At 37.6% G+C, this 72,089-nt stretch overlaps 1 protein-coding gene across 1 annotated transcript; it reads right to left on the minus strand.

Annotated features, from left to right (window-relative positions):
- Positions 1-21,049: 21,049 nt before the first annotated feature.
- Positions 21,050-24,066, minus strand: LOC105947407 (general transcription factor II-I repeat domain-containing protein 2A-like). Its single transcript, XM_012963567.3, has 2 exons — positions 22,359-24,066; positions 21,050-21,555 (listed from the first exon to the last, which is right to left on the minus strand). Exons 1-2 carry the CDS (start codon positions 23,817-23,819, stop codon positions 21,202-21,204), a joined length of 1,815 nt encoding a protein of 604 aa, XP_012819021.1. The 5' UTR covers positions 23,820-24,066; the 3' UTR covers positions 21,050-21,201.
- Between the last annotated feature and the right edge of the window lie 48,023 nt (positions 24,067-72,089).

A 72,089-nucleotide genomic window follows, 5' to 3' on the forward strand; every position in this document is an offset into this window, starting at 1 on the left:
GCAGGGTTTTACACAAGATTTGTTTTATGTGATATATATGTGATACATTGGATTGGGATGTTGCAGAGAGCTATACATTTTTTTCTATAGGTGTCTAGTCATTCTGAAGCTTGATTTAAGGTGGTAAAATATATTTGAGTGTACTGCTGTCTTAAGTGATTTTATGAGGAAGAGGCTTGGGGGGGGACCCCTATAGCTAAAGATGATTCTGCTATATATATATATATATATACATTCCAATTGACAATGCGCACTCCTCATTCTTTATAGTTCATTTATTGTTGCATTAAAAACATCAACGTTTCGGTCCAGGTCTAGGACCTTTATCAAGATGTTAAACCATGAAAAAACATACACATAATGAAGCTTTATACAATACCAAAGTAACCCCTCCCCCCATAGCATAGCCACAACCCTACTCTTTAACCCCTACCCTGGATCATGCAGGGTAGGGGTTATGAGCCGCATTAGTTATGGACAATGTTGTGTTGTAGCTAAGAATAACCCAGAATATTAGAACATATCAATTTGAAGACATATTATCTGTCTATAATTGTTAAAATTAGTATTAACTGGCAACTCACCACATAAATGTATATATAAATATGTCCATAAGTTTGCTCATGTGTTTTAGTAATTTGCCAGGAAATTGTAACCCCTTTCAAAATGTTCATTGCACACATATAGCTATTTAAATTACACCAGTTTATGGACTGTATAGATAGAATTTTTTAAAATGTACAAGCTGCTCACCACAGGAAAAATACATTTAGTGACTTTGCTCCATTGTCATTTTCAAAGATTATTAATAGATAAGAAATATGTTAAAGTTATGATTATTTCTCTAAATTTAATATTTTATGCTCTGTTTTCTCTGCAATATCAAGGGCATTCGTCATCCTGAAATATAACAAATGCCATTACATTGACAGTAAGCTTAATTGCACATTTTGAGTTCTGTTCTGCAACTAGGACAAAGTAGTCATTTTTTACAAAGCTTTTCTATTAAAGATGGTCGGCTAAAATATTACCAGTTGATTGATGATTGAATTTGTTAAATGCATATAACATAATGCCTAAACTAGGCAGACAATATTGATGCAGGCTCTTTTTATTAATTTTGAGGTAGAGTAAAACTTAGAAACTAAGTTTTTAAGTCCTTACTTTTCCTCGGGTAAAAATGATTAGAAGAAGGTACAATTTATATTATGCTACTGAGAAAGCTAAACCAGTACAGTAAGGGGCAATATTTATCTTTTTTTATTCTACAAAGGCATGGTTTGCAAGATGAAAATGTTACAGTTCTTTATTAATTTGTATGGGATGTAGGGGCATATTTATCAATCTCACGGGCTGTGAGAGCAGTAAAAAGTCCAGACTGCAGTCAGCCTTATCTCTCTCTTTGATAAATTTGCCCCTAAATGTAAATTTTGTATTTTTCATTTCAGTTGGACCAAAACGCAAATATATATATAAAATAAGTTGTTAGACTTCCCTATCTAAATACAATTTGTTGTAAATACAATAAGTTGGTGAACCAAATTAGAGATACATAAAATGATCTAAGACAAGTCATTACTGTGCAGATTTTGTTTGCTGATACTTTCACCAAAATATGAAAGGTTTGTTTTTTCCAGGACTGGTCACAAAAGGAAAGAAAAAAAGCTTAATGTACACAAAGAAATAGTGATTCATTTATCAGAAAGGTCTATGTAAATACAGCCATAAGCACTCACAGAAAAGATGTCCTCTATCAAAAGAAACACATGATTTATTGTTTCTTTTTTGAAAACATGTTCTTTGGGTATCTGACTTCCTTCATTCCCTGGGCCAGAGTCTGCCCAGCTCTCTCCTCTCTCCCCTCCCCTGTTCCCCCCTCCCATAAGAATTCATAAAACTCACTCTCCCACACCCTTAGGAATGTGTGATCTGAGCTATAACGGCTAGAGCTGCAAAGAGGAAGCTATGAGCACCAAGCTAGAATTGCAGCTGCAATCAGAGAAAGCTCCTAGGGCTTTTTACTCAGGTATGATAAAGTTTTCTGCAGAATAAATATTGCATTCTAGGTGGCACTAAGGTGGCTAATCTATTGGCAGTAAAATGCCAAAATAACTTTTCTTCTCCTTTAATCTCTTCAGCAATGAAAATGTGAAGCCCAGAAGACAGTCTAGTGGAAACAGAGCAATTAAGATTCTCACTGTAGCATCCTCAGCTGGGCCTGGAGGACCCGGAAAATGTTATATCAGTGCTGCCTTAAGAATTCGTCTCTAAAGGTGCTTCCAGAATGTGTTTATTGAGAATGTCTAATGTTTCACCCATTATACAAACAGAATATTCTACTAAAGCTACCAAACTAAAACAATTGTGCGCACAATTCATGCAACGAAAAATAAAAATCACTCCTTGAATACAATCATTTCTTTTTAATTGATAATTTTAAGCATCAGATGCATGGATGCAAATCAAGACTAAGAAAAATAAACAGCTTAATACATATGCCGTACACTTTGCAACACTCTTTTGGTGTATAAGATTAGCAGCACTCATGAAGCTTGAATAAAGCATAACTTTATGCATACTCTATGCATACTGACAGGCAATCCTTTCTGGAATTTCTGGGTTGCCAAAATAAATGTTGCACTAGACAGGTCTACTATTACTACTAGTCAATTTGGAGTGAAGGCAATACAGTATTTCATGCATAATTTAGTATGGAGTATGAACAGGGTCAGAGAAAAAGACGACATTTATCTGAACATACAAAGAAACAGCATTCTCACAGCCTAAAAAAAAGTTTTAATACATGCTCATTAGTAATGTCTGCACTCACAAACAAATGGATCATGTTCAAACCGCACCACAGTTATTAAAAGCTAATGCATCATTCTTACTGGAACAGCTGTCCTTCACATAAGCTATGAGAATTGTGATATCATACAGCTCTCTATTAAAGCAAAGCATCCACAATCTGATATGTAGTTCAGTTTGTATCAAATGTATATAAATTGTGTTTTGTTGCCAATCATTAAAATAATTCTTATTCAGGTATGGGACCTGTTATCCAGAATGCTGGATAACCTGGCTTTTCCAGATAAGGGGTCTTTCTGTAATTTGGATCACAATAGCTTGTCTATTAAAAAATCAAACCCAATATGGATTTATTACATCTTAGTTGACATCAAGAACCAGTAGCCAGCACAAAACAGCATGCACTCATCGGACTCCAGGACAGCGGATAAAATTTCAAAAAAGCTTTATTAAAGATAAAAACCTAACATGTTTTGTGTGACTGCACAATTATTCATCAAGATACTGTTTCATTTTTACAGAGGAAAAGGGAAATAGTTTTTTAAAATTTGAATTATTTGATTATAATGGAGTATATGGGAGATGGCCTTTCTGCAATGCAGAGCTTTCTGAATAATGAGTTTCTCCAGACCATTGCCAAGCTTGTGTTTATGAAGTAAGTTCTTCCTGGAGTGCTACACAGCAAAAGCATTCAAGATCCCCCCTAATGTATAGAATGAGACAGGGATCCTCAACCTTTTTTTACTCATGAGCCACATTCAAATGTAAAGGACAACACAGGCATAAAACATGTTCCTGGGGGTGCCTGTTTGGCAGCACCTGCTTTAAGGCCACTGGGAGCAACATCAAGGGGTTGGAGAGCCACTGGTTGGGGACCACTGGAATAAGACATTTTGTATATATTTAATATGAATCTGCCCCCCTTCCTATCCAGTAGTTGCAGGGTCTTTTTCATCTATAGTTAAGTAAAGCCCCTGGAACTTGCTGTGTTTAAGTCACACAACATACTTTCACCTATTAAACAAGTTGATGGGTCTGTTAGGTTTGACTAGAAGAAACCCTAAGTAATAACTAGGTTACTCCACTGCCACCAGAGCAATATCTTGACAACTTCAGGTCCTCTTCTTGGCAGCCACCAACACAGTGTATGTGCAGTCATGGGAGGGAGGGATCCAGAGCAGTGCTCACTTAATACTAAGGGTTTCAATAAACATTTAATGTAGTGCACAAAGATATACCCAGAGACAATAGCACAATAAAATATCCAAGAACAAGCTAGTATACCACCAAAAAGTATTCTGACCTGGGGGACAGAACAAGTTTACAAAATTTATTTCTGATGGTCAGATAAATATAGTGTTTTAGAGTAGTATTATGAAAATTACTAACGAAGAACCCCTTTGCCATTTGAATGAGCATATGTAAAAAATAAAGTGTTGTCCAGTTTAAGTCACAAAGTTTAAAACGTCGGCTTCAAGGCTTAGTTTGCTCCCTCTGTTTAACCATCTTTTTTTATTTTTATTGTTGGATGTTGTCAGATGGACAAAACACATGTAGTTGCATGGATCAAACTATTATGGGACTGAAAAATCTAATGTGTAAAGTACACAAAAGGATTGCCATCCAACACAACGCATCTGTAGTAAGGGGAACGCTGCATGCTGTGTCTTCATCCGACAAGATAAAGTCCGATGGTGCCTGATAAAGTTTTTTTTCTCATTGAAATATATTGACAGTTGGATGCAGGAACAAAACTTACCATCTGACTTCTATCTGATCTGACTTTACATTACAGCTGTGTATATCAGATTTTGTAGGATCCTACAAAATCTCCAGGTGTTGCGTAGTGTAGCATGGTGTTACATGACAAGATCAGATAATATCTGACCCACAATATTTTATCAAAATGTTTAGCCCATACAGAAAGAAGAACAATTTAAAAATGACCCTGGGGCATTATTTTTTTTTTCATTTGTAATGAAATAAAATGTCCTTGTGTTCTGCTAAGGAAACATTGTTAGGAAATTTATAAAATTTATTTGGAGAATAGAGTCCCATTATCTTTTGACTAGAGTACATTTAGATAAAAAAACAGATAATTTGACTTAAAACTGAAATCATTTTGGCTAACTACAGCACTGCTGACATAATTGTATACATTTCTGCTACTGACAATGTTAACCACTTTAACTATGTGGATAATAACTAAATAACATTTTTAAATTGTTCTCTTATTTAAAATGTACAAAGCATTAATGATTTGCAATGGTTTAATATTAAATTTTCATTTGCCAAGAATATATTTGAATATTTTTTTCACAAACCAACCTCAAAATATTTAGCTAAAATTGTATTACATGTGGGAAAACACTTTTAGCTGGTGCTGTAGTATCTCAACCACCATATTATTAGCATAATAAAGCTAATTATGATTTAATTACTGCCAGACTCCAAGGTTTACAGAAATTCCTGTCTAATTTGGATAAACTAATGGAAATTTACTGCTGCATAATGCCAGTTAACAGGGAGTAGTTGTTAGATAAAATATAAATCAACAGGATATAAAAAAATTAGAAATGATATTAAATAGGAGAGTTCTTGTTCATATTGATCCTAAAAGCAAAAAGAAAAGAGGCACTAGAATTCTATTTGCCCTGTTGTCTTTTGGAATTTTTGATTTTGAAAATGGTTTCCTTTTTCTCTGTAATAATAAAACACTACCTTGTACTTGATCGCAACTAAAATATAATTAATCCTTTTTAGTGGCAAAACAATCCTATTGGGTTTATTTAATGTGTCAATTATCCTTTATTAGAGATCCAAATTACATCTCCATTAGATATGAAGATCCAAATTACACAAAGATCCAATATCCAGAAAACCTCAGGTCCCAAGCATTCTGGATAACAGGTCCCATACCTAATCAACAAGAGGGCTTGGCAAATTTCATGACTGTTGGTTCTTGGCATTTTGTTCATGAAACTTTTGTCATAAATGTTACATTCAACTTGATTTTATCCTGAATATGTAGGGAGGCAAGACCAAGGAATAATTGCTTTATAGCTTTATCTCATATTACTTATTTCATCCATTTCCTATTCAAACAAAAGTAAAATGATTACTTATTTGCCAATTGAAGGGTAAAAATTGCTTTTTCTGTGTGTGACATGCCTACAAAGGCACTTCATAAGTACAAATGCAATTTCTTCAACTTCTCATCTTCAAAGAGCTGAACAGTTATGACAACCAGTGGGAAAGTGCAAGAGCACTAAAGGGCACAAGAGCATGGCTCTGAATGATGCATAAGTTAAGGGGCTGGAGGGGGAACACCTATGTGCCTCTACCCTTCATGGATACAGTGCTGCAGAATGCAGGCAGGGTTGTATTCAAGGGAGGTAGCTGCAGCTCTCTGTGTCCTGAAACAGAGCACACACACCTGCAGCAATTCAAAATTCAAGGAAGGCAGTGCACAAAATGCATGAAAGGGAGTTTTGCACATTGCACACTGGCTTTCTTATAGTAAATTACACCTTTGCTCTGTGTGTAGTGTTAATCTGTCCACAAGGACAGATAAACACTACAGGACATCAAACTGCAAACCAAAGTTCCCTGTTCATGCTATAAGACTAGATTGGGACAAAATGTTCATCTGCTCACCAACTTAATATTCAACTGAATACTCTTTCTTAAAATATTGTTTGTGTCTCCAGGGTACACAATATAGAAAATCTGAATGTAACCTATTTTGAGCCAGAAATATTATGAGTGTAACTGAATAACAATGAATATAAAAGGAATATTTTTGTACAGGACTCAAGTTGATGAGAACCCCCCCCCCCTCCCAAACCACATTATAATCTTAGGGGAAATCTGAAAGTAAAGTATACATCTCATATCTACCTCTAGATCTAGAATAAATATCTGATATAATAGAATTTGGTCCAATATCCCTCTTTGAGGCTGACTGAATTGATTCTTTGTATTCTCATACAAAGGACTGATGTATCTTTAGATAGATCTATCTATCTGTCTGTCTGGCTATCACCAAGATCTGTCTTATTATTATAGTCTAGTAAAAAATGTTCAAAGTAACTGACTTACCTAAAAGAAGATCTGCGCACAAAAACTTAATATAAAAACTCGCAGTGATTTAAATATAGTGAGATCCTCCTGGGTCATTTTGGGCAGTTTTTTTTTACCTTAGGACATTAAGGCTTATATTCAAGTTTCTCTTCTACTGAACCATATCATGCATTTTAAAGAAGTTTCATCTAAATGTAGATTTTTGCCCTCTGTGTTTATCATTCAGTGGGTTTTTCATAAAAATACCAGCAGGGGAGCATTCCTTTTACATATTAAAAAAAAAAAATTTCTCCAAGATCCTTTCTTTTATTTGTTTTAGCAAGTCGAGCAATAAGCAAGAAAATTAGAGTTTAAGACCTGATGGAAATGCCATTTATGATTTTTATCAGTACAGTTTCCCTTTTCCCCTGCTTAGGCAATTTACAGACTCCTAAAAGCAATCCAGTCTGCAATGTTCCGCTGGAAAATGAAATAAGTTTATCTCTGTCATTTAAAGCAGAGAATAAACTATTACAAAATTGCATCTTCCCTCAGAAAGCCCTGTTAAATACAGGAAGCACCTCAGTGAAGCATTTGTAGAATACAATGCATTAATTGCTGCCTGACAATATTATGTACTATTATAAATGTCACTGTGCATAAAATAACATTGCTTCCTGAAAAACAAAATATATTTAGGTTCCCTTAAAAAATAGAAGCAGATATTAATATATTTTAACAAATTATGAACCAAGATAATCGTACAAGCTTGCTCAGCTCAGAAACAACATAATTTGGCATTCATAAGTGTTTAAATTTAAATGCCTATTTCCATAGTTCCTAAGAATCTCTGTTGGAAAACTGGTTAAACCTTAATTTTTGTATGTGGGATGAAGCTTCTGCCTTCTTCATAGCCACTCAATTTATATACATAATGTTTTACTCACCTCAGACATAATTCTAAGATGTCAATTGTGTACATTTCTACAACTGAAGTGAAATAGACTTGGAGCTGTTTGTTCTGTTAACTACACATGACTCCAAAAAAACGAGGGTTAACACACTCACTCTGGATTTTTATTAAGTAGATATGACATGCTGTAACTTTCTTGCTTTGTATTGTATTCTTGGCTGGGTATAGAGGATAAATGGGTAACTATATTTAACTAATTTAAACTGACAAAATAAGCATATAGAACAAAGGAAAAGAAATAGGAAAGAGTTTTAATTTGAGTTTGGTTTAAGAGTTGTGATTTATATGAGCTGTTAACCAGTCTGAACACCTGCAGCATTGTGTTAATGTGACTAAGCATCCTTATACCATTCTAGTTACATAAGCTAAAATCACATGGGCTGATAAAAGCTGCCGACTTGGTCACTTCAGACCGAGTCACCTCCCACTGACAGGCCTGCCACATCAATATCTGGCCAAATTGGCCAAAGGTGGATGATATTGGGGTAATTGAATCATTTGACCCTAGAATTAAGACGGCAAGCATAGGGGCAGTTGGACTAAGGGCCACAATGTGTTGAGCAGTCCCCAATCTGATGGGGAAAATCAAACCTGCCCGATTGAGATCTACTCAATTTTAGGTCAGGTATCGATTGGGTACGCCCGTCGAGGGTGCCCATAAATGGCCAAATAAGCTGCCAAATTAGTATGGATGACCCAAATCGGTGGCTGAAATCTGCCTGTGGATGGCCACCTTAAGAGCAATGCCTCAGGGTGCTCCTTCACAGATATTAAGTGCATCATTAGTAGCTCAAAAACATTATGTGAAACTGTGAGAAGCAGCTTCTTATGGAATTAAATATAAAGTGTCTGACAAGCTTACAAGTCACCAGTTCTCAGGCAATAGCAGAATGAAAAACTCAGCACTAAACCTGTTTGAAAAAGGCTTGGCACGAGCTAGTCCTGCAATTTACATTCAAGTCTATAGGGGGCTGGATTGGGTACCAAGTGCACAGAGTAGCTACATATGCCCTCACCTTAAGTCATAAGAAAACTCTTTTATAAACTAGTGCCCACTACCTCCACCTCTCCTACACTTTGTCTAAAACCCTTTTAAATAGAAATTGCTTACAAAAATATTTTTGTGGCTATGCCTAAAAATATACACTATGGATTGTAATGTCAGTTTTAAATATTAAGCGTATAATGATAATATGCCTGCTGATGTTTACGATATATGTTTAATACAGGCATACAATTCCATGAAAACGTATTTAAAGTCGGTACGTTTGATGCCATACATGTATTAAGAAAACTTGCTGACTATACAACATTTACAATTAAAATGTTTCCATCTGGTAAGAATATCATTAGCTAGGCTAGCTACAATACTAGTTTCTGCCAGTTTCTCTTGTCTGGAGGCTATGAATCATAAAAAAGCCAATATCTCAATAGGAAGTAAGGGGGCACAACAGTTTGGCTCACTTTAGTACTGCACCTGTTCCTAATTTAAATACATTAAAATGAGAAGATGTACAAACCACAAATAGTAATAATCAATGCAGTAGTGCGATAAATCCATCTACTGATCTGGAACATTTTTTACACCCATCACAATGCAAGGGGAAAAAGTCAATTCAGTGGAAAAGGTTCTTTTATATTTCAGTGGATGTCAGGTTTTCTTTTCTGTATCTGTTTATGACATGGCAATCCATTAGCATCAATAAAATGGTTTTAATGCCTTAGAGCAGGAAGGACAGGGGGCCAATGCAGGATTTGCTTCCTGCTACTCTGTGCCTTGCCAATCAGAATGACACACAAGATACAAGATATTTTTGTTATTTATTTTTATTGATTTCAGTGGTAGATGCTTCCTGCTTTATTGATTTCTTTATTTCACTATACCCAACGTAAGTAGGCGATATACATATAGAGTGAATCTTTAACTGATTTGGCCAGATTTGACCAGGGCCAAATCAAGCCGATTTGATTATTTGGCTCCCAGGCCGATGATTGGTTAAAACAAAGGCATATGCAGTTCTACTGGCAGAGGACTGCTTCAATGTGCCGACATGGTTCTCATTTAAAAGGATTTTCAAACCTGCCCAATAGTATTTGGTCAATTCTCTGCCAGATATTTGTAGAGGAAGCTGATGGGAAGGGTCCAAGCAGGGACAGAGAAAGCTGGATAGCCTTTTGCTTTCCTGATGGACAAAATTATTATCAAATAATTCATTCTACCAATTAAAATGTTATTCTTGAACCAATAAATGTATTTTTTAGCTGTAATATTCCTATATAGGCAGCCATCTCAGGTCATTGTGCCTCACCATGTACTTTCAGAAAGAATCAGCACTTTACAATGCAACTGCTTTCAGATAAGCTATTGTTTCTCCTACTCAATGTAACTGAAGGAGTCATGACTTGGGTGAGCCAGATTTTAGATATTTACTATTGTATTTGTCCTTGTATATACCATTAGGTAGGGTATGGGAGCATTTTTATCAATGCAGGTGTCAGGAAACTGTTATCTTGTCACCTTATCATTGTTCTGTTGATAGGCTACTGGGGGCAAATGGAAGTGAGAGCAGCAGTAAAGAGTGACTAAAGTTTATCAGACCACAAGTTAAGGTCCCCATACACTATAAGATCCGCTCGCTTGGCGATGTCGCCAAGCGAGCGGATCTTTACCCGATATCCCCACCTACGGGTGGGCGATATCGGGTAGCAAGTTGCTTTAAAAAAAAAATAATCCGATCGTTTGGACCTGGGTCCAAACGATCGGATTACATTTGCGGCCATGGGCAGTCGGTTCGGGGACCGCATCAACGAGCCGATGCGGTCCCCGATCCGACTGGATTTTCTAACCTGGCCGATCGATATCTGGCCAATTTCAGGCCAGATATCGATTGGCCAGGCCGCTCGTTCCTGCTGAGGACACCTGGGAAACTAAGAATGTGTCTAGTCCCTCATCAAATGTCAAATTAAATATAAATAAAATGGTATACTGAAAAATGGATTTCATTGCAGGATTGTGTTGCAGGAGCCGTATTAACTGATTCATTTTGTAAAAAAAAACAAAAACATGTTTTTCAGTGACAGAATCCTCTTTTTACCTTTTGTTTTTAATTGCATTGTATTGATCTCATGTAAAGCAGGGTGCATGCATGGCAGCAATGGTAATATAGCAAAAATTAACATTGAATTGTATTTAAAACTGATATCTCAAGTTTCTATTTTAGAACTAATTAAAATTTAAAAAATTTTCTTTTCTGCTAATGTAGGAATAGTGCCATAATTGTTAATGGTTAAGAAAAGTGAAAGTTCTTTGATGGATTCATGACTGGTAATTTGTTATGTGTATATTGGCAAAGAGGGAAAATGTTAACCTAAATTCTATTAGCCATTCATGCCATCAATCAAAGAGAAGGCCCACAGTTTCCTTTTGTGTAATAGGGTGTAAGAAATTGAACTAGAACCATTACTTCATTATAGATCTGTACATACTGATACACGCAGCAATAACATTGTATTTTTGAATGATTTTACAAAAATTACACCTGGCAAATTTCTGTGCTGCAATGCATGGAACAGAAAAGCTGGCACAAAAAAATCATATGTAGGCCCACTTTGACCACCTGCAGTTGAGGTTTATTATTAATAATGATTATTATTTCTTGTTGGAACTGCCATGTGATAAGGGTATGGCATAATATAGCTTCTGCACGTGTTATGCGAAGGCAAGGAACACTTTTGAGGTGCTAGGTTTGTTTCCATTAATGCCAAATGGTATTTTGCTTTCATTAAGACAACATCTATATGGGCATGCAGGCACAAAACGCTTAGGGTTTATGGAGATATCTTATTTCATTTTTTCATGGAAATGCCTATGCCTATGATTGATGTTTGGGTCCTTGAAGAGTGGGCCCAATTGTCTTGGACGTTTCATGCCTGGTCATTTTGGACTGGGCACCTGGTTTGCACATCTCCCACTTTGATGGACTGTCAACTGATTGGGGACCTGGGGGACAAGGTACCAATCAGAGACCAGCTAAATATAAATACGTAGTGTCTGGCCATATGTAATGATCTACTCCTGTTCTTTGTACTGTTTGTATGTACTGTTGCACGGTAAGTGCTCATTTTTTCATTATATTTTAACTTTTATAAAAGAACATAAAGGCCAGAGCCATTTTCTTATTAATTTTAATTGTTGTGAACTGCTATATAATATTTTATATGTCTATGCAATAGTAACTGTGTCCCTCCCTATATTACATCACCTTTTTGGGTTCTTTTCTTGCAGTCCCACCTCCTTTCTGCCATAGTACAGGTGTCAAGGGCAAGGCTCCTTTGCACCCTACAATCGTTGCTGATTCCTAACATGAACAGTTTTATTACATGCAATTTATGGGGGTAAGAGGGGTGAAGCCTAGTGCTGAACACTAACCACCCCTTATAAATACAGCACTGCTGGACACAGGCAGCACTGTATTTATATGGAAACCACAGTAATTTTGTAAGTTCCTCTACTTTACAGAGATTTGAAACCAACAAATTTCCTGTTCAGTGACAAGTCAAGATTGCAGACTTTGGTTTGGCTGCCAAGAATGTGTTTAGCAATAAAAGCAATAAAGGATCTATAGGGATAATGCACTATATGGTTCCAGAGGTGAGATACTCAGTACAATTATATGTAAGACATTAGGCTTTATATCTGCCCTTCAAAAAGAAAGCATCTGATGATCATAGAAAAATTCAACATTTTCCTACACTTCAGCAAGACAAAAGAAATAATTTTCGAAATGGAAATTCTATATGTTTGGTGAGTGATTTGCTCTTTCTATTCAGCAGTTGACTGACGGGCATTATTATGTACATGTATGTTATTATGTACAGATTATTCTGTGCAAAATGGCCACTGGAAGATCACCTTTTTATGAAGGCCATGAAGCTCAGGAGTCCTACCATTTAATCCTCAATTGCCAGGCCAGCTATGCAGAATTGGTCAGCACAGAAGTTAAAGATCTTCTGGAAAATGTGGGTAACAGTGCATTTGATTAGCACATAACTGGCTTTACCATAATGTATCTGTTTATTAAATCATCTTCCTCGAAGCCCTGATCTGCAGATTCTGTTCTTGAAGTGGTAGTAGAAAATCTGACTTTCAGGGGTCCCAAAATTTGTGATTTACAGATTTCAGATGTGAATATATAACTGACAGCTGCTTTGGTTTGCACTTTGCAGTTTATTGTCATGCTTTTTTATTTTTATTTACATGCATCTTGGGTTCAAAGGAAAAACAAAAAAATTGGGTCAAGCTAGAAAAACTGAAGATGAGACCCCCCTTTCCAACCAGAGGCTGTAAGTACATGACTAATGATGAGTGAAATTTTTCACCACACATGGATTTGCCAAAGATGTTGTGGGTCAAAATGTGCATCAAAAAAATTGGGGGGGGGGGGGGGCAGCCCTTGCAAAGTCTTGAATGCGAGTGTGTAAGGAGGGAATGAGGAGCAGGTCAGTAGAGGAGCGTAACAAGCGGGTTGGATGGTATCTAGAGATGAGTTCAGAGATGTAGGGTGGGGCAGAGTTATGAACTGCTTTGAATGTGAGAGTCATTAGTTTGAATTTTATCCTGGATGGTAGGGGAAGCCAGTGCAGGGATTGGCAGAGTGGCATGGCAGAGGAGGAGCGGTTGGAGAGGTGTATGAGCCTGGCAGCAGTATTCATTATGGATTGGAGAGGGGACAGTCTTTGGAGAGGAAGGCCAATTAATAAGTCATGTCATTTGACTGAAGGAAGTGTTAACTTGTATAAAGTAAGTCATATTTTCACGTTTTTTCTCAAAAAACAAATTATGAAAAAAAAAGCCTCGCAGGTCCTGAAGAGTAACACCACTTAAAACAATGAAAAACAAATTTAAGACTTTTCATGTGTGAGCCCCAGCTGGCAGGCATAAGTTTCATCAATACACCTGGGGCTGGGAATATCTGCTGCAAGCAACTAGCTCCTCAAATGGCTTTACCAAACACCTCCTTTGCTTGAATAAAACTCAACAGTCAACTCCAACATGCCATAATGCCTGGATTTCACCCCTACCATCAAATCCATCTAAAGGTCTGCCATCACATCCTTCATTGTAACTACCATTACCTGACCTTTTCACTGACTTCCTCTGCCATGGGCCTACTATTAGCCTCATCCGATCATAACACTTCCATCTGGGTGTACCGTCAGTGGTGATGAGGAATCTGTCCCATTTCGCTTTGCTGAAAAATTTACAAAACTGCTGACAAAATTGCAAAACGATTAAAAATTATCAAAACACAGCTTCCCACATTACTTTTTTGATGCGACTGTGACTTTTCTTTTTGATGCAACTTTTTCCTCACGCGGCAGTTTCATAAAAAAAATGTGCAAAATGGAATTTCGCAGAGACTTCATGCCTGGCAAAAAAATTCACTCATCACTAACCATCAGTTTTATCTCTTCATGGATATGCTGTCAGCTGCAGCTGTAGTCTCTTCTAAGCACTGATGTGGCAAGATGAAGTATTAGGTAAACATAAGAACTATTATAATCTAATTACAAAAGCTGGGCTCATTAATTGTATCAGTTTGACTAAATGATATGACTAAAGGGATTTTATAAAACTCAGAGTATAGAATAAAATTATAAACAGACCAGTAACAGACATGTAGGTAGAGATAGGGTAAGAAGATAAAACAGGATGATATATAAATATATAGGATTATATAAAAATAAAATCCATATAAAATTAGCTAATAAGGAGATTGAATGTTTAATGACAAAAACAGTCAGGCAGTATGAAATGATAATGGTAATAGATATTTTATATACAGTGGCTTGCAAAAGTATTCGGCCCCCTTTTCCACATTTTGTCACATTACAGCCACAAACATGAATCAATTTTATTGGAATTCCACGTGAAAGACCAATACAAAGTGGTGTACACGTGAGAAGTGGAACAAAAATCACACATGATTCCAAACATTTTTTACAAATAAATAACTGCAAAGTGGGGTGTGCGTAATTATTCAGCCCCCTGAGTCAATACTTTGTAGAAGCACCTTTTGCTGCAATTACAGCTGCCAGTCTTTTAGGGTATGTCTCTACCAGCTTTGCACATCTAGGGACTGAAATCCTTGCCCATTCTTCTTTGCAAAACAGCTCCAGCTCAGTCAGATTAGATGGACAGCGTTTGTGAACAGCAGTTTTCAGATCTTGCCACAGATTCTCAATTGGATTTAGATCTGGACTTTGACTGGGCCATTCTAACACATGGATATGTTTTGTTTTAAACCATTCCATTGTTGCCCTGGCTTTATGTTTAGGGTCGTTGTCCTGCTGGAAGGTGAACCTCCGCCCCAGTCTCAAGTCTTTTGCAGACTCCAAGAGGTTTTCTTCCAAGATTGCCCTGTATTTGGCTCCATCCATCTTCCCATCAACTCTGACCAGCTTCCCTGTCCCTGCTGAAGAGAAGCACCCCCAGAGCATGATGCTGCCACCACCATATTTGACAGTGGGGATGGTGTGTTCAGAGTGAGGTGCAGTGTTAGTTTTCCGCCACACATAGCGTTTTGCATTTTGGCCAAAAAGTTCCATTTTGGTCTCATCTGACCAGAGCACCTTCTCCCACATGTTTGCTGTGTCCCCTACATGGCTTGTGGCAAACTACAAACGGGACTTGTTATGGTTTTCTGTTAACAATGGCTTTCTTCTTGCCACTCTTCCATAAAGGCCAACTTTGTGCAGTGCACAACTAATAGTTGTCCTATGGACAGATTCCCCCACCTGAGCTGTAGATCTCTGCAGCTCGTCCAGAGTAACCATGGTCCTCTTGGCTGCATTTCTGATCAGCGCTCTCCTTGTTCGGCCTGTGAGTTTAGGGGGACGGCCTTGTCTTGGTAGGGTTACAGTTGTGCCATACTCCTTCCATTTCTGAATGATCGCTTGAACAGTGCTCCGTGGGATGTTCAAGGCGTTGTATATCTTTTTGTAGCCTAAGCCTGCTTTATATTTCTCAATAACTTTATCCCTGACCTGTCTGGTGTGTTCTTTGGACTTCATGTTGTTGTTGCTCCCAATATTCTCTTAGACAACCTCTGAGGCCGTCACAGAGCAGCTGTATTTGTACTGACATTAGATTACACACAGGTGCACTCTATTTAGTCATTAGCACTCATCAGGCAATGTCTATGGGCAACTGACTGCACTCAGACCAAAGGGGGCTGAATTATTACGCACACCCCACTTTGCAGTTATTTATTTGTAAAAAATCATGTATGATTTTCGTTCCACTTCTCACGTGTACACCACTTTGTATTGGTCTTTCACATGGAATTCCAATAAAATTGATTCATGTTTGTGGCTGTAATGTGACAAAATGTGGAAAAGTTCAAGGGGGCCGAATACTTTTGCAAGCCACTGTATATATAAGCAGTTCCAGTATGGATAGCACACCACAGAAAGAGGGGTTGAAACCTGCTGCAGCAGAAAAATACAAATGTACATGCAATGAGAGCCAGCACTCACAGGGCTTATTATGATAAAAAAAAAAAAGAAATGGTTGACAATAAATATCCTCACATGATGGTTTATTAATCCAACGTTTCAGTTCCTCACAGGAACTTTCATCAGGGAGATAGGCACAGTATGTGTACAAACACTTTTAAAGGTACAGAGTGGCGCCAAAAAATGTTGCTAGGCAACCACACCCTCATACAATCTACAGTAACTCAAATGGAGAACGAAAAGAAAAAGGAAACAAAAAATGAACAATGGGAAAAGAACATAAAATAATATAGCACAGACCACTGTATGAAGTACACTATAAAGACCCACAGTCCCCATTGTGCCCAACCTGCATAAGGCGCACTCATGTGAATCGCCGAGAGTGGGGGAGAGTATGCGGCAGAGAACCTCCTTGCCCTGGTACCTCATATTCCCCTGTGCCGTACCTGTACCCCTTCGTGGTCGTAGTCCCGGCATGTAATACGAACGCGCCTTGCCTGGCGCGTTGCCATGGCAACTGAGGACGCACCAGCAATAGGTGCGTCCTAGCATGTGCCACGTTAGGAGAAGTGGAGAGGCATTACCCGGTTCACATCCACATGGGGGGTGCTGTGGACCAACTCAAAATTAGTCCACAGTTCCCCAGGATGCAGTTTCGGGTGGTATTAGGCTCGTGCCAGCAATGGGACAGACCGTTCCTCGGGTTTTGGTATAAGCCACACACTTGGGGACCAACCCACTCGGGTTGGATGGTACCTTGTGCTGGGCATATAGCGGAATAACAGCTGCCATAAATCAATCAGTAGCTCAGGGTACGCCTGCTACCCTATTGCCACACCACTCAGTGTATAGCACCTATGGCTGGACATGGGGCTGGTATTCGGGATACTAAGTGCAGTGATCCCAGTGCGGGTTAGTGTTTGCGCACATATAGCTACCGTACGAGTAGCTGGAAGGATATAGCAAAAGTACACAAGAATAAAGAGGTAAAGGTACAAAGACATAACATCAGTATAAAAATAAAGAGCAAAAACAATGAATAAAGTGAAAAGGACACACAAGTGTTGCAAATCATGACAAGTAACAGAAAGGTTTTCACTGGTTGCTGGAAGGGAAATTACAGAGACTGATAGTGTTACGTGAAGCAGCCCAATGGTAATATTTCATTAAGGCCCCGAGGGGCCAATGTATGGATCCATCTGGATTCTCTGCACAACAGGGCTAAGTCTCTATTACCCCCCCTCATTAGGGATGGTTGCTGGTTGATTGCCATGCACTTGAAAGTGGGAAGTGGGTGTCGTTGCTGGGCAAAATGCCTAGGAACGGGTTGAATGGATGTTCCTTCTTTAAGGGCTTTGCTTATTGCCGAGCGATGGTTACCAATCCCTTCCTTTAACATATTCACCATTTTGCCCACATAGTACAGTCCGCAAGGGCACGGGATTTTATATACCACATAGTTGGAAGTGCAGGTTAAGCAATGCCTAATTTTAATTCTTTTTCCCATATGGGGATGAGGGAAATCTGCATGTTACACAATCTGGGCATTTGTAACATCCCAGCTTCTTTTGTCCTGAGAGCCAGTCAGAAGAATTCGGATTATGGTTCCTAAAATCTGTTTTGACCAGAAGATCTCCCAGTTTACCCTGGTCTTTAAATAATTCAGGGTTACTTTGATTGGACTATCCAGATCATTCAGATACTGATGAAAAGAAACTAGAGTGTCAGTCCCTTTTGTCCAGATCATGAACAGATCATCTATGTAGCGAAAATATACAAGGATAGAGATACCAAGTAGGGGGACAATATGTTCCGTTTCGAACTGTAACATGAACAAATTGGCATATGAAGGGGCGAGGGCACTACCCATAGCCGTACCTGATATCTGTAGATAAAAGGAGTTCTCAAACCGGAAGAAATTCCGCGTGAGCGTGAGCTCCAATAACTGTGTCAAAAATTCAATTGGGACCCGTAGTGAGGTGTCGGTGAGAAGTGCCTGTCTGGATGCCCTAATACCCATGTCATGTGGTATGATATATACTGTATATATACTGTAAACTTTTGACGTCCATTGTCACCAAAATACAATCAGACAGAATTTCCCCTAGTTCTCTGAGTTTAAGAATCACATGTGTTGAGTCCTGTGTGTACGATGGCATGGACTTGACTAGTGGTTGTAGGTAATAGTCGATAAAGGTAGACACTAGTTGGTACAGAGAGCCCACAGCGGAAATAATGGGTCTTCCGGGAGGGGCTGATAAAGACTTATGTATTTTAGGTAATGTGTAAATGATTGGTGTACAGGCATAATCGTTGTACATGTATTGAATTGTGTCCTTATCTATCCATCCTGCGTTCCCTTTTAAATTTGTTAGTATGGTCACCGGGCAAAGGTCTGTATGTATGAATGTCAGCCAGCTGTTCCAAAATCTCCTGTCTATAGTAGGAGTAGTCAAGTAATACAATGGTGCCCCCTTTGTCAGCTGGTCGAATCACCAAGTTCACATCATCTTTGAGTGTTTTGATAGCCTGTCTTTCTGCTGAAGACAGGTTGGGGAATGAGTTAACCATACCTGTGGTGGTTTTAGTTTTGAGGCTGAGGACTTTACCAAAGGTTCTAATAGCAGCTGGTGTATTATGGGGCTCAAATGTACTACGTGCTTTGAACTGGGGTTGGGGGCCCTGCGGTGAGTTCCTAAAATGTTCTTTAAGTATAAGTTTCCTTTGGAATCTGTGTATATCCACCAACGTATCAAAAGTATTGGGCTCATTGTTGGAACAAAGGAAAAACACTTGGACAATAGGGATAGTTCCCCTGGTGTTAAAGTATATTGGTTAAAGGTTAAAGACTATGCTCTCCTGCCCTTTGGAGGTTTCCCCTTTAGGTTTGTACCCCTTCCCTTGTACCCTCTTGTCCTTGTAATCGTCAGTCACCTTACGTAGTTTGGTCTGTTTGAAGCTGGTCAGGTGCTGTTTGTATTTGTCAATATTAATCTGTAGTTTATTAATCCAGTCTGTACTATCGTCAGATCTTAGAGAGTCTAGGTATTGTACTTCTAGGCATCTAATGTCATTCTTTACTACAGCTAATTCTTTGCCCACTTGTTCAGTCACCAGTAGTAGAAGGTCAAAGGAACAATGATTAAGTATGCCGCACCATTTACTGCAAAAGTCCGGATTGTTGCGACCAATTGTGGGGATATTGTTAATGCGGAATCCTCTAGGAATAAGTCTCTGTCGGTGATAATTGGAGAGGAAAACCCTGTGTAACTGCAAATCCGTTTCCCTTTTCTTCAAATGGAGTATATGGATAAATGTCAGTTTTAGATTTACTCACTGCAAGGTCCAATGGGGTTTCCATGAAGAGGATCCTATCCGCATCTTCTATGGAGAAAGTGAAGTCTTTGTTCATGTCCACATCAAAAGTGAGTTGTGAGTTGCCAGCTGCCCGCTTCCAATCCCTCCAGCTGTCAGTAGATAGGAACTCTTCTGTCCTGATGCACACGTATGCGAGGTAGTCGGCACAGGGGAATAGGTTCGGCATAGGGGAATATGAGGTACCAGGGCGAGGAGGTTCTCTGCCGCTTTCTCTCCCCCACTCTCAGCGATTCACATCGCAGGTTGGGCACAATGGGGACTGCGGGTCTACTGAGTCTTTATAGTGTACTTCATACAGTGGTCTGTGCTATATTATTTTATGTTCTTTTCCCGTTGTTCCTTTTCTGTTTGCTTTTTGTCCTTTTTTTTTTCCTTTCTCCATTTGAGTTACTGTAGATTGTATGGGGGTGTGGTTGCCTAGCAACGCATTTTGGCACCACTATGTACCTTTTAAAGTGTTAGGCACAGTATGGGGCTGATTTACTTACCCACGAACGGGTCGAATGGAGTCCGATTGCGTTTTTTTCGTAATGATCGGTACTTTGCGATTTTTTCGTATGTTTTGCGATTTTTTCGGATTCTTTACGAATTTTTCGGATCCAATACGATTTTTGCGTAAAAACGCGAGTTTTCCTATCCATTACGAAAGTTGCGTAAAAAGTTGCGCATTTTGCGTAGCGTTAAAACTTACGCGAAAAATGCGCAACTTTTCGTGTAAGTTTTAACGCTACGAAAAATGCGCAACTTTTTACGCAACTTTCGTAAAGGATACGAAAAACTCGTGTTTTTACGCAAAAATCGTATTGGTAACGAAAAATTCGTACAGAATCCGAAAAAATCTCAAAACATACGAAAAAGTCGCAAAATGTTCGTTTTCAAGTCGGAACTTTTCCAATTCGGGTCGGATTCGTGGGTTAGTAAATCAGCCCCTATGTGTACAATCTCCCTGATGAAAATTCTTGTGAGGAACTGAAACGTTGGATTAATAAACCACCATGTAAGGATATTTATTGTCAACCATTTCTTTCTTTCTCATTGCATGTGTATATATATATATATATATATATAGTCTTGTAAAGAATCGGCACTCACCAGTATCGGGGCAACGGCTGGGTGCTGACAAAAACAATGCATCAAACTCAACAGTAGAAAGCACTCACAGCTATAGCATCAATCAAGTCAGTGATTTATTTCAGCATACCATCTACGCGTTTCGATCACCACAGGATCGCCCTGATGACGATTGTATATATCAGGGGTGTCGAACTCAATCAGAGAAGGGGCCAAAATCTAAAATCCAGCCTAAATCGCGGGCCGAATGGTTTACTGAACAGTCATAAACTGACAACGTTAACCAGAAATGTGAATTTAAAATGAGTGGAACAATCTTTTCCTTAACAGTGCTGTTAACCAACTCACATGCTATCAAGTAAAACAGTAATATTGGAATGTACCTAAAATGCTCATTGTTTTGTTTTCTGGCTAGATGTCTGACACCGTTTTCCCCGGATCAATGAGTCAATGTTCGGTTTTATTTCTTGGGCTGTAGCAACCCGCAAAACAGCATGGAGGTTGTCATCGGTAATGCGTGATCTGTGCTTGTTTTTGTTCAGATTCATTATTGAAAACATCTGTTCACAAAGATAGGTGCTCCCGAACATGGATAGAATACGGGCAGCATGAAGTCGGAGCTCTGGCATTGAGTCAGGGGGCAGTAGAGGGTAGAAGTCCTCAATTTCAACATCCTGAAACCTTGATTTCAGGCCACTGTCAGACTGAAGCTCGATTATCTCCATCTGAATAGGGATGTAGCGAACCTCAAAAAAAAAGTTCGCGAACCTGTTCGCGAACTTCCGCCGAAAATTGCGAATATTCGCGAACTTTGCGAACCCCATAGACTTCAATGGGAAGGCGAACTTTAAAAAATAGAAAAGCCATTTCTGGCCAGAAAACTGATTTTAAAGTTGTTTAAAGGGTGCCACGACCTGGACAGTGACATGCAGGAGGGGGATCAAGGGCAAAAACCTCTGAAAAATTGACACACACGCCGTTTTTCGAAATGATCGGTAATTTTGCGACTTTTTCGTATTTTCCGGCGCTTTCGTACCGTTATCGTAAGTTTTGCGACTTTTTCGGAGCTTTCGTACCGTTATCGTAAGTTTTGCGACTTTTTCGGAGCTTTCGTAACGTTATCGTAAGTTTTGCGACTTTTTCGGATCATTCGTACCGTTATCGTAAGTTTTGCGACTTTTTCGGAGCTTTCGTAACGTTATCGTAAGTTTTGCGACTTTTTCGGATCATTCGTACCGTTATCGTAAGTTTTGCGACTTTTTCGGAGCATTCGTACCGTTATCGTAAGTTTTGCGATTTTTTCGTACCGTTATCGTAAGTTTTGCGATTTTTTCGTACCACTATCGTAAGTTTTGCGATTTTTTCGGAGCATTCGTACCGTTATCGTAAGTTTTGCGATTTTTTCGGTGCCGGCGAACCCAACTTGCGAACATCACGAAAAGTTCGCGAATTTGCGGACTTGCGAACACCCGATGTTCGCGCGAATTAGTTCGCCGGCGAACAGTTCGCTACATCTCTACATCTGAAGGTGATGGGGCACATTGTTGACATCAACTGTAAAAGGATTGGCAAAGATGTCAAAGCCTGAGTGCTGTGTTCTAAAGTCAGAGAAGCGCCGCTCAAATTCACTTAGTAAACGGCTAACTTTGGTAGCCAGCCGACTGCAAGGAAAAGTACCAGAAATAGTGGTTGAGATACTCAAACAAACGGGAAAGTGGGCAAGATTGTCCTGTTCCAGTTGGGACTTCCATAGTTGAAGTTTACGCTGGAATGCTGTGATCATGTCAGACAACTTCGTGATGACTTGTTTGCGTCCCTGCAGCTTCAGATTTAGTTGGGCGAGATGCTCGCATATGTCACACATCATAGCAAAATCACATAGCCAGGCGGGATCCGACAGTTCAGGCAAGGGCGTTCCTTTACTTTCCATGAAAAGAGCAATTTCTTCTCTGAGCTCAAAAAATCTTTTGAGGACTGCGCTCTTGCTCAGCCATCTTACTTCTGTGTGGTATGGCACGTCTCCATGCTCTGCACCCACCTCCTGTAAAAACTGCTGGAACTGGCGATGATTCAGGCCACGTGCCCTTATAAAGTTAATAGTTTTAATGACTGTGGTCATTATGTCATTCATGTCCAGAACTTTTCCACACATAGCCTCTTGGTGGATAATGCAATGATAAGTAATCAAGGGTGTGTGGCAGTGACTTTTTTGCATTCTTTCCTTCATTAGTCCAACCAAGCCTTTCTTTTCTCCGCACATTGAAGGTGCGCCATCAGTAGTTAGCCCCACCAACTTTTCCCAGGGTAATTTAAAATTATTTATAGATTTCTCCACAGCCTCAAATATATCTCTACCAGTCGTCGTCCCATGCATGGCAGATACATCCAAAAGTTCCTCAGTGACAGAGAGGTCGGTCTTCGTAGCACGTATAAAGATGGACAGCTGCGCTGTACCAGTGTTGTCTGTGCTTTCATCGATAGCAAGTGAAAAAGCGAGATAACTGCATGCCTGTTCGGCCAGCTGTGATGATAGATTTCCTGAGAGTTCTTGAACTCTGTCTGCAATGGTGTTTCTTGACAAACTGACATTTTGAAAACTCTGTATCTGGTCTGGGCATACTTGCTCACACACTTTTAGCATGCATTGCTTCAAAAAGGCACCCTCTGAAAAACACCTTGAAGTACGGGCAATTTCTTCAGCCACTATAAAGCTTGCTTTCACTGCAGCATCATTTTTTGCTGTAGCCTTTGTAAACATTTGCTGCTGTGATTGTAGTTTGCCTTTTAGTTCTTTAACAATTTTATGCTTTTCTTCCAAAGTATATTTGCCATACTTAACATTATGTTTTGTGTCAAAATGACGACGTATAATGTACTCTTTCATCACCGACACTGTCTCATAACACAATATACACACTGGTTTGCCCTCTCTAAGCACAAACATGTATTCATTTTCCCATTTGTCATTAAATTGTCTGCCTTCACCGTCAACTTTTCTTTTCCTGGACATTTTGGGATCAATATTGGCAGTAAAAGATGTAGTTTATTGGAAATCTGTGTTAGAAGGAAAAAGTTGAAAACTGCACAGGGATAGCTTGATTTGGCAGATGGAGTCAGTCAATAAATGCCTGGCTGGGTACAGATAGCAGATTCTGATTTTTATGCCTGCACTTTATGCCAGGAACTGGCAGCTTCTGCTGTGTACTTTTTAGCACACGCTCTCCTGTGTACTTTTTAGCACACGCTCTCCTGTGTACTTTTTAGCACACGCTCTCCTGTGTATTTTTTAGCACACCCTCTCCTGTGTACTTTTTAGCACACGCTCTCCTTTGTATTTTTTAGCACACCCTCTCCTGTGTATTTTTTAGCACACCCTCTCCTGTGTATTTTTTAGCACACCCTCTCCTGTGTACTTTTTAGCACACACTCTCCTTTGTATTTTTTAGCACACCCTCTCCTGTGTACTTTTTAGCACACGCTCTCCTGTGTATTTTTTAGCACACCCTCTCCTGTGTACTTTTTAGCACACACTCTCCTTTGTATTTTTTAGCACACCCTCTCCTGTGTACTTTTTAGCACACACTCTCCTTTGTATTTTTTAGCACACCCTCTCCTGTCTATTTTTTAGCACACCCTCTCCTGTGTACTTTTTAGCACACGCTCTCCTTTGTATTTTTTAGCACACCCTCTCCTGTGTACTTTTTAGCACACGCTCTCCTTTGTATTTTTTAGCACACCCTCTCCTGTGTACTTTTTAGCACACACTCTCCTTTGTATTTTTTAGCACACCCTCTCCTGTCTATTTTTTAGCACACCCTCTCCTGTGTACTTTTTAGCACACGCTCTCCTTTGTATTTTTTAGCACACCCTCTCCTGTGTACTTTTTAGCACACGCTCTCCTGTGTACTTTTTAGCACACGCTCTCCTGTGTATTTTTTAGCACACCCTCTCCTGTGTACTTTTTAGCACACACTCTCCTTTGTATTTTTTAGCACACCCTCTCCTGTGTACTTTTTAGCACACACTCTCCTTTGTATTTTTTAGCACACCCTCTCCTGTGTACTTTTTAGCACACGCTCTCCTGTGTATTTTTTAGCACACCTTCTCCTGTGTACTTTTTAGCACACACTCTCCTTTGTATTTTTTAGCACACCCTCTCCTGTGTACTTTTTAGCACACACTCTCCTTTGTATTTTTTAGCACACCTTCTCCTGTGTACTTTTTAGCACAAGCTGTGTACTTTTTAGCATACGGCCATACGCTCTCCTGTGTTTTTTTTAACACAACTCGCCTCCTGAATCTTTCCTGACTTGTGGCTTGTGATCCGTCCGTACTTGCTATCTATTTTAACACAACTCGCCTCCTGAATCTTTCCTGACTTGTGGCTTGTGATCCGTCCGTACTTGCTATCTATTACGCATGCGCATAGAATCTATGCGCATGCGTAATAGATAGCAAGTACGGCCGGCTATGCCATATAATGATTCTACTATGGCCGGCCGTACTTGCTATCTAATACGCATGCACATAGATTCTATGCGCATGCGTAATAGATTGCAAGTACGGCCGGCTATGCCATTGATGATTCTACTATGCCATAGCCGGACGTACTTGCTATCTAATACGCATGCGCATAGATTCTATGCGCATGCGTAATAGATAGCAAGTGCGGCCGGCGAGATCGGTGCGGGCCACATTGCAAGGCCTGGCGGGCCGGATTTGGCCCGCGGGCCTTGTGTCTGACACCTATGCTCTAAAACCATGACCAATAAGTAATATTAAAAAAATATAATGAAACTACTTCACCTGTAAATATGTGGTGTATAGAAATCAGACCCAACCTAAGTGTAAACTTAAATAAAGGCATACAGGTCATATTCCTTATGGATGCAATACAGTATGTGTATTAGTTGGGTCAAGCATAAGGTACTGTTTTATGATTACAGAGAAAAGGAAATTATTAGTATTAACATTTTAAATTATTTGATTAAATTTGAGTCTATGGGAGATGGCCTTTCTGTAATTTGGAGCTTTCTGAATAACAGATTACCAGATAATGGATCCCATACCTGTATATAAAACCCAAAGCCTTTACTTTTCAAGCTTTGGAAACTATTTTTTTTATCACATTGTTATTAATGTGTATATGTAACAACAGGCTGAATCAGTATTTTGCTTTATTGTGCTTTATTTATTTTCTACAGGAAAAATACAATTTAAGCTATAAAGCTCATGTTCGCAATGCAGATTGGCTTTATATTTTGCTTTACATTACTTTTCAGTTTTTTAATAAGGTCTTTCCACTCAAAATGTCTCAATACGTAGGAAGAGATTTAATAATAAATGTTACGCATTTCTAATCCAGTGTTGTATTTCTGAACTTTATTAGAGCTCTGACAAAGGAGGACATAGGAAAGTGAAATGTAATTTGTTTTACATTACTTAGTTAGAAGTGCCTTGCCTCAAAGTGTTCAATAATCCTATAAAACAAATATGTGCAGTTTTATAGGGCAGTTTGAAATAAGCTGTATAATACATTAAAACAAAAAGACTCTGATGAGTTGAGATTGGTTTCTTCACTGTTTTCATTTCTGCCTGGAAACTCCTGATACCATTCATGTAAAATTGGCCATCACACAAAGGTTTAAATGTTAAGTATGGCCATTTTTACTTTTAAGGTGATTGACTACAGCACTTGTGACCTCATTTACCTGCACATCACATACAGACCCACAATAAAAATATCATATTAAGCTAATTTTGTTGATTGTGCTGATTAACAATGTGTAACGTGTAGTTTTTCGCCAGGCATGGATTTGCTGCAAATCTCCGCATTTCACCTTTGGCGAATTGTTTTGCCAACGCAAAAATTTGCAGCAGAAAATTCCTCGAACGTCAAAAAAAGTAGCCGCAATTGCTTCCAAATGGGTGTGGTCACAAAAAAAAAAAAAAAAAAGACTTGTGACAAAATCAGTGATTTAATTATCCCCAACAGACAGTTAATGATTCTCTTAATGAATCTTACTCAAAACACTACATGCACCCCCTAATCCAAAGGAACAATCCCAATGCGCTATATCAGTCAACTGTCAACATAGTTTAACTTGGCGATATTCGAGTGTGACTGAACATCAGGGTAAATATTTTATCCATTGATTTCCGAAAAATAAATCTTCTGTTTATATGAGCATGAACGTAATACATTTTGGGGGTAAAATAATATTCACAATATATGATATATTATATTTCTTCAACTCTACTCTGGGAGGGGGGGGGGGAAACATGAGTGTTCAGAGTATAAATAATAACCACAAAATTAAGGTGCATCAGGGAAAATTAATTCATATATGGCATTCATTCTGCATTTACAAGGCACACACTTTTGCAATATATTTTTTTAAATACTAGTGGAAAATCTTTACAAATATAATTTACTTTGTTATTGCATTATACAACCTCTATTAGCATATACCATTTCCCATTTTTAAAGGGATTAGGTGCTAAAACAGCATTTAAAAAAAATGTGTGCCATTAAGAAACATAAGAAAATTAAACCTAAAAGAGGCTGAATGAACTTTAATTATATTTGAAAGGGGTCTTGAACTTAAATAACTAACTTTAGGCTTTCTCACTGATGAATTTCTTGAGACACAACATGACTATAATTCCAGATTTGTATTTGTTGTATCACAGGTGCCCTTCAAAGAACAAGCTGCTTCCCTAAATATTAACTTCTTTTTTGGTATTTCTAGTTTTCTTAGCATAAAATTGTTGTAATTGCTCTTGGATTTGTCGGCTTTGCAATAAAAAAGGGAATATTTATGTAAATCAAATGTTCTGGTCTGTTTGTTAATTTAATACTTAGAGCTTGATAATCTTTCTGTAAACTTAACTCTGCTTGAAGCCTTTGAAGATAAATTGTTGGAAGAGAAGCAGGAAAGGATTAATGTTTCTTTTGAGATTTGAGAACCTCGTTGAGCTTTGTCAGAGACTGTGATAAGATTTTGCCATCAGCAGGACCTCATGGGTATCGTGATTTGAATGGACATAAAAGCTGGGCTTTTATATTGAACTTTTCTTGTGTAGCTGAAGTTCTACAAAGATTCCTTTACTCTAAAATAAAATCCATAAATAACTTATTAGGGACTGAATTTGCCATGATATTGTTATATGCTTACACAGTCGCTCAAATCACGTACATGAGAATAGAATTTCTTACTAATAGACGTTTTACTCCTACTAATACTCAGATTTACTCATTTAAATAGGTACTCATTTAATTAACTCATTTCCACGAATGTCTTACATTTACTAAAAACCTGAACCCAAAAAGTCAGCGCGGGAAAAGTCACAGAAAAGACAAAAGATGCCCATTTTTTTTCAAAATTGTCGCACAAAAAACCAGCGTCAAATATTCGAAACCTCTAAAGTTTCAAAGCAAAAGAAGTATTCTCCAGTGAAGGAAAGGGACATCTGCCATTGACGTCTACATGATCTCAGCAAGTTCTAGCTGACATATTGGTGAATTCTGATTATTAGCCATTTCAACACATAGTAAATCTCGAATAAGGTTTTTTTTCCCCCCTGCAATTTTTAGTGCTAAACATCCGAATCAGAAAAATAAAACGAAAAAACGATTGTTAGTAAATGGCTCCCAAAGAGTATATACTTAACATTTTCATTGCAGTGGGTCAATGTTTGTGTTTTCTGATAGCTAAGCTCACCTGTACAGTGGTCAAAGAGGTGCCAATATGTCCTGTGTAACTGGTAGTGTGTGCCGTCCCCACTTAATATTTCTTCTGAAAAAAGGGATCTATTCTGTCTATACAAACTAACTACAATTCAGTGGCTGTTCAAACTACCTCTGAAGGAGCCATTAAATGCACAAGCATAACCAAGCAAATATGAACACAGATATACTAAACTCTTCAGCTGATAAGAGACTAAAATAGGGACCCCACCTAATTACCAAACTTATGACCATGTACAAATAGGTCACCAATCAGTGCCTAGAAACAACTTGTTTTCCCCTAATACATTTGGGAAGGATTTGTTCAGTTAATAACCTTAAAAAATACTTGGTGCTTCAGATATAATCCAATCCAATCCAAAGTGCATCAGTAGCGAATAACAATTTCATTAATAACACAGCAAAGCAACCATTAAGGTTAAGGTGAGAAGGGCTAAAATAAGCCTTTAATGGAGCCCCTCAAAATGCAAGACGTGCAATGTATTAAAACTTTCAAACTGATTAATGCATAAATATTATCAATACGTTCCTTCTAAACATAATTTTCTCATCTGCTGAAAGTACAGTGTCAAGAGCTGAGTACATATCTAGTAAATGCTTCAGGATTCTCCAATTCAGTCTTAAATATTCCCTTTACTCTTCATATATGAACCAAATCTACCAGTACTACTAGGCTTTGTGGGAATAACTAAAGTGATGAATCCTGGCTCTCTCTGCTAAAAATTGTTATTTTCCAAAGATTCTCGGCTCCTGTCTCCTGTTTGTTTTTTTTGTTTTCGAATTTTCTGTCAAAAAACACAACTTTTTGCCATTTATTATGCAACACCCCCCCCCCCAAAAAAATACATTACCTTAAATACATTAATTACATTACATTAGGTTTCATGTCCTGGAAGATCTTCTTTTGGTTTGTGGTATAAGAGGTTTTCTGGGTTTTTTGGACATTCCATTTGCTGAAAACTGCACGCATTTTCCCGCATTTTTTTGTTCTCACTTTTTTTTTTTTTTTTTTTTAAAGGCTGTTTTAATAAAATACTAGACAGTCATGGTTTTAGTGGAAATGTTTTTATTCGTGGTTTCAAAATATAAAAACCTCAAAAATTATAATGTTGATAAATAGGCCCTTCATGTTCAGCTTTACTGCTGGGACACTGAAGTGACTGATTTTTTACCATATATTGTTTTCAGTATAATTTTTTTATATTTTTCTGCTATTTTTACCCACTCTCACTCCCTATCTTAGAATCCACTCTAGAAATATTTATGTATCTAGAGGTATCTCTGTACACTGTAACTCCAGCACCACCACTTATATCTCTGGCTCTTTCAATTCTATACGCTTTTCAGTTCAATACCATGTTATCATGATTAATATGCTAAAACATGCTTGAAAATAAATGCACAAGTTTACTGATGAACTGTTAGTTTGCAGTCAATTTGCAACAATAAATAATTGATTAATAATTTATTAAATTATTGATTATTAATTCCTACTTGCCACTGACCGAAACCACACCAAAGTCTTGGCAACTCAGCCCTGGTAGTTTTATATTGCATAGCTGTGGTTTTAAATTAAAAGTAAAGATCAGGCTTTTTAAATCAGCATCACAGGTCAAAATGTAACATTTTAATAACTTGTGACTATTTTCTTTTCATCTACATCTAAATGCCCACTAATTATAATATGATATCTGCATTCCGTAATAAATGTAAATATGCTAAATAAAATACAGTAGAACACCCATTTTATGTTTTTCAAGGGACCAGAAAAAAATTGTGTAAAATCAGGGAAATGCATTATGTATTATATATTGCAGGGGCCACAAAAATGATTAAGGTTCCACTGTATGCATTTTTTTATATTTAATATGGGCCATACTTTGATCTGACCCAGCCACCAAACACTCCCAAGTAGTTTGTAAACTTGTTATAACAGGGAAGAAAGACACTAAAGTCTTCTTCAAAGAGGTCACAACTGCAAAGTACCAATTTGAGTCTGCAAGGTAGCACAAGGGTAGTTATTCAAACCTCTGAATATTCATGACACATCATAAAACGAATGATAAACATAAAAGATGATGTGTGCGTTTGGCTAATCTGCTCTTATTTGTTCCGAAGAGCTGTAGTAATTGCCTGGGTTGTAAATTAAACATCTGGTGTGGGAATAAACGAAAATATAACTGTGCTTATTCAAATAAAATGTATTCACCAAGGTTCAATAAATAGTTTTATATGGTTATATAGATTTCATTTTACCTGAATTGTGCTCGGAAGCAAATCATTAGAATTAGTTGCGAATATGTCTTTTTTTCAAATAAAAAATACCATGCCTGGACTTTGATCAATTCCACATGTTGCTTGGATAAGATACACAAAATTTATGGGCTATAAGCATGCTTCCAATTCAGAGATGCTTAAGAAAGGAAATATGAGAATATTCTTCATCCCCTAATATAAAGAGGAAAACTGCAGGATTGAGACTCAGCATTTAACAGGGTTTGACTTCCAGGGCTTTTAGCATGTCTTTGACTTTCTGAGTGTCAGTAAATACCAAATACTTGTCTGATATGTGATTCACAGAGTGTGACAATTAAAGTGGATTAAATCTTCCATAATAGCTTTTTTCTACCCAGATAATGCTGGGCTACATATTGCTGCATACTCCAATGTAATAGCAAGAATTAAATCAAGAATTGATTCTTAAAATAACATTGCTTCCCCCAGAGCCAGCAGTCAACTGATTGTCTAATGAAAGCCTACCTTTTCTTATTAAACAAATTTCCCTGTTCATTAATAATGAAGTCATACCTGTAGGCAGTAGGCACATTTTTTTCTAGGAAAGAACACCTTAACAACACAGGGAGGCCAATTTATCAATATCTACTCTCTCTCTAAAACTCTAATGCAGGTCATTTACATTCTACTCATCAGTTTCAATGGGTCATGAAGTTTTTTTCAGGTTTTTGCTCTTAATAAACAATAAACATTAAACTTCTGGAAATCTTAATTAGAATTTGTAAATTTAAGCCCCCAAAAAATTGAATCTCAGCAAAAATGTAAGTTTACCAAATATACACCTGATGCTTTATTAGTGTAATATTGAAATCCAATACTGCATAGTAATCTGCACTAGATAACAATGAGATGAGAAATGTAGCATTAGCAGTGGGGATTTACAGTAAAAAAATACCATATCTGTAGTTTGAAGATCTAAGGGGACACAATGGCATAATTCTATGGAACATTTCCATCCACAATTACAGAAAAAGCTTAAAAAATAATAAAACAATGCTTCATGTCTGGTCCAGTATGAGGATTGTGTACTGTATCTCCTGCTGGGGACTTGGAATTTGCCGCAATGGGTAGCTGTACCTGTACCTAAGCATTGTATTATAACATTTTTACAGATTTAAACTGGTTAAGCTGTTATCTTAAACACAAATGTTTGTGCAGTTAAATTCTGCACTATGTGTGCCACTTTGTACAGTGCATGGTTAAGTATTGAGGGCAGTTAGATAGAGACTGCAGAAAAGATGAGTGCAATTCTATGCAACCTTGATACTTAATTTTTTTTTAATTATTTGTTTTTAGAATACTAAGGATGCTAATGGGATGGAATGGGATGTTTTGTTATTATAGAGAAATTTGATCTGCTTAATTCCAGACAGTACCCACTGTTGTAATTATGGCCTTTGTTGGAAGTAAAACATGAGGTGTTTACCCATTATTGGGTTGTGAGGTGATTGTACATTATCAGGGACCACAACCCAGGTTCTTTTTTAAACTCTTAAAGTGGAGCTTTAGCACAAATTAACCTTAATCATACTTCATTCTCCCCCTCTCAGCATCTGACTGCAGCCCCTCTTCATGTTGGAGATGGGAGTGGAATTTTGATTGACAGTTAGGTCTAATATAGCTTTTGGGGGACTCCTTTAACCTAGAAAATGTATTATAGCTCCCTTTTTTAAAATCCCCATAAATGCAGTCTTGTTATTTTTGTTACTTTATGCTTGAATCAGTTATGTGAGTCAGTTCTAATACATATGCTAGGAAAGGGAGTCCCCCAAAAGATATATTAGATCTGCCATTCAAAATAAGACTCTGCATCCCTGCGTGATGAGATAGAGAGGAGTAATTGATTATTTCAAAATCAGTACAGAATGTTTACTTTATTATATTTTGAAAGTTTCATATTTCAGTATAATGAAGCGTATATTATATGTTCATTTTCCCATTTAATACACTGTGCACCAAAAAGAGCCAATAAGATATGTAGACAGGAAGTTTAAAAGCTTTTTAAATAAAGCCAATGATCCATAAGCTATCATAAAGATAGTTTCCATAGCAAATGTAACTTTTGTAATTAAAGTTCCAACATTACCAAAAGAATTAATATATCAGTGGGAGTGGCAATTTACAGACTCTTCTTTTAAACCCATATATATGTCACAGCCTACATGGGTTACGCTAATTGGTGAGTAAAACACACCAGTTTGGTTTCACAAAATAGAGCCGCGTTACAAATTGCATCTGGTGGAGCTCTGGCTCCTTGACTTTCCACTTCTCGTCGCTGTTGAGCAAGGGGGTACTGGTTCCATAGCTCCTATCTGTAGCAGCTAATCCACATATTCCTGAAATATATCTATTGCCCCTTGAACTTTAGCCTTCCTATACAATCTCTAGGACCCAAGAGTCCTCTCAATGTTGAAGTCAGTGCAACAGCGGGTCTGCATGAAGTCCCTGCTGAAACGGATGAAAGGATTTCTTTAGATGAAACTCCATCCTTTTTTCCATTGGATCTTGGAATATGACTGCGTCATCCACCGGCAACGTTGTTACACAAGCCAGCCGTGCCACTGCTGAATCCACCTTAGGCGGGTTGTCCCACAGCTTAGCCTGAGCCTCCTCTATTGGGTATTTCTTAGAAAATTTCCCTTGAACAATGACTTTTTTCTCAGTCTTCCTCCACTCCGAATTAATCAATTCCTTAATGTAACAGGAAAGGTTGATGGACGTCTCTTAATCGAAGGAAATAACTTATCTGCTGAGGAACTCCTTGGTTGCTCTTCTGTCAGACTCAATGCCTTTCTTACTGCCTTAATTAAGCCATCCATTGTTGCCAAATCAAGGCCAGATTCCTCATCAGAGAGGACTTCTCCTTCCTCCGTAAATCTGACCAGGATCATATCATTCTTCCTCTGATACCTCCGAAAGGGAGTCATAGAGCACCTCTCTTGTCCTCTTAGCCCTTCTGGCAGAAGTTCCCGTGACTGCTGAAATACACCTGACTTCCAGGCTGCACACCCTTTCGCCTTCACATCCCAAAGCCTGCGGTCTACCGAGGAGCCGCCCTCAACCACTGCTTAGCCAAAGCTTTCAGCCAATAGAAGAAGCTGTAGGCTGGGATTATGACCCAGCCTATAGAGCTTTCTCCACTGTGATCCCTCACTCAGTATTTTGCGAAACCCAAATTACTATGAAAAAAAACTGTTCACAATGTGCATATATTTTCCATGACTTTATTTAATTTATCATATATTCTTTCATATGTACTTTTATATGAAGTATGGTTTGGTTTACGTTTTGGAATTTACAATATATTTTTAATGTATATGTTTTTATCACATGATGTCTGCTGAATTGTACTCTAGTGGGGGTAAAGACTAAATAAAGGAGAAACCGAAATACTTTGATAGTATATACCCTTTGCCTGTTTTTTGTTGTATCATTGTAGCTCTAATACAGTTTTCCTCTTTTTAAGAGGTTTCATAGTTTGCACTTTTATTTTAATCTCCCTTTTTCCTCCTGTACAACATGATTTATGTTGTTGTGATGCACAAAAGAGGGAAAGATTGCTTATAAATATGAGCTTTATATTAAATTGGCTCAGTCTCTTATTTCATTAGGCAAAGCTTTGTTCTGTTTTTCAATACACTAGTGTCAACCAAATATATTTTAGAAGAGATTCTGTAAGAAGGTCAATATACAGTAAATAAAATTCCATTGACATCCCTCAGCAAGAGGGTGATGCATGGACATAATCAACATGCCATGCTATGGAAGCTGGCCAATGTAATATAGCATTAAGCCAGGAGGCATGACAGGAAAATTACCCAAGCAGATTAAGATAATTTAATCTGGTTTCCACTAAATGAATCCAGGTTTAAAGGTGTCTCATACAGTGAGGGGAAATCTGAGAAGGGTTCAGCATAGCTTCGGGCCATTAATATGTGCGGAGATTCAGAATCGAAATGTTATTGTAAACTGATAAATGTGTTTGTCTTCCAGCAGCAAGTAAGCTTTTCATGAGCCTTATAAATGTAAATACTGAAGTTTGCTTACTTGGCTGCCCACTATTTTACAAGCATTCATTAGAAATATCTTCTTTATATATTAACCATGAGTGATCTTTAGTACATAATTTAGTCAGTAAGTACTTTGTATTTCTGTTACAAATGCAGTATGGGTATTCAGATTTATACATAAATATGTGTATACATTTTAATAAATGGTTGCTGTTATGATGAAAATACTCAATTGTACTCATCTGTATTCTTTCAATACCATGTGTGCAGTATATGTGCTGCATCTATGTTTTGCAGAGCTTATTCTGTTCAAGGTCTGCAGCTGCTGGCTGCTATGTGCGCTGTCAAAAATTACAATATGCATCGCAATGGTACAAAAAGACACCCACTGACTTCAATGCTAGTGATGAGTGACATTTTTCGCCATGCATGGATTCGACGCAAATTTCCACATTTCGCCATCTGCGTTTTTCTTTGAGAAAAGGCGCAAAAAATTGCTGCAGAAAAAATTTGGCATGCGAGAAAAAAAAGTCTGACATGTCAAAAAAAATTGTCATGAACGCCATTTTTCATGTTTCTCAAATTTTTGCTCATTACTATTGTAAGTGAGATCAGACATACAGTCCTTTAGGTGAATAAAGTCCATTTATCATGTACAGTGACAACTCTGGTATCAAGCAGGAACATAAGCAAAACCAGGGTCGGACTGGGGGGGTGCAGGGCCCACCGGGGCTCCCGCCCCAGGGGCCCTGCAGGTGCCCCAGCCGCGTCCCCTAACCCCCCCCCCAGGGGCCCCCCTAACCCTCCCGCAGGGCCCCCGCCTGACGTCCTCCCTGAGCGCATATAAATTGAACGCGTCGGGGAGGAACAGTCAGTAGGGGGAGCGCCGGCAAAGGTCGGACTGGGCGCTGGGGCCCACCGGGATTTTTCCCGGTGTCCCGGCGGCCCAGTCCGACCCTGAGCAAAACAAAAGGAAACAAAACCCTTGCAACACTTGGGCTCTAACTACTTCCCTCTCTATTACCAGCCCCCTACTGGGATTACCGGCTAAACCAAAACATGTACAGTACAACTCCACAGAGTCACAGTACCTTGGGAAGGCCCCTTTGTTTGAGAGAAAACACTCCAAGCTACTTCAGGCAGGCACAGACCCTCACACACCAGTTTCAGTCCTCAGTCTGAGACATCCACTCTCTCTGACTGCAGGCATAGCTAGCCTGCTAATTATTCCCCAGGTGAGACTCCCTTGGGGAATTAACCCACTCAGCACCCACTATACATAAGGGAGTAGAAGATGAACCTAGGGGAAATATATCTCCCTTCCACCTATTTTCCTGTTACCAGTTCACACTATTCAGTGCATTTGGTTTTAAAAAAAAAATCAACTGATTTTAATGCATTTGGCACACAAAAATGATGCGAAAAATAATGCAGCAAAAAAAGCTTATTCACTTCAATGCAATTTGGTAAAAGGTTGTCAAAAATTTGCCATTTTGCAAATGTTTCCATTGTTTCACAATTCTTTTGGCAGAGCAAAGCAGTTTAGGAAGCCCTGAAGCTATAAGTGCAGGGGCTGCATGACAAGGGATCCGAATGACCAGCAGCCAGATTACACTGGTTTATGTTTAAAGATTGGAAAAATCAGATGCAGCTGTGATTGGGTGAGAAGCAATAAGTTAAGGACGGGGAAAGCTGGACCAGGGGGTGGAGAAGGATAGGGATGTGATGTCACAAAAGAAGGAGTTCACTTCCTATCTTCTGAACAGGTAGAAACATCCCACCCACCATCCCCTCTTTTTTGCATATTTTGTAAAATGCCAGGATATTTTCTTCTTTATGCTCATATTATCTATTAATAACAGAATGTGAATGTTTTCCTATATATTGTGGTTTCTGTAACACTATACAGTATGAATGTGAGAGTCTGCATGGTATTATTTATGTTAAATAAAAGTCAAATCCTTGATCCAGGGAATTTTCCGATCGCCAGGTGGGGTCAGGAAGGAATTTTTTCCCTCTTGAGGCATAATTGGCACAGGCTTCAGGCTGGGTTTTTTTGCCTTCCTCTGGACCAAAACAGTGGATATATGTTAATGTATTTTAAGTTGTTTCTGTCACAGCAGCGGTAGGACCTTGCCAGAGTACTCTCTTATCTCTTATGGAATTTTGGCTTTGAATATTGCCTTGGGGTGAGGCTGGCAAGGTCCTATTTTTTGATAAAATGTAAATAAATGCTGTGGTCTCTTTTTACCCATTTCTGGCTCCTGGTGTTTTATTAATGTATGTAACAATGGGGTTCAGAGGGATGGCTGAAGGCGAAGGGAAATTGAGGAGTCCCCTTGTCATGCTCATCACTACCTATAACTTATTTTTTAGTTAACTTGAAAGAACCTATAGGCTCACTCTTCACAGTTTTATTACTACCCAATCTTGTAAAACTTAGAGACCCATTTATCAACATTCTCATTTTTGAGGGTTTAGAGGGTTTTAAAACCACGACTAAACTAATTTCCACAAATGTCTAGTTATTTATTAAAAGATTCAAATTGAAAAAGCAGGAACGAATAAAAGATGCAGAAAAAAGTGAAAACAGCAATATTTTTGTATTGTCGCACAAATGCCAGCGTCAAAAAAAGCCAAAAACATCTTTCTTTGTTTTGTTTTAGATCTTTCAGTTGTAAAAAGGACACATGCCATTTGCCACAAACAAATATGAATCGTGAAAAAAAAATTGAACGTTAGTAAATGTCCCCCTTAGTGAGGGGTCTATTCACTAACAGTTGCTGATTCATATGGTAAATTAACAAACACTTATTTTTTCACTCAATGCGTCAGTTGCTTCGCTGTGCACTGAATAAAATGAAATAAAGATATCTTAACTTTTAGCTCAGATATGTGTTAATAACCAAAATGTTCAGGAAAAAATGAGTTATCTGCAAAAGAGAAGCCAGTGACATTTCTGCCTTTCCTAAGCAGCCTACTGTTAGTGCATAAATCCCAGTTTCTATTTGCTTCTAGAATAACATAAGGCAAACACAGCAACATTAGTATTCATAAACAAGTAAAAATAGAGATGGGCTGCTTTCCTAACAGAACATTTCTATACATTCCAAGCTACTGTTGCTAATGATTAGAGGAATAACTAACACAAATATTATTATTTTGCTGGTTTTAGTTTAGTGACTCAGTTATAGGTAACTAATATGTTGAAAATTGTTATTTCTTATGGCTATTTCTGTATTGCTGTACAATACTTTACTGCATTTAATTCATTAGCAATGAGTTATGAGGAACTTCAAGGGGAATTGCATGAAACAGATGAACTTGTTATCACTAGATACTGACAATTTATCAGTTAGGCTCTTTTGGGGCATCCCCCAACTTTTTATATCAGATATGCGGTGTATTGCATATAAATTATATTGCATATCTTGTTACTGATATCTAAGTTACTGCTTCTAAAGCCAGTCACTAATGAATTATATGTGTTTATTATATTAAGTATAGGTTGTCATAATTCAAAAATGAGTTGTTTATTTCATACTGTTGCCTTGTGGGAACTTTTATTAAAAGAAATGTTAGCATTTTAGTAAACCTACCCCTTAGTGACTAGATTCCAGAGATCCCAAAAGTTTTTTTTAGGTCATCTACTGTTCAACTCAACATCAGGCTGGTGCCCTTCTAAACTGGTGCCCTTCTAAGTCTTAATCAGGAGTACATGCTTACCATTGGATTAGATGGCGTCAACAAGGTTGTAATAGTCATGTTGCTATAGCTCTAGCAATGTTCTACGGTGTGCGCCTAGTTTCATGGCTGATCTAGTTACATCATGTTTAACAATTCATTAAACAATTGTAAGTAAATCCTCATTCCATGCAATAACTTCACTCCGCCACGTGGCGATCTTGGTCCGGGTGCCATGCCCAGACCCTTCACTTAGAGAGGCCCCTTCCTTTCAGCAATGCAGACATCAAATTAAACAGAGCATTAAGTGGGACCTGGGTTTTTCCAGATAAGGGATCTTTCTGTAATTTGAATCTCCATACCTTAAGTCTGATAAATATCATTTAAACCTTAAACACACCCAATAGGACTATTTTGACACCAATATGGATTCATACTGCTTAGTTACCATCAAGTACAAGGTACTGTTTTATTATTACAGAGAATTTTTTTTTTTTTTTTTTTACAAATTAGTAAAATTTTTATTATACATTTTCCGAAACAGAATAGTGAAAGAGTTTTACCTCCCCCACAGATCTTGATGCACTGGTGAGAAACCAGAGAAATTGGCAGTATTCACAAGATTTAGGGACAGCCCATTAAAGAGATACAGTCAGGTAAATATTCTCCCCGATTTAGTCTATAATAGCTAACAATGAGGTTTAACTTCTGTCAGAAAGCTTGTATAAACTGAATTAGTCCTAATACACAATAATGTTAAAAAGTTTTCATTACAAATTCTGTGTAAGCATGTTGGTACAGCCCAAAGGTTCCCCTTTATTTTATCCCTTTGACTTTTGGCAAACCAGAAATAGTTGGTCAAGATTCACATTAATAAATGTACTGTGTTAAATTCAATTTATAGGTTATATATATATGTTTATATATACTATATAAACATATACTATATGCAGAGATGTCTTACTTTATCTGCCTCTATGTGGGTGCATATATAGACAAAAATAAAACATATGCTCAAATAATGTTACAAAAATCTCACCCGCAGTATAGATGGGCCTGGGTGCTCATGCCCCAGACCTTCAGCCAGAGGGAGCCATCATGGATAATCGCAAACGTAGAAAAAAGGCAGGCACTCCGGTATTCAAGTGAAGAAAGCAATTGTTCAAAAAGGATTTGGAGTAAAATCACAAAGTTTTATTATTTATTAAAGCTTAACACATAATACAGCTAAGCCTAACGCGTTTCATACCTCATGGTACTTAATCATAGGCTGAATGAGAAATAACATACACACAGTATTTAAGACATAAGGAGCCAATCATATTGCCAATGTAATTAGCTGATGTAAATGTAGTTAACCAACCAGAAACTAAGGTGGTTAATTAGGTAACAGGCACATGAAAAAAGCCAAAAAGAAAATGCATATGTGTTTAAGCAAAGAAGTCAATACTATATACAGGTATCGGACCCCTTATTAGGAAAACCCGTTATCCAGAAAGCTCCAAATTACGGAAAGCCCGTCTCCCATAGACTCCATTTTAATCAAATAATTCAGAATTTTAAAACTGATTTCCTTTTTCTCTGTAGTAATAAAACAGTACCTTGTAATTGATCCCAAATTAGATATAAATAATCCTTATTGGATGCAAAACAATCCTATTGGGGTTAATTAATGTTTTATTGATTTTTTAGCAGACTTAAGGAATGGAGATCCAAATTACGGAAAGACCCCTTATCCGGAATACCCTTGGTCCCAAGCATTCTGGATAATGGGTTCCATACCTGTATACAGATATGTATACATTAAAGAGTAAATGGAAGAAAGATCAAAATTTATAAACTCTCTAATGTATAGATAAATAATATTAAATATATGTAGAACTATATATACAATGTGTACCAATTATATTGTCTCGTTTATTCAAATATATACAAGTGTATAAAATCTAGATAGTCAGATACAAAAATGTAAAAATAAATAAATATATTAGCATTCAAATTTCAAAGTCACAAGTAGTTTACACAATTTAGGTTCATAGTAAATGAGTAAATAGAAATGTATTTATACAGTAAATAAACAAGATGCACTTATAGATGAAGCCACTATAGGTATACTCATATTTTACAAAATATATCAAACATAACATCAAAATATATATACGTCAAAATTAAGGCCATTTGGTTGTCTAGTCTTAAGATAAAAAATCCATTTAGTTTCTTTCTTTATGAGAGCGTTGACTATATTGCCTCCTCTTGGGCTGGGAATAACCTTATCAATGCCTATAACAGATAGGTTACTTAAAGATCTATTTGAACAGTCTTGAAAATGGTTAGCTACAGATGTATTGGACTTAATATTAGTAATGTTTAAGACGTGTTCTCGGATCCTTTCCTTTAACATTCTGTTAGTCTGGCCAAAGTACTGTTTCCCACATTTTGTACAGGTAAGAAGATATATAACAGATTTCGTATTACAATTTATAAAATGCCTAATTGAATATACTTTTTTAGTAGATGTTGACAAAAAAGTGTCCGTTTTTACCATAAAGTTACAGGTGATACATCTTTTTGATCCACATTTAAAGCTTCCTTTTGTATTTAGCCAAGTTTTACCAGGTCGATTTGATTGAACGATACTCGGGGATAGTTTGTTCCCTATTGTTTCGGTTCTCCTTGATATGAATTTTAGACCATTATTAAGTATAGATCTAAGTATAGGATCAGTTTTCAAAATAACCAAATTATGGTCTATAATATTTGTTATTGCTTTAAACTGTGGACTATAAGTAAGTATACAAGATAACGAAAAAGATGTTTCTTTGAGTTTGGTTGGGGTTATTTTAGTAGTGATAGAGGCATCGTCAGATGATGTAATCATATTATTCTATTTTTTATATCTATTAAAAAGATTATCAGTAGAAGCTGCTCGTGTAAAAGCTTTATTTAGAATATCCAAAGTGTATCCCCTTTCACTAAGGGGCTGATTTACTAAGACACGAATTCCGACCGAATTGGAAAAATTCCGATTGGAAAACAAACATTTTGCGACTTTTTCGTATTTTTTGCGATTTTTTCGGCGCCTTTATGACTTTTCGGAAATTATCGCGACTTTTTCGTTACCAATACGATTTGCGTGAAAAAACGCGAGTTTTTCGTAGCCATTCCGAAAGTTGCGATTTTTTCGTAGCGTTAAAACTTGCGCGAAAAGTTGCGCTTTTTTCGTAGCGTTAAAACTTAAAAGGCGTGACGTTTCGCGCAAGTTTTAACACTACGAAAAAATCGCAACTTTTTGCGCAAGTTTTAACGCTACGAAAAAATCGCAACTTTAGGAATGGCTACGAAAACTCGCGTTTTTTCGCAAAAATCGTATTGGTAACGAAAAAGTTGCGATAATTTTCCGAAAAAATCGCAAAATACCTATCATTACGAAAAAAACGCAATCGGACGCATTCGGCCCGTTCGTGGGTTAGTAAATGTGCCCCTAAGTCTTGTGTATAAATCTCTAGATTTATCCAAAACATCTTTTTCATTAAAGCAAATTCTTTTTAAATGAAGAAACTGGCTATATGGTATGTTGTGAATTAAATGTTTGGGATGGCTGGACTTAGCATTCAAGATAGTGTTTGCTGCACATTGTTTACGGAAAATTGTGGTAGTGATGTGATGATTCTCGGCAGATAGGCAGATATCTAAATAATTTAAATGGTCCTCATTCATTTCAAACGTGAATTTTAAATTATAATCATTAGTGTTTAAAATAGTAAGAAAATCCCTAAACTGTTCAGAAGTGCCTGACCATATGATTGCTATATCATCTATGTAGCGACCATAATATCTTATATGTTTATGTCTATGTGGGTGCAACTTTGGTTGGTCTGACAAGGTAACATAAATTCACATAAATTCAAACCCATGTGAAAAATGCTAGCTGTGCATCATCTAAGAATACCAAACACACTTTTATTCGGCAGTACCGAAATATCAAATAGATAAAATACACTTGTCTGTAAAAATATTTATGGGATGGAAATATGACTGAAACAGCAGTTAAAAACTGAGTTAAAATAATATTCATTTTAAGCCCCAATGCCTGTGAATCAAAGAATATTTTATGTTTTAAACTACCAGCAAATTATTTCATGGATGTAACCTGCCCTTCCCATTAGAAAGCTATCATTTCCTTGTATGAGATAGCAGATTTTCTGCCTAGGGCAAAGTATGAATCACCCAAGAATGCCATTGCACATAGTGTTTTTTTTAACGTACCATGTTGTGGGAAATAGGGTTAGGATGCAATTTATCATGTAGTTACCAGAGCTCAGAGGCATATGTGGGTAATCAACTAACTGTGTGTTTCTGCTGGAGAGAGATCTTGTTTCTCTATGGATTTTTCTGCAGGGCTTTGAATGCAGTGTATTTCATGGCATAATGGAATACATGCTCAAATGGTCTCTATCTGATAGAAAGCAGTAAAGTTTTATTGTGAGAGTTATATGAATGCCTGAAAGGATTCTGTTAATCAAGTAACATGACATGCACACTTAGGAGTTGGCTGGGAGAAATTGATTTTTCGGTAATGATCACAAAATATTAAACTTTTACACTAGTAGCCAATATTTAGAGCAATAGTCATTAGAGTGATTTATTCAAACTCAGTACACAGTTACACTATCTAACTGGAGTTTCCTTATTGAAATAAGATATATATAGTCTAACATGGCACACAAGGCAGACATTGAACTGATTTATACAGCAGCAGCTGGGAATCCCCCATATCCCAAAGATTTACTAAAAAGAGTCCAAAGTTGCTGCTTTTAATGCCGATCAAAATGAATGAATAGAAAACTTTCAAATATAAAAAAGCTTGTAATAAATCAGCTTTTGACAAGTCGGGTAACTTCTTTACCCTTTATAAAGCCCATAACAAAATGCTGCATGACTGACAAATATACATATAGAAAAAAAGGCAATGAACACCTGGAAGTAGAAGTAGAATCCTAATGCTTCTGGGTCAGTCAGAAACTCCATGGCAACATGTAAACTTTCTACTTAGCAGTGAGCAAAACAGTTGAAACAAATTCTATCTTAGGAAATGCTAATAACCTTAAAGGAGAAGGAAAGGCTAAGTCACTTGGGGGTGCCCAAATGTTAGGCACCCCCAAGCGACTTTAATCACTTACCTTTTACCCTGGGCTGGTGCCCCTTTTAGCTGCCATCGTGGTCTCCGCCTCCTTCTTTGCGCATGCACAGTAGAGTGAAAAGCCGAACTTTAAAAAAAAAGTCGGCTTTTCACTCTACTGCGCATGCGCAAGCATGCGAAGAAGGAAGAGGAGACGCTCGCTGCAGGTACCCCGGTTTGTGCGGTTTTCTCCTAACAGGGGCACCAGTCCGGGGTAAAACGTTAGGGATTAAAGTCACTTGGGGGTGCCTAACATTTTGGCACCCCAAGTGACTTAGCCTTTTCTTCTCCTTTAAGGGCAATTACAGGTGTCGTGTTTTATCACCCATGTTTTGTTGCAGAGACTAACCTTCCAAAAATTCCTTCCCATTGCAAGGTAGTAAGAATCACTGCAGGTACAACATTTAGGGGCAGATTCACTAAAACACAAATTTAACATGTTTATTTTTTTTTTTTTTAAACCACTTTTCTACGAATGTCAGACATTTATCTAAAAATCTGAAGTAAATAAGCACGTGCGGGGAAAAGTTGCAGAAAAGTCTTGAAAGCACAACTTTTTTGACTTGTTGCATGAGAACTGTGACTGTTTTGAATTGTCACATAAAAACCAGTGTCAAAAAAACGAAAAACTTGAAAAGTTCTAAAAAAAAAATATTCCAGGGAAAGGAAGTGACATCTGCCATTGACTTCAGCATGACCTCAACAGGGTTTTGATGAAGATTTCTTTAATTTAGAATTGTCACAGGAAAAAGGCATAATAAATATCAAAAAAGTCGCAAGTTTTTTCCTGCAACTTTTTCTGTGTTTGGGACTTTTCGTGTCAAAAACCCTAACCTGAAAATGTTAACGCCCCCCCCTTAAATTGCTTAATCACACAAAAATCTTACCAGACATTTTAGTGGACATTATTAACCTCATCAGATGAACAAAAACAGAAAATCTCTGTTGAGGCCTTATGAATGTATACTTTATTCAAAAGGCATATTTGCATTTCGTTTTTAAAACCCTATCCCCACCCTTATATATGTTAGATCTTAATTCATTCCAGGTTTTTATTATTTTCTAGGTTCAGTGTCCAGTGTTGGAAGAAGGTATAATTAACAAAGAAAGATAAAGAAGGAAATAAGAAATAAGTTTTATTTCATTTTCCCAAATGAAAATTTTGTCATGGTACAATCCCTAGATCAAAATGGAAGCCTACAGAAGACAGCCAAGAAATTGAACTGTGATTCATTCTTTCTGTATTTTTCTTTGTTTCTCAAATGTTTCACAGGCCTTTACAGTGTTAACTAATGCTGGAGTGCATCACGCAGGAATCCCTGTTAGATTTTTAGGCATTTGGGAAAAGCATGTAATGTCAAAGGTTCAGTTATTTTTTTTGGGGTGGTGGATGGTTGGGGGAAGGTGATTTTGAGCCTTATGACTAAAGATTAGAATGCCTTTGTTTATTGCCTAAGATGCAGTATGTCATAATAAAATATTAGATACTAATAAGGCAACTGAAAATATATCTGTCCAGTTACTGGGCAGTGTTTAAATGAAGACATATCTCTCTTCATGTTATATGACATTCTTTAGCACATAGTATTGAAAGGAATGTAGCTGCCTGTCTCCCTTCTGTACTAAGAGTGGTTACAAGGTATTGATTGGACATTAATGTGAATGTCACATGTACTCCCACAAGAATTCTACTGTAATTAAACATCAGCTAATTGTACCAATAAAATAAATTGTTACTCATAAAAAAGGGTAAAAGCTCCACATCTTCGTATACTAGAGTCATTCTTGCAATTATGTTATATTTATGGTTCAAAGGGAAATGAGAGCTTCTCTAGTGTCACTGAGGCATAAAATATATCCTCTTTCACATTTAATGTTCTTTAAATCATTATGCAAATTGGCCCTGTCTGGAAGATGTGACATCTAATGCACACGATCAAAGTTTAAAAATGTACAGGACTTAGGGCCATAGTAAACTAAGCTGCACTCAATCCATAATCTGTTTTGTTTGAAAAGCCTTTTCAAATTATGATTGTATGTATTTGGGTATAAACTAAACTGCTGTAATCAAACCTATACAGTATGATCACTGGAGTTCAAATTGAAAGAATAGTGTATTAGATCTGTAAATGCAATAACTGTGTAATATTTTGAGTCTGAAACATAGGAGTTGTCAACATAATTTTTGGAATGATTTCTGTACTGTATGGAGACCTGGAGAACTGTTATGAAATTCCATACAAAAAATGAAGTCATTAACAGCTGTAATGTTGGTGTTAGATTTACCCACTGAATTAGCGTACCAGAGTCAATGTGCTAAGTAACCACTTGCAAACATGCTGAAGCTAAACAAGAAATGTGGTTGAAACAAAAAGTTTTAACTACATTAAAAGGAAATACCCCATCAAAAAGTATATGGAGCAGACATAAAAAAAAGTCTGGGAAGGCAGCAGACAGAGTCTGAAAACAGGCACAAGGTCAGGGCAGGCAGAAGACAAGTGGAAATCCAATAACACACCAGGTGTCAGAACCAGAGAAAAACTCAGGATAGGAACGGAAGATTTGGTTATTGCAAGAGCTCATCTACATCAGAATATAGAAGGAGGTGGGCTTTAAAAGCAATTTAATTGGGCTATTGCCTGTGATTATAACAGGTATTAGCAGGGAACACAGAGGGAAATGTCATTAAATGTGGTCACTAAGCAGCAGGTCCCAGGTTCTCTAGACAAGGGAGTTCCTGGCGGTTGGCTTATGCCCAAATACCCAGACAGTGCACCATTGCCTTAAAGCCTATCTCATAGTGTCTTAGTGTCTATATAAAAATAATTGTGGGTGGCATATATGGAAAGAATGATGACCAATGTGTCATACTTTTTCAAAATGTTATTACTGTTACATTTATGTTTTTTTCATCTTGGCATTTTAAAAAATTAGTTTGGGGCATATTTATTATAGTTTTTAAGCCAACATCACTGGTGATGTGACCCATAGCACCCGATCAGATCTTTGCTTTTGTTTTCTAACTTGTAGGTGACAGTTCAAATTGCATTGCTGACTGGTTGCTATGGGCAACATCTCTGGTGATATTGGCTTAAACACTATAATAAATATGCCCCTAATGTCTTTTTATATGTGGTTACTGACTTTCTGCCTGACATTAGCAAGTAGGGACTGGAGCATATAATGTGGAAGGCAGTGAAGAAAACCCCTTAAAACATTTAATTATGGCCCATATAGTAGAGTGTAAAATGAACCTCCAAATATAGAGTCTAGTGGGGTGATTGAAGAGGGTTACATTTTCTATCAGTATATAAGATCAGGTTTTTAAAGGTTAGAGTTCTTGTGTCTTTATTCAACTTTGTTTGTATTATTTATACCTATTTAATAAAAATTGCTAATGTTGCATGTTTTATTTACTATAATAATTATCATAATATCATTAAAATGAACACCCATTAATCAGATGGGTTGATGGGTTCACTGTTTGTCTGTTTGTCCTTTTTAACTCTACATTACTGAATGAATTAATTAGAACAAATACAGCTATGGATGTTAGTTATATCAACTTCAGCTCGACACATTGTTACGTTTATTTTATTTAATCAATTCTCCATTTATTATGTTGCCTTGAGCTAATGATGCAGAAAATATTTATTTTTACAAAAAATATACTTGAATAGTTTAAATCCACTGGATGTTTTCTGAAGGTTTATCCATAAAAAATAATGATTATTATTAATATTTATTTATAAAGCTCCCAAATATTCCACAGAGCTGTACAATAAGTGGGTTTCATACATTGGACATGCAGAGTAACATATAAAGCAGTTAGGAACAGAAAAAATGAAACAGACAGGCACTCCGGATTTCCAAAAAAGTAGATGTAAAGCTCAGGTATCAGTAAAATCAAAAAAGTTTTATTAACATATACACATAAATGCTATGAAGCCTTACACATTTCATACCTTAATGGGTACTTAAGTGTTATAGACTGCTTATGTAAGAATCATTAGTTTGAATTTTATCCTAGATGGTAGGGGAAGCCAGTGCAGAGATTGGCAGAGTGGCACGGCAGAGGAGAAGCGGTTGGAGAGGTGTATGAGCCTGGCAGCAGTATTCATTATGGACTGGAGTGGGGACAGTCTCTAAAGGGGAAAGCCAATTACAGTAGTACAGGCGAGATATGATTAGAGAGTGAAAAGGAATTTTGGCAGCATCTTGGGTGATAAATGATCGTATTTTAGAAATATTTCTCAGGTGAAAGTGACGTGATTTGATAAGTGACTGGATATGAGGAGTGAAGGACAGAGCAGAATCATGGATAACCCCAAGGCACCGGGCCTAGGAATATGGGGTGATGGTAGAATTGCTGACTGTGATAGACACATTGGGAACAATGTGGGTGTTTGATGGCCAATTCAGTCTTAGCGAGGTTTAATTTAAGGTAACGTTGGGACATCCAAGTGGAGATAGTGGACAGGCAGGAAGAGATACGAGTTAGAAGCTCTGGGTTGAGATCAGGAGAGGAAAGATAGATCTGAGTATCATCAGCATAGAGGTGGTACTGAAAGCCAAAATAATTGATTATTTTGCCAAGTGAGGAGGTATAGAGAGAAAATAGTAAGGGTCCCAGGACAAAGCTTTAAGGAACCCCAACAAGAGGCAAGGGAGAGGCAATACTCCATTGTAAGAGACACTGAAGGAGCGATCTGAGAGAGAAGATAAAAACCAGGATAAGGCAGTGTCACGAAGGCCAAGAAGAGCGGAGAGACTGGAGGAGAAGAGGGTGATCTACAGTGTCAAAAGCAACCGAGAGATCGAGAAGTATTAGTAGTGAGTAGTGGTTTTTGGCTTTAGCCGATAGGAGGTCATTTGTTAGTCGGGTTAGAGCAGTTTTGTGTAGTGTTGTTGTCTAAAACCAGATTATAGGGGATCCAGCAAGTTATTGTCAGAGAGGAATAGCGTCAGTTGGTTGTACTTGAACCTGGGTGAATTTTTGCACACCCTTACAACATATGGGTCTATCAAACTCAGAAAGAGGTTTGGTGGAAAGGCTGGTCCGGCAGCCAGGAAAACAATCCTTTTCCAGTGGCTTATGACAACTGGTCCACTAGTTACATTAGTAAGACCAAAACTACACTATATTTTCCTTATGGACTGATTAGAGACCCTTACAAAGAACAAAACATATAGTATATATAGTATATATTTAACAATTTATACCTTGTGACATACCATCTGGTATGACACAGAACTGTTATTGCACAACCCAGTTGTACAAGAAACAAATACATTAATTTCACACATTCACTTGCCCAGTTTTCATTTTAAAAGAAATACATATTTTAGATACCTTTTGCTTGCATCTCTGTAATTAATTTCACATTAAATAATTGAATAATAGGCAGAACCAAAGGGCAAAAGGGGGTCATTCATAAACAAAAGCACAATATTAAATTCTAAATTGCTATTAACACTCTTTACATCTTGGATTCATTGATGCGAGGAAGCCCTTGAGGAGGTGGAAGTCTTTGACTTTTGAAATTACATAACTACTTTGCTTTTGGTGAATCACCAAAATAAAAACATTAAAATACAGAATGCATACAAAAATAGAGCAGCAACTTGCCTTATGGTATTCTGATGGGAAACACTGCTTTTGGGTAAAGATTTGCAAATTATACATTTATAAGATTTTAAACTACCATATATACTCGAGTAGAAGCCGACCCGAATATAAGCCGAGGTACCTAATTTTACCTAAGAAAACTGGAAAAACTTATTGACTCGAGTATAAGCCTAGGGTGTGAAATGCAGCAAAATGGAGAGCCTAAAGTTCACAGTACAGAAGCTGAACGAAAAAACTTTACTTTTTATCTGCAGGTAATGGATAAGAAACTAATCTTTGTTATATATATTAATGACAACATGAGAAATGCTACACATATAGCAGTAATATGGCAGTATTCAAGGGCTTAGGGTGATTGTAGACAGGGCTCTTTGTTGGAAAGTAACCAAAAATCTAGTACCTTGAAACTGCAGGGGCCCGTGACTTCTTCCCAGACGTGCAGAACAGCGCACTATTAGTGGGGCTGGAGGGGCTTGAAGGAATGGGATTCGCAGGCAGGGGACCCAGGAGAGACGCCGGCAAGCAGGGGGCACGTGTTGTCACTTCCGCCCAGGTGCGCAACATCACTTCCACCCAAGCGTAGAAGATTGGACTGTTAGGTAGTCTGGTGAGCCTGGTGCGTCTGAGGGGAGAGGGAATGGGAATCGCTAACGCTGGCAAGGGGCATGTGCAGGTCAGTCTTGCGTGTATTTCAGCTGACTCGAGTATAAGCCGAGGCTGACTTTTTCAGCACATTTTTGGTGCTGAAAAACTCGGCTTATACTCGAGTATATACGGTACCTAAATAAATTAGACCTATTGTGAGAACACTAGAAAGTGTTAAAGGATTATTCTTCTTGGTCAGATTTTAGATGACCCACAGATTGGTCGTACTAAACTGGATAGGTAGGTTATATCAAATAACATTTTTTTTATTTATCTTGTCCAGTCACAAAACCCATTCTAATCCTTTATATAGGCTAGTTGTAGCAAAAACAATACAGCAATTTAGGAGGCTATATCTAGTATAAATAAACCTAAAGCAACTGGACTTGTTAAGTTATCATTGAAGACGTTTCACTACTCATCCGAGCGGCTTCTTCAGTTCAACTGACTGGTATGGGAAGTCCTCAGCATATATACTCTTCCACTAATCCAATCACAATGGCACTTTGTAACTCTTCAGAGAAGTGACATCTAAAACTCACAGAGGTGTGAATGCTGTGGAGTTACTTTGAAAGGATTACCAAAGTATCATGCAACTCATCAAACAGGTGTTACTTGTTAGAGTTGCATGAATGGATGTGTGAAGAGTTCTGAAACTGCCGAGGTACAGATGTTAGAACAGCATTGTATGTAGTGGACAGATTGTGTCGAAGATGGTGTCGAAGAGGCGGGGCCTCTGTTTAGGGATGGTTTCTCCACTTTAACATGAATGGCCTCTTTTACACCTCTTTCAAACCAGCAGTCTCCTTTGTCCAAAATTTGGACGTTGCTATTTTCAAAGGAGTGTCCCTTTGTCTTTTAAGTGTAGAAATACAGCACAGTCCTGGCCTGTAGTGTTTGTCCTCCTATGCTGAGCCATTCGCTTGGAGAGCAGTTGCTTTGTCTCACCAATGTAAAGGTCTGCGCACTCCTCCCTACACTGGACTGCGTATACAACATTGCTTTGTTTTTCCTTTGGTGTTGGATCCTTTGTGTGTACAAGTTTTTGTCTCAGTTTGTTGCTAGGTTTGAAAAACACAGGGATGTGGTGTTTGTTGAAAATTCTCCTGAGTTTCTCAGACACTCCTGCTACATATAGGATGACTATATTGTGCCTTCTCTCTGTCTGAGGACAGTTATTGTTTTTGGTGTTCCTGTTGGGCTTAGTTGCAACTCTAACAAGTAACACCTGTAATGTCATGCAACTTTAACAAGTTACACCTGTTTTGATGGATTGCATGATACTTTGTTAATCCTTCTTCAGTGGTTACATAACAAGTCCAGTTGCTTTAGATTTATTTATACTACATATACCATGACCTGGATGAATGAAAATCTTCATAGTCAATTTAGGAGGCTCTTTCTAAATTAGTTCTAAGGGTGAAGTCAAGTTGTGGAAATCTTTTAAAAATGTAATTAAATACCATTATATTAGTGGCATTTCAAGGTCTCTGCCCAGATTATTGGCAGGTAGTAAAATAGCAACTTTTTTCTTTCACTTTTGTGAAATGGTTCTTTATCCTGCCAGAAGTGGATATAGGACCATTCTGAGCTAGTAAAGTCATTTCTTTTATCCTGGTGCAAGGCATATTCTTTGCAAAAAAAAAAGTTAGTACAAATATGCAGAAATCCTCAGGTGGCTTACGTATGTCCTGTACCTGTTTGATAAAATAAATAATGATAAATGATTTGCCTGTAAATGGTTATAGTGACAGTTTTCCACCTGTTGTAGCTAAAATACACCAGGACAAATCCCAGCTACAAAAACCTAACAGGTCCCACATTATTCAAGAGTCTTTTTCATTTATTCGTTAATTGACCAATGAATGAAATGTGAATTGAAGCTTCAGCAACTTGCAGTCAGTAATATAAGACAATGACTTTCAGATCATGAAATGGTGGTTTGTTTTAAGTCATTAATCAGGCTAAAAGTCTTAAAAACAGGATAAAAGTTGTAGCCTGCCCAATATATGAGCCATAATATATTCCTTACATTTTTATGGCTGCAAAATTTTCAGCACTCAGCTCTTAACTCATAAGAATTACATTTTTAGATTATCCAATGGACCACAGAATATTTCAGATTACTGAAAGGTATCTCTTTTGCAAATCCTAGCCACTTGCTGGTTGCAGGGGGTCAAGCAACTTTCTGCTTCTATCTGAAATGAAACTTTCTATGTAGCTGATCTCTAGGCAACAAGTGTAGATTGATTTGTATGTTGGTTTTAGTGTTTGGTAGCCATACGCCTTTCCATAGATTAGTGAAGTGCCTTGTTTAGTGTGTATTTAACATTTATCAAAATGCCATGGAAAATGACATGAGCATGTTTGACATATTTTGCTTCTTTGTAAACAAAACTATGACTCTGCAATGATCACAGACTAATCCAGCAAAGGGAATATTGTTGGGAAAGGTCAGAAATGCACAGTTTCTTCCATGTCTGCACTTGTGGGAACTGGCAAGTCAGTATTTACCTAGCAACAAAGCTGTCAATGTAAACTGACATTTTTTTATTCTAAAAGAGACTGCAAGTGGCTTTAGTTTCTGCAAGATTTCCATGATAATTAAATACAGTGGGAGAGTCACCATGCTAGTTTAAGCATTAAAGGGATTCTGTCATAATTTTCATGGTGTACTTTCTAAATTACATTGTTTACATAGCAAATAACTCACTCTACAATTTAAATTTTTATTATTTGACCAACAATTTTTTTTTATTATGTTGTAATATTGGTGTGTAGGCAGCCATCTCACTGTATTGTGCCGAGTCTGAGCTTTCAGGAGGAGCCAGCACTACGGGATAGAACTGCTTTCAGATAACCTATTGTTTATCCTACTCAATGTACTTTTGATACGACCCAAATCGCATAATAGCAAAACAGGGTTTCTCCTACTTGGCTTCTCATGTCTACTATTAGGTAGGGTAAATGCAAATGTTTTGTAAACTCGGAAGGGTAGTGTATTTGGCGCTAAAGTTCTGCTTCTCACTGTAGTTAAAGTATTTTGGGTGCCACTACCCCCTGTCTCTCACTGATTTTAATGTATTTTGGATGCCACTACTTCTGTCCCCCTACTGCATAATGTATTTAGGATCAGGAGCTCAAAAACATGAATGCCATTTTCGAGCCAATCTCCGTAACTGCGCACATGCCAAAGCTGTGATTGTCAATGCAGCTACTGGGCAATGTGTAATAGAGATGATAAATTTCTCTCCACTTGATTGAAAAACCGCAAGCAAAGAGAAGCAGAAGAAATGCTTCATGTGACTGGGTTTAATTGCTCATAAATTGTAAGACATGTATTTTTTCATTTATTTTTCTCAGAACAATTTACCTACATTCAACTTAATTTGTATGCATTGTATAAAACATTTCAAAACAAACCTCACACTTTTCATTTTTATTTCTATAACACTGTAAGAAATAAATATATAATTATTTTCTGGTTGAACCACAAGGTTGTTTTGCAATAAGTCTCACATGTTGGAAAATGAATTATAAAGCAGCTTTTAACCAACGAAACCTTGACTTGTAACAGCACTTATGCTGCTTATGCAACAAAGGGGTAAAAATGATCAAAAATATAGATCAAAGTCAGTTTTGGGCAGAGAGCTGGCCAATTAAAATAAGCATAGTGTGCATCATTAACCCAAACCAGAAACAAAAACCCCAACATATTGCACCTAGTATCTCATAATAAATGAGACTCTATAATAGATATGGTTGGAGTCCAGTAGTATGGTTAAAGTATAATGACTTCTGGGAGGTATGGAAATGAGCAGCACATAATAATTAGAGACAAATATACTAAAACTCAATTTTTTTTATTCAAGTAAACTCATTTCCACAAATATCTGACATTTATTTGACTTATATTTTCTGTGAATTTTTTGTGTTGTTGTACAAAAGCCAGCCTCAAAAATCAGAAAACTTCAAGTGACATCTGCCATTGATTCTACATGATCTCAACAAGTATAAGATGGAGTATTTTCAGATTCAGCATTGTTGTAGTATTGTTGCATAGTAAATCTCAAAAAAGTCATGGATTTTTTTAGCCGACATTTGGCACTAACATTCGAAATCCAAAAAAAGTCTTAGGTGCCAAATGTACCAAGACAGCAGTGTATGAAAGTCATAACCATGTAAACTTTGATACCTGTGGACTTCTTTGCAAGGACAGTAGCCCCAGCAACCATTAAAATGTGTGTTCTTTGAGCAAGTGACCACTAAAGTCTACTGGCTTATTAGTTGCTATAACTGAATAGACCTGTAGCAAATATTGTATGTTTTATTACATAACCGTGTAGTGTCCAAAGGGAATGTCTAAAGGACCCACACTCTGGGGCACTATATCCCACTGGTAGACAACATCTGGTGCTTCATATATTGTAGGACAAAAACTATATCTCAACTATATATAAACAAAAACAATATCTCAACAAATGTTGATGCAATGCTGAAGTCCCTATCTGTGCCACAGGATGTGCTGAATTAAACAACATGAAATAGATAGGTACCACACAGTCTCACACCTATATAAAAACATATTCAGTCAAGTGTGTAGGGTGTCTGCAATTTGAAACAGCATATGCAATTTAATATATATATATATATATATATATATATATATATATATATATATATATATATATATAGACACAAACATTTTGCAAATGTTGCCCCATTTTTGCTTGCCTTGCCCTAATTTTTCCCAGTAATGCCATTGATTATGTTTCTCTTTAGGGACTTTGACAATAGAACATTTTTTTCATCAAATTTTTATTTTCAAATTGAAAAAAATATAATACATATATCAATAAATGGCTGATTATACTGTAGTATGCTTTGATCTATCAATTAAGGGGGAAAAAAAAGGAAATAAGAAATATCACAGAAAAGAAATGCAAGAGAAAAGTAGTCCCCTGGTTTAATTGCTGTACAAATAGACCAAACATGGTGAATGTTCCCTGACTTAATACATTTATTTATAGTTACACATTTTATACATAGCTACCAGATTGCAGAAAAACATCCATATTGCCTTGTGCATGAGCCATCAGTTGTTCCATGGTATATAATGTTTTAATTTATAAAAGTCTGTTGCCAGACAGCATCTGATGTTAGCCAGTTATTAGCCAAAGTACATTTGGCTGCCGATAGCCAAATGTACTTTGCCAAATGTAATTATTGTTTTCCTTAGCCTTTAATGGGAAGGTTTAATAACAATTCCCAGGGGTTAAAAGGAAATGTTGTATAGAAGAGACAATATAACATATTTTATGACATAATGGGGACAAAAGCTTTATATGGTTTTGACAACTACAACTCCTGCCATGCAACAACATTCTATCAAGAGGTACAGAATACTGATGGCTGTAGTCCAGCAACATTGGGGATGGATGTATAAAGCAACACTGTGTAAAAAATTGTTTGCTTTGTTTGTAAGGGGACCTTTCCATGAAAAACATGCCTGCTCTGTATATACCTGTCCATGTTTTTGTTCATGTAATATAGTCCATGGGGTCATTAAACATATTTTTTTAACTCCCACCTACACCTACATAACACTGCATTCCCCTTATGATGTTTAATTGCAGTGTAATATCAGTAAATCAAAATCAAACATTAATGCCATATTTTAGATAAAAATAAAATGACATGTCCTGTTTGTGCCAATGTTTACCCCTAACACAGCAAGCATGATGCAAACTGAACACTTCTTCAACCCCTTCTAGGCATTTAGACATTGTCGTTTAAGTGGACACTTCATTTAAATATCTTATAAACTCCAACAGAAGTTTTAGTAATTTCTAATGTTAGAAATCTATTATTTTGAAGTGCTGTTATAGGTCTGTATTTCTCCATTAAAATGTTGCTCTGCTACATGATTTCTAAATAATGAAATAAAATGTTAGAGAAAAATAAATGATATACATGTATTCATTGTTCTGTCCTACAACTTGATCCTGATGACATAAAGGATTAAAATGAATTAACTTTTCAAAATATTAAAATGTATTATTTGAAATAGTTACTTCTATTGTACTGTCAAATCCCTAACATTTAATATACCTTATGAAACCGAGGCAAAGTACTCACTGTCTAATTTAATTGAATCTGCCATATCAGTAAGTAATTTCATTTTAACCTGGAATAGTATTAAATCGGGTGGCTAAATATTCTTCCTGCCCTCAGTGTTCTGAAGATCAATTCAATCTCCACATCATGTCTTCCTTGCTGCCTGCTCCCTGGTACCATTAAATGAATCAGTTTTTATGCTGTACTGAAAATATAGGGCAGCTACTCCTCCCCTCCATTTTAATCGGTCTCTTCTAAATACAGTGAAACATGGCATCATTCTCTCCCAGTTACCATAGAAACACACATTTAAGAGATGGCATTCTAACTCTGGGCTTCATTTAAAAGATTTGATGGATCCAGGTTACAGGTTCAACTCTTTGAATGAATTAGGTGAAGTTGCTATTTTAATCTATCTGTAATTTTATATTTCAGTGTTTTACAAAACAAAATTTATGTTTTCAATGAAAAAAATATAGAAGAGCTAAAACGCACACAACAGAAACAAAATAAATATAGGAGAAAACATAAATTGATTTTGATTTCAAATACCATACTATATTGTATATTTCCTTTGGCATCTTGGATTAAATGTCCTTTGCCAAACTGGTGACGATTTGGACATATTTTTGTGATGCCTATGACTGCAAAACATTTTTGATGGTGTCTTTGTGGTACTAAATTTAGACTGTTTAAGAGTAATGATAGTCATGATGCTGTTTTAACATTAAAGTGATGTATATCATATTTCTAATCCAGAGTCTGAGGAAGCAATTAAGAAAGCCGCCTGTAATTTGAATGGAAATAAAACTTGTTAAAAGAAATAAATGTAAAAAATCTACTGTGTACTTCTATATAACTTTTGTGTACCCAGTTTAATGAAGGGTCCAATAGCACTAACTTGAGCTTACAGCACAGGGAGGCATAGGGAGACATATATAGATGAATCTTTGTAAAATCAAAGATTTTGTATAGAAACACTGGCATGAGCTGTTTGGTATGCATTTTGTGCTGTAACCAACAATTAAACACCAAATTAAAGTGTTTTAAAGTAATTAAAATATAATATACAGTTGCCCTGCACTGGTAAAACTGGTGTATTTGCTTTAGAAAGACTACCACAGTTTATAATAATAAGCTGCTGTGTAGCAATGGGGGCAGCCATTCAAGCTAAAAAAAGGAGAAGTGGAACAGGTTACATGGTAGATATATGGTACATACTGTATAGTACAGATTAGCTCTATATATAATATATATAATATATATATATAATAGATTACAGTGGTGTTCTACAGAGTGTGTCTGTTATTTAATATATAACCTGTGCCTTTTCTGGAATGAATGGCTGTCCCCACAGCTACACAACAGATTGTTCATACAGTAGTAGTATTTCTACTACTAGAAAAGCAAACACAACTTTTACCAGTGTAGGGCGACATCATTTTTTGGTGTTACAATTTGTTGCCTATTATACAAGGAATTCAGTATGTCTATGGTTAAGTGCTAGTTACAGCATGAAATGCATAAGACTGAGCTAATTCCTGTGTTTTAAAGCAAAATCTTTGATTTACAAGCCTGGAGAGGAGTGTTCCCTTTGAAGGGCTTAACATGCATCTATATACAAATGGCAAAAAAAGCAAAAGTTGGCATTTGCTCTGAACTGAAATAATAAAGGATATGTAAACCTTTCATAAAATGTTCTAATTGCATCTTAAACCTCTCCAAGCAAGCCACTCACACATAAAGGGTATGTAAATTTTACATAAAATCCTTTAAAGTATGTCTAAAGGTAAAAAAAAAAACCATGCAAGAGGATGCTCCAATAAGAATCAGCACTACCTAAGTCATTTTAATGTTATCACACACACAAAGCCATTACTGTACAAAGTTTCTTGCCAACATCAGAGGGGAAGATATAGTGCATTTGATGGTGCTAGTAAATATGTATTTAATATATTTTTGGTGATGACTGCATTAACAAAGAACATAAACTTGCATGAACACATGGGCATTCTCTTGCATCAACTGCATTGCTGAATCTCCAGACCTTGAAAAAAATATTATTCTGCCATATTAATTTAAATTGGGTATAAACCTTCCACTGGATTGTTGCTTCACTCAAATGTTGCTTTACTATAAATCCCACCATTCATCAGCATATAATCAACACTGAAAGCATCATGGGACCGTTAGTCCTGCAAATACCAGAGGTAGATTCTTAATGCGACATTACACATTATATTTTTTAACAAGTTCTTCATTGCTAGTGGCCCATATAAAGTAAAAGAAACCACAAATAGGAATCCTGCCTGTTCTGTTTACATTTGAATCTCTGTCAAACAAAAACTTGTATGGTAATGTGAATATGTTGTAACAGGCCTTCTTGACCACGTACCAAAAACAATCTTTCCTGCAACCATTGGTTTGTCCCCTCCACTGACGTTCAGGGCTGAATTGTCAGATTTGGAGGTAGAAACAATAGGGATTCTACATCCACCTGACAATTCAGCCCTAAATGCAGATTTTGCTTAGGCATTAAAATCTTTTGACCCGCTGGATCGCAGCGACTGATATAGGTTTCATACGATACTATTGATGCGTGTATGGCCAGCTTTAACATGGTATATTTATTAAACAAAGAAATGTAGAGGCTGGGGATAGGATTTTCAAGTTATATAGTATAGGTTTAGCACCACTAACTGGCAGGATTTCCTTAGAGTGTCCTACAGATAGTCCATGTGTAGCCAAGACACATAAGTTCCATAACAATCCAAAGGGCAATAAAGTGAGGAATGTTGGTCTTCAGGCCTCCCTCTAGGCCTCATTAGTTTTCTTTAGGGTTTCTAATTCAAGTCATGTGGCTCAGGAGCCATTGTTCCAGTTACATCCCAGTCCATTGTATCCTGACACACAGACACACACACCTTATGGAACATACTCCCTAAAGCTGGCCACACACTCGTCTTTTGAGGTCCCCAAATGAGTAGATCCTTCCCTAATATGCCCACCTTGAGGTATCGGATATGGATTGATCCAAGCAATCTGCCAAAAGATCAGATTGCGCTTATCAGTTGGACAAGCCCTTCTGAGGACTCCATACACCAGTTGATAAGCTGCTAGCTCTGTCCATCAGCAACTTTTATTGGCCTGTGTATGGCCACCTTAACTCTCTTTCGCAGAAAGAGGATAGTATTACAACAAGATGACTGTTTTATCACTAGTTCTGTTGATTCTCAATTGAGAGTCTTTAAGTACAGGCCCAGCACACTGAACACCTAAACAGTACTATATAGTCCTTATGATGTTTGGTTAAATATTATTATCATCAAGCAAAATATTAATGATAATCTGATTTTGTTCAACAAAAGGAAGATCATAGATATTTCCATGGAAGATGCACAAGAAAATCATCTTGTATCTGTAATTAGACGGTTCTTGTTCTCTCATGCATCTGTAATTAAGTATGTAATATTTAATGAGCTATGTAAGTGAAAAAAAGGAAAAGTTTAAGATCCATTCAATAAAAAATGGGAAACCTTGAAGTTCCCCTAACCTATATTTATTATTCTTTCTTAATTTACAATTTTATTTCAGAATCTCCCAATCTAAAAAAGTATGCAGGGATTGGCAAGAACCAAACCCTAAAGTTTAAAAAGTTTGTTAAGCTCCCTATCTTCTACAAAATAGAATCTAAATAAAAGAAACATATAATGGACATGGTTATAGTTTTGTTCTCTGTAAATCCTACAGTGTTTTTGCCAAGTAAAATGTCTGTTCTTTTTTTTATCTAACATACTTCTCCTCTAGGCTAATAATGTCAGTTAAGGTTGAATTTATATTTGTTTCCCACAATGAAGGCACTGGTCTGAACAACCATGCCCTCTGTAATTGCACCAGCAGGACAGCAACACCTGTTTCCATGCTGATTGCCTTGCTTGCCAAAAGCCATATTCTGCATCCAGTAACATCCGCTTATCCTCTGATTCCAGATTGCATAGACAGCACTTTACCTTTTTGTTTAGGTCATTAAAAATGAAATGTATCTTCTAAAAGATAAAGTTTAGGGAGTTTTAACTAGAGAAGTTTAATAGATTTCAAAATCAGCATTAGGTTACATTACATTATTAAGTTTGTATCACCCCTGGTGTTTTGTCTGTGGACAACTTGGCTAGAACAATTAGGCAAACCAGCCATTGTGAATACTAATAAGCATATTTTTATTTCAACACAGGAATTTATTTATATACAGCATACTTACATAAAGACTTACCGTATTTTTCGCCCCAATAAGACGCTCCGGAATATAAGACGCACCCAATTTTAATGGAGGAAAATCTAGAAAAAAAAGATTCTGAACCAAATACTGTAGTAAAATATTTTATATCAACTGTATAAAGTTAACAGCAGTTTAAGAACAATTTTATGTCAACCATGTAACATATTAAGAACTATCTTTACTCTCATTAACAGTCAGTAAAGTCAGTAAACAGTGAAAGGAACAAAAATAAGGCTTTAATGTTTTTATTCGAACCCCAAGAATTCTTCTTCTTCGCTGCTATCAGAAATGAGGAAGGACAGATCCACGCAGTCATTGTCATCACTTTCTTCCTCACTGGTGTCAAATAAGACGTCGTCTTCTGTTCCATCCAAGGCATTACTAATGCCACACTTCTTTAAGGATTTTACAACAATGTCCTCCTTCACGGAGTCCCATGACCTTTTAACCCATTCACACACTTGTGTGATAGTAGGCCTCTTCATCCGCCCAGTAGGCGTCAGATCATGGTTCCCAGCTGCCATCCAGGTGTTCCACTCCTCTCGCATCAGAACTTTGAACAGTTTGTTAATGGAAACATCCAGAGGTTGCAGCTGGCTGGTAAGACCACCAGAAGTTCTTTTTAGTAGTTTCCATAATGTGCGCTCTGAACTGGTCAAGCACCAACAAGGAAGATTTCTTCAGAAGCCCGCCAGGACGTTTGGACCACACTTTGTCAATCCACAGCCTCATGCCATTTTCGTCCATCCACCCTTTACCATGAACGTGCACGACAACTCCCCATGGAATTGTTTCTTTTGGGAATGTTTTCCTTTTAAAGATCAACATTGGAGGCAGTTTGATACCATCTGCACAGCAGGACAGCACAACCGTGTAGTGGGTTTTCTCATGCCCTGAGGTTTTTGGCTCCTTTGTTATCTACGGTTCTGTTAGATGGCACATCAAACGTTAGCGGGACTTCATCCATGTTCCCAATCTGGCTAATTTCAAAGTTATTCTTCTTCCTCGCATCAATAACAAACTTATGAAAAGACAGAATCTTTGATTCGTATTCCTTTGGCATTTTTTGTGCAATTCTTGTTTTGGTGCGCATAGAAAAGCCAGATCTCTTCATAAATCTATAGCACCACGATGGTGATCCGGTGAAATCCTGAATGCCTTTCTCCACAGCAATGCGTTTGGCCTCATAGATTATCATTTTTGTTGAGACAGAAAGTCCATTTTGCCGGTGACGTGTGTCAGGAGTATACTGTGGTGAATGAGGAAAGGTAAGGTGAGTCCTTCAGGCAGGGGCTGTTATAAGATGGAGGAGGCGTGGACAGGACGTAGTGGGCGTCGACCAGATGAGACCGCAAGGGACGGAGCGGGCGTAGATCAGATGGGAACAGCAAGGGACGGAGCGGGCGTAGATCAGATGGGATAGGAAGGGATGGAGTGGAACAAGGCAAGATCAGGCAGAACAGGACGGAGCAGACAAAGGCAAGAACAAGAGTGAGGACTGAGGAGAGGAATGAGGAGCAAGGAGTGAAACAAGAGCAAGGCAAGGGGCAAGGAAGCAAGAGAACAAGGCTAAGAAGAACAAAGAAAAGAAGAAGTAGGACAAAAGAGCCAGAACAGGAACACCAGCTAGGGTCAGGCCACAGTGCTAAATGTGATAATGTTCAGGCACTGATTGTGAGGAGGGCTGGGCTTATATAGGGCAGAGTCAGTCCTGATTGGCTGACCCCACCTAGCCAATAAGGCTGCTGGGGTAATGTAATGAAGCCCAGGACACTGGTGAAAGGGATTACAAAGCAATCCCCTCTCATCAGCTGCTCTCCTGGCTCAACAGTCAGGGAGAGCAGCCAAGAACCAGTAGGTCCTGGGATCAAACCCCAGCAGAGCCTTACAACGTGTGCTCCACTCCTTCACTTCCACCTCTAACTCTGGCCAGTTTGCAGTTGGTCCACGTAAGGTGTACTTGCTTTTATCCAACTTTTGGAGCTGATCCTCCTGTTTCCTCCACTCTCTTATCGTTTTCTCAGTTGGAGGTGGCCCAAAGTGTCTCTCCGCTGCTCTGTTTCCATGCTCCTTAGCAAATTTGATTACTTCCAGCTTGAAAGCAACTTTATATGCCAGTCTCTTCTGCTTAGACATCTTGAGGAGGTGGTACTGGTATTTTTCTGCAAGAAATCCAGAAATGAAAGAACTGTCAATATTACCAATATGTTCATCATTTCCCCTTCCCCCCATATATTTCATCTGGTGGTCTCTTACCCCTCATATTTCATCTGGTGGTCTGGTGGTCTCGTAAACATTGGCTGGAGGAGGCGGAACGCATGGAGCAGGAGGGGCAGACGTGTGGACATTTCAGGGCAGCATAGATTGATACAGTGCCCGGGAGATATGCACAGAAGCGGCGAAATTGTGCCCACAATGCCCAGCAAGGAGTGAGACTGCCCGGGGAGACATGAGGAGGCACAGCCCGCACTGATGGAGGGAAAGGTACCGGTAAGCTCAGCAGAGCGTTGACATGGTGCCCGGGCAGCACGTGGTTAGACGTTTGGAATTCATTCCCAGAATTCCTTTTGTTTGCTTTTTTCTGTATGAGGCAGTCTCCTCAACCCTTTTTATTTGTTTGTAGAACCACACGGTAACTCTACCTAAGCTGATCAGAAAACCCTGCACTACACTGATGAGCCTCAAAAAAGGCGAAACCGGTCTGTAGTTGGGAATCTGATCAGCTATTATCCTGGCTTCTGGTTTAAAAACCCAGTGGGTGAGCTGTAGCCTATAGGATATACCCATGTAAATGGGATTTTTTTAAGAGTTTGGAATTCATTCCCAGAATTCCTTTTGTTTGCTGCAGTCCCTGAAGAAATGCTTGACCACGTTAGCCCTGCCTACTTCATTCTATTGGCCAAACGGAATGCTCCTGTGTTTTTTCTAGCCCTGCCCTGCATGTGCTGCGCTGAAATCGAATTGGATAGAGCAGAAAGACTTTCCTTTGCCAACTTAAAACTGCAAATGATTTGTAGAGTCTGAGTCCCACATCCACCAGCCATCCCACACTCCCACTATCCCACAGCCACAGTCCCACATCCACCAGCCATCCCACACTCCTACTATCCCACAGCCACAGTCCCACATCCACCAGCCATCCCACACTCCCACTATCCCACAGCCACAGTCCCACATCCACCAGCCATCCCACACTCCCACTATCCCACAGCCACAGTCCCACATCCACCAGCCATCCCACACTCCCACTATCCCACAGCCACAGTCCCACATCCACCAGCCATCCCACACTCCCACTATCCCACAGCCACAGTCCCCCATCCACCAGCCATTCCACACTCCCACTATCCCACAGCCACAGTCCCACATCCACCATAAAAACAGTATCAAACATACGGTAATTAAAATTATTTATTAAAAATATTATTTAATAAACAATGCCATGTCATAAAATAAACCAAAGTCAGTTAATTTAATTTAGGTTGGCAGATTATTCCTAATTTAGGTTGTTCTATTTGTACACATAAATAAATTCATTGTATAAATTCATTGTATCCATATAATCAATCAATTTGCCACTGAAGACAAAACTCACGCTGTGCAAATACGGCTCCTGACAGATAAGCGCGCCAGTCAGTAACGCTACATCACCACCGGGGTCACAAACGGTGCATGCGCATTAGAAGCAGGCGAAGTTTGAAAATTTCAGCGCCAAAGACTGAAGACTCAGAATCTTCTGCGGGATGGTGCGCCGATCCACAAGCAGCAGGAGACTTGGTAATGTGGCGGTTCAAGACGGGGGCTGATGCCCTAATCAAATATATACCGTATATATAAATTTTTCACTTTCATTCACTGTGTATTTGCCGTATAAGACGCACCAACTTTTCCCCCCAAGTTTTGGGGAAGAAAAAGTGCGTCTTATACGGCGAAAAATACAGTACTTGGCGGCCCAAGTTCCCCAGAGCACTAGCCACTTCATCACCGTGTTTAGACATCATGTGTCATCCTGATGCTGTGTGTGCATCATGAAACACACTTGTTGCAAACGTGCGTCCAGGGGCTGTGCATCTATTGGAAGGCCTATTTAAGGTTTTCAAGCAATCCATTCATAACTTTCAAGTTGGTTTCTTTCTTGTATAATGGCTGTAATTTGGGGATCTTTTCTTGTTTTGACTCCTGTCTTTCTGCCTCTTGACCTGAACTTCTGCCTGTTTTTAACCTTGATCCTTTTCTGCCTGCCCTGATTTTCAGCCTGTCTGACCTTTTGCTTGCCTCACTCCTGGTGCTATGCTAGACCTCACCGGTCTTTCTCTACTTCACTGGCTTTTTGTTCCATCTCGGGATAGCTTTGGAACAATGTTGGCTGCTAGTGGGTCATTCTCTACAACCGATCTTCCTCATGCATGAGGATTAATTTCTACATGCATTGTACATATACCTGGTGTATAATGAGTAGAACTTTATTTCTATGAGCTTGGTAATATTTTCTTTATGAGCAGCCCCTCTTCTACTAGGTGCTGCCTTTGTTTTTACTGGTTAGGATTTTACTTTGTGCTGGTAGAATTGTTCATCTGTCCGTTTCGCTTCCGTGAAAAATTCTCATAACTATGGGAAGACTCGCAAAACGGCGAAAAATTCCAGAATTTACGCAACTGCGCCTTTTTTTGACACAACCACACCTATTTTGATGTAACTGCTCCTTTTTTTTACACAACCACAAAGTTTCACAAAACAATATATCAATGGTGCAATGCAGAAATTCACTGCAATTCCATGCCTGAATTTTGCTCATCACTACTTTTATTGATAGTGATCTATCTGCTTTAACCTGGAGAGGTATAAGTCCCTCCATTTGTGTTATTGTTATTGTTGTTCATGTTATGTTCATTGGGATTCTCTCTGGGAATGAACATATATACAAGTTTAGATTACATTTTTTGTATATACCTTGGGTTGGTCTTTGTTAGGATGTAGTCAAAAGTATGATCTGCCCACCATGATCACTCATCACAATTAGTTACTGTTCTGAATCCCTGTTGCTCAACCTGGGGATGCTACTGTACATCCCATAAACAGGAGATTCCCAGTTCTAGCCTGGGTAGATCCTAACATAACTGGGCAGAGAGTTAAGTGCTAAAGTTGATAATACAGTGGGGTGAAAATGAGTACAGATTAGAAGTAATGGGAAACAGTAGAATATAAGAAGGGTCAACTGAAAAACACTAAACTAATTGTGTAATGAATAAATTAAAGCATGGTGGGAGCTAAATTCTTGCGACTATACAGGTGAACTATAATAGCAACACTATAAAACAACGAACAATAAAGCAATTTTCAAATTCCTTATGGCCATGTCCCAATTAATAAAAGAGGATCTTCTAATAAATATTCTGACAGTTGTTTATTTTATGCTTCATGTGATAATTGCTAAAATTTTACAGTATCTGCAGATTTGCAGAACCGGAAGTGGCAAATGAGAATGTTTTAGGGGAGGTTTAATGCTCCCTTTACTGTTGAAAATAATTTTAACTTAAATGGCCATCAGTGGAATTTTTAGACTATGCTAAGCTCCACCGTGAAAAAAATCTTCAGAGGGGCATGGTGCACGATGCCACTCTTGCAAAGTTGACAGCTCTGTGAATGTATGAATTGAGCTTTAACTAAACCACTTATATTTCATACAAAATAGCCTATGAATGAAGCAGTTTATAAACATGGCCTTTATTGTTTTGATCAGTTGGAAGGTAATGCAATGTTAAAAGTTATAAGTTACAAACACAGCGCTCATGAAAGGGCAAAGTGCTTGGCATAAAACAGCTTGTTTTGTACCCACAATGCAGTTTTTCTTGGAATCTATGCATAATAACATACACCTTCAATATATTGTAGTGTACATGGAACACAAGTTGCAGTGTTGCAATTAAGTGAACAGAATACAATTTTTTGGAACAGCAACAATTAAGTCCGACGGGATATAGTAACACTGAAACTGGGCAAACAGCATTGTTTCAAATAAAATTGAAATTCAGAATGCAACTGCCGGAGCAAACACACTTCCAGTAGATCTCTTATCTCTATATGTAAAGTCATTGCCCTCTTGTACTTTAAGTAAGTAATTTTGGCAATATACTGGATAGGCTATGCTTTTTTTTTGGAAGTATTATAGCAGAATTTGTTACTAGTCATTTAACTTATTTTTGACGTTTTCCTTTTCCACCAGCACTTTGTTCCCACAGGCCCATGCTGCTTTTTAGATTGCTGCATGCCTTTATTTAATTTAGATAAAACCTCTGAGCTCTGCAGATAAACACACACTACAGAGAGGTCTAGACCCACTTATATCACTTATATTAGAACGTAACCTTTAGGTCTTTGGTGTGATAGTGGCACAGTTAACAATGAATTCTCTTTTGATCTGACTATAGCAGCTGTTGGTTTATATACAGATACACCATGCTGTGTCAAACAGCGAGACATCAAAGTTTCACCTTGGCTGAATTATTACCTGCTGAGTACTGCAAATATCTGAAATGTCAGTCCACTTGATAATGTCAGTACGTTGCAAATTTCTCCATGGAAAACACATTTGGAGCATTTGCTATGAGCCTTAACATGAGTTTTCTTTGTCGACAGAAAACAAATTGCACCTTAGAAGACATTTCCTCTACGGTTGTGCCGAATGTCAAGATAAGCATAACCTGGTGACATCAGTGCACTATATGGATGCCAATTTAAAAAATGAAAAGGATTGCAAGGACATAGGTTCAATACCCAGACATAGGTCATATATATAAGAAGAGGGCACACACCACCAAAACAAAAGAAGCCCGGGTGCCGGGTAAGGTAGCCACCATGTAAAGAAACAAAGGACTCAGCATTTGTAGAAAAAAAAATCAAAAAAATTCTTTAATGTGCAATATTGCACATTAAAAATGTTTTTTTAATTCTTTCTACAAATCCTGTGACTGCTGAGTCCTTTGTTTCTTTATATTTATATAACTGTATATTTGGTATATATATAAGTTGCCACAAAAATCCCCAACAGATGTTTTATCTTAATTGTAAAATCTAATTTTTAGCTTAAAGGAGAAGGAAAGGCTAATAAAGAGTTAATCTCAAGCTGCAGGCATACCTTCAGTTGTCTCAATACTGCCCTTAAGTCTCCCCATATTTCACCTGTTCAGAAGATCAGAAGCCAAACAGGAAAAAAAACGCTGAGCAGTGTAGAGAAGATTCCCATAATGCATCACTCCTTCCAGACTTGGTGACTTGTTACTGTAGGCGGCGCATGCGCACACAGCAGGAGCGTCCAGTTGCCATGGCGATGCAGCATTGGAGAACTCTGTGACATGCAGTTGGGGGGAGCGGGGGGGCAGGTGCGGCGGGGGGGCAGGTGCGGCGAGCGGCGGAGAGTTTGTGGCAGGAGCGGGGGGGGGGTTTGTGGCAGGAGCGGGGAGCAGAGGGGGGGCTGGCTTGTGCTTTTCAGCCCATACATACGGCGCCATTCACTGAAACAAGTATGTAGGTTCTAGTATGTGTATCTCTGTAAATCTTTCTCTAGGCAAGCCAGGAATATAGCGTTTTTACACAGCAATAGTAGTACTATTTAATAGTGTGCTTAATAGGTTTTGACTTTCCTTCTCCTTTAAGTGCATAATAAACACAAAAAAGGAAACATTATTTTACAAATAAAACAAAAAAAGTCAGTTCAAAATGACTCTTTATGTTACATAATAACTACATCCAGTATGTATACAATCAAAAAAAAATAGTAAGATTGAGAAGGAAATCCTAAGAAATATCTCACTGAAAGATGTTTTAAGATGTTTTAAGATGTTTTGTGTTTGAATAATCTGAAATTATTATGTAATAGTTTATATTAAGATATTATTTTTTTCACATTTGTTTATAAGTGTTTAGTTTTTTTGATTACTTTGTATAATCTATGCTTAGTACAGGGCGGTATTTGGGGGCCCTGTGAGGTGTATATTTGAAGCTTTGATGTAATATAGGCCTGTTACAGGGCTCTAATGGTAGCCCTGAAAAATGTGTAAATTATAGTTTTGGGTATAAAAGGGAAGTGACATGGGCACACTATACTTCTTCTGATGAAGCACCTAGTGTGCGAAACGCGTTAGGAAGGAGAGAGGGTGCCATGTAGCATGGGATGTACCTTTCCATTTGGTATAGTATGGTTTGTTTTTTGAATTTTTGTATTTAAATTCTGAGCCAATAAATGGTTGTGTTTCTCACTGAATAATGTGTTTAATTAATCCAGTATGTATACCCCTTCATCGAAAGAACTCCTTATAACTAAAACCTAAAAAAAAAATGATACACTTCACCAAAGGACAAACCAAATTATTTCCTTCGTAACAAATCTTTCGCAAAAAAAGGAAACTAGAAAGTAATAGTACACACTATATTGTTGTTCAGGCAGCACAAAACATTACAGATATGTATGGGTGAAAAAGTAGATGCATCAGGAATATAGACCAATTTCCAATAATAAAAAAAAATAAAATTGATGTAGTGCTCATAATTTATTTTATTAGGTTAAAAAGTAACACATGGGCTATCATTAAATAATGCCTGGAAAAAGCAATAGGGTCAACAATTTCTGATCATGTTTTTATTATCTGGTTTCAGTTATTGGCTCCTGAGCTGTTTATAACTATCCTGTTTGCAGGCTGCTTAAACATAATAATTAAATTCTGACTCAGTTTCACCATATGGATACCTTACCAATAGGGATGTAGCGAACATCGCCAAAAATGTTCGCGGACCTGTTCGCGGACTTTTGGTCAAAACTTGCGAATATTCACGAACTTTGCGAACCCCATAGACTTCAATGGGAAGGCGAACTTTAAAACCTAGAAAAGCCATTTCTGGCCAGAAAACTGATTTTAAAGTTGTTTAAAGGGTGCCACGACCTGGACAGTGGCATGCAGGAGGGGGATCAAGCAAAAATTTCTCTGAAAAATACTTTGTAAAAAAAAATGCCAAAAAAAACGCAAAAAAAAAAACGCAAAAAAACCGCCAAAAAATAACGCCAAAAAAAAACCCGCAAGCTATTCCTATGTATACACAAAGGCGAAAAACCGAAGCGAAAAAACGCGGCGGAAAAAACCGAGGTGAAAAAACACGGCGCAAAAAAAACGCGGCGAACATCGCCAAAAGTTCGCGAACGCCTGATGTTCGCACGAATTAGTTCGCCGGCGAACAGTTCGCTACATCTCTACTTACCAATGGACTTTTGCCTGGTCTACTTATTTCCCAGTACAGTGTACCAGTTTTCTCCTTAGTATTTCTTTCCTGTCCCTTATGGCCTAGTGGCTCTGAGAGACAAGGGAATGGAAATTACCTGAAAACTGATCATTACCTGAAAATGATATGTAAAAAATGATTTTATCCATATAATAGTAATTATTTTATCTATATTAAGTGATGGTAACCCAAAAACACAATTTTGCCTAATTAAAAAATACATCATTCTAAGCTACTTTCCAATATACTGTAATGACAATGCTTTGGTGTTTTATGTTGTAAATGTAATTACTTTTGAAACTAGTTTATGTCTGGCCCTTGCTGTTCTAAGCACTCGTTTAGCAGAAGCCACCTCTCCTCTAGCCAAGGCTTACAATTCCACAATCCATTGTATGTTAATTCTTATGTCTTTTATTGGGAAAACCTTTGCTTCTCCTGTATTTGGTGCAAAATTATGGCCCTGATACCTTTTTTAAATATTTATTGCAAAAAATGATGGACAAGATTGCTAAGAGTAAATAATAACAATTTGGTTATATGGGATACTCAGAATGCATTTAGTAATGCTGTCCCAGCACTTAAAGAACCTGCATAAGCATATTATAGCAGTCATACCATAAACTTGATTTATCTGGGCAACAAAAGATATGCTCCAAAAACAAATATAATAACAAATTCCCTCTCCCATATGGGGTGCATTATTGAGTCCTTGAATAAGCTTGATTTTGGTCTGATCATTATTTGCTATTTTCTTTTTCTATCCGGTCTGGTATGATTCCAAGAAAAACAGATGTATTTTTATCATTCAAATGTTAGTCTAAGCACAGCCTGGAAATCACAAATCTTTATTTTTGACAACATTGGAAAGATAATTGAAAGATTGCTGAGAAATCCTATTCACTTTTATGTTGGGGAGAATAAAATCAAAAACAGCAGTTATGCCATAATTTTTTTTATATCAAGCAACTTTAAGACCTTGGATAGTTGTGTAGTGATTTGATCTAGTTATATTTTACTTAATATTGTGTCAGAAACTGATTAATGTATATATGTATATATATACATACAGATTTTAATAAGAATTTGTATTCCGTTTTATTACATACTGCCAATAGTTTCTTGAAACTTCTCCTATGAATCCCATCTGTTCAGTGTAACCTCCATCAAGAAACCTAGGTTAAAACACACATTTATCTTCTATCACTTTCTAATAAGATGCAAGCACATTATCTACACAGTGAGAGTGTTTTCTTGAACCCTGTGCAGCTGCCCATTTTGCAGCCCATTAGCTTTTACATTTTGGCTCTGCAGGCCTTAGTAAAAGGCCAATAATACAAGTCAATCTGTGTTAATAAAAATGTTTAATGGGACAAGACTAAAAGAATAAGCGCTTACTCCTTAAGACTGTCCTGTGTTTAGCAAAAAATTATATGCATCACATACATGAAAATATCATGCAGGATTAGTAAATTAGCTATGCACTATCCCCTTGTGCTTGCTAGAAGTTTCCTTAAGAAAATAATGTATTTAAGAAATGTATATTTGAAGAGCCACTCTCATAAATGTAAACACACAGGAATGAATAAAACTCATATCCTTTCTACCTAGGCAGGGTTGGGCTGGGGGTTACCCCCCAAGGTGTCCCCGCTAGGCTGCCGGGGCCCACTGGGTTTTTTCCTGGTGTCTCGGCTGCCCAGTCCTACCCTGTACCTAGGGGTCAAAAAAAGCTGAGTGATACACAATCTCCTTTCTGTAAATCTCCTAATTGCATTTCATCATTTTTTAAGGGTCAAAAATCTTTGTCTTTGTTTAATTTTTTTCTAAAACACGTTAATTATATACCATCTCTAAAAAAAAAATTGATTCACTGATGTTATATCAGAAATCTTATTTAACTTAAATGTGATTCAATAAATGGGATTTATGAGTGCCCCTGCTTAGTGCTCATTCAGACTGAATGGAATTAAAAACAATATGTGCATAAGGCCTTAAAATTAAAAAACCTTAAGTTAACAGAAATATGTATTAGTGTCACATAAGGCAAACCCAAACCCCAGGGGAGAAACTGCTCCTCTGGCTATAAGAGCCACCTTTGGCTTCCTGGGGTTTAGTGGTAAATCAAGCTATTAGAGCAATAGGGGCACAAGTTCCTAAGGTTAAGAAACAAGGCCCTAAACCAACCATTATAGTTTTAATAATCAGTTCATCTTGGATAATGATTCAGTTTCCTATTCCCTTATCAGCTGGACAAATAACTACATTTTCAAACCATTAAAGGTTTTATTTTTATAGTCATAGAGGCCGATTTATCAAAATTCGAGAATGAGAATCACAATAAATAATTGTCAACTTTTTCCTAGCTAACTTATCTAAGAAAAAGCTGAGTAGTTGCATTCATTGCATGCATTTTTTGGCACACCAGCCA

Source organism: Xenopus tropicalis, chromosome 5 (genome assembly GCF_000004195.4).
Source record: "Xenopus tropicalis strain Nigerian chromosome 5, UCB_Xtro_10.0, whole genome shotgun sequence".
NCBI lineage: Eukaryota > Metazoa > Chordata > Amphibia > Anura > Pipidae > Xenopus > Xenopus tropicalis.

Excerpts from the sequence above, each read along its gene's own strand:
- LOC105947407 (XM_012963567.3), bottom strand. The coding sequence starts at position 23,819 with ATGTCCAGGAAAAGAAAAGTTGACGGTGAAGGCAGACAATTTAATGAC. Across the intron at positions 21,556-22,358 it reads CCAATCCTTTTACAGTTGAT|GTTCGCTACATCCCTATTCA; the intron begins GTCAACAATGTG and ends TTTTTTTTTGAG.